This window comes from Myiozetetes cayanensis, unplaced genomic scaffold (assembly GCF_022539395.1).
Source record: "Myiozetetes cayanensis isolate MyiCay16 unplaced genomic scaffold, myiCay2020 scf1, whole genome shotgun sequence".
NCBI lineage: Eukaryota > Metazoa > Chordata > Aves > Passeriformes > Tyrannidae > Myiozetetes > Myiozetetes cayanensis.
This window is the reverse complement of record NW_026086604.1, coordinates 129856075-129911164: the sequence shown is the minus strand read 5'-3', so window position 1 is coordinate 129911164 and position 55090 is coordinate 129856075. Positions and strand designations below refer to the sequence as shown.

The following is a 55090-nucleotide window of genomic DNA, read 5'->3' as shown; positions in this document are numbered from 1 at the left end:
GGCCTCTTATGTCCTTTGGAAAGGTGTGGTCCTTAAAGCAGAATTGTCCTAGTTCAGTCAACCCTTCCTTTGGGTAAAGCATTGCAATTAGAAGGTGTATGACTAGAATGTGGTGAAGAACACATTTTTGGAGGTGTTCTTCCCTGTCTTTTGGCTTTGTGACTATAAATTACATGATGAGTTATCTAGTGGTAGCTCAATTGTAGTAATATGGCCATTGTAGCCTTCTGAAAGAAAATTCTGAAAAGAAAGTAATTGTGAGCAGCATAGTTCCTGAAGCAATTACAGTGGATTTGTAATTATTTTGAAAACTTATGCATAGATCTCAACAAAGGGGAAATATTTCTTTACAAATGTAGAAGAAAAGGATAGGGAGAAATAAATTGTTTTAGAAAGTTTCTACATTTGATGTGAATTTCTGAAATATATTTTAAACTATATGGCCAGGATTTAAAAAAACGATTTTCAGATATCTGTGGTAAAATATTTACGGTGTTATCCTGATTTTCATAAAGAGTTGGATATGTCTGGTAAATCAAGAATCTTCAAAATTACATAAGTTGGGGAAATAATGTAATAATTACTAATCCAATCATTGGAAACTGTTTCATCAAAAATTAAAAATCCTAGTTTAAAAACAAAATAATAACATCCTGGATTCTGTGAAAAAAACCCAAACAAACAGTCACGTTCTCACTTGAATCTTCAGACTATAATGGTAAAGAGTATCTATTCAATTCTTGCAATTGCAAGTATAACTTATTTATATTATTATGCAGAATAATAGCCTTTCTCATTGTATCGAGTAACGCATAAATAGGAAACAAACAAATTTGCTAGTCAAATTGGTTTTCCATTTAAGATAGAAACAAAAGAAAATAGGTATGTGATTCCAATGAGACTGCATCAATCAACATTCTAAAGAGTGTTATTAGTACATTGATGAGCCTAGTTAATGTGTGTATAAATATCTAGATCTGTGTGTTATAAATACCTAGAGGTATGTAAGACAGACCATATGTATAAGTCTCAGGGAATCAGAAGTTGCTAGGATGGAATTGTGGAAGATTGATAATTCAGGCCAGTTTTAAACTTAAAAACAAAACTTTACTGAATAAATATTCATTAACAATATACATTGCTTCATGTTTAGTTATTAATAATTACAAATCAATATCGCTACATACTGAAAGCAGGTGGCACTTAACAGTCATCCTAAATAAGCAAATAATATACAATGCCACAGAGGTGATGCCAAGGATTTAGCACCAACGATTACAGTCCTTGAGAGTCTTAGTCGCAGTGATCAGGTTCCAGAGCTCTTCAATGAAGGATGGTAACACTGAAAAAGATGCCTTCCTTCCCCCTCCTCCAAGTCCAAATCCAGGATTTTCAGCTTTTATAAAATACTGCAGTCTTCAGAGAGTTCTTAGTCTTTGACCTCTGCACCCTAGGACTTCAAGACACTTGCAGATAGTTCTTTCCCAGGCTGCAGCAGGTGCTTTGTCTTGCCCATCCATTATGGGTTTTTTTTCTGATCTGCTGTTTCTTTTCTGTGTTATGTGTTTTTGCATCTCTTAAGGTTGCAACTCTTTGGTGATCAGTAAGCAACACCACTGAGGTACTTGCAGTTCTGGGACCCTTGTTTTCAGCCTTTGCCCATGTTTTCAAGACATTTACTGTCATCCCAGGCTAAAACTTCACAAGAGACATCTGGAATCAAACTTCAGCTGACCTGCAAGTTCTCGTAACAAGTTGGTAACAAGCCTAATAGGCCAGGACTGACTGTGTCTTAGACAGGCACAGTAAGGATAAGGCTTGAGGTTTCTTTCTGACAATAGCAAAGCTACTTCTACTGAGCATGAAAATGTTTCTAAGTTGCTTACCATACATGCCTGATTAATGTGATTTTTGACAGAGTTCAAAGCAAGCTAATATTAATTACATTTGGCTTAGCATTCTCCTACTTTCATGAGGGTAATAGGCCACTGTTTTGGCCACACATAAAGCTGTTTGAATAATGAAAGCTAGTACTGAGAAACTGTTACATATTTACTTAGTTTTGTATGATTTACGAAAGGAAAGAAGAAAACCAAAAGTATCAAGACTGACTGTTGGTATTGAAATAATTGCAGTGACAGAAGTAGCTCCTGTGGCAATTCATAGATAAGTACTGCCTTTATACTACGTGTTGCATTACACACTTTGAACATTGACCAGAGAATAGTAGATGCCTTTTTCAGCCAGAAGCTGCTGATGGGTGCCTTGCTCTACGACCTTGCCGTTCTGTATCACAGCAATCTTGTCAGCGTTTTGGACGGTGGAGAGGCGGTGAGCTATCACAATGCACGTACGGCCTTCTCTGGCTTTATCCAGTGCTTCCTGAACAATCTGCACAATGAAAAACCAAAAGGTGAACTATTCTGACAGCTGTGAAGTAAACTGCAATATGAGAGTGAGGGAAAGGGAATATCTTGCTCGAGCTTCCTGATTTAGGATTAGCCTGTGTTGGCAAAGAGTCAAAACTGTTATAGCAGATGATGCTGTGCTAGTCAAGAGGATTAGATGGAACCAGGCTCATTACTGAGGTGCACGGCAGGAGAACAAGAGAAAATGGTCATAAATTGTAACAGGAGATGTTCTGACTGGGTATAAAAAAAAAGTATTCACTGCAAGGGTAATTAAGCATTGGAACAGGGACAAAAGAATGTCTGCTGAATCTCCTTGGAGATTTTCAAAGACTCTTCCAGACACAGCATTAAGCAGTCTCAGTTTGAATTCAGTATTGGTCCTTGTATAAAGATGTTTAATTGGGGATCTCCATAGGTCCCTTTCATGACAGACTAATTATACATGGGAGTCAAGTCAGTATTCTTGGGTCAATCACTATCATACTAGTTCTCATGATTTTGCAGGGACTTTCATGAATCATCTTTCTCGTAGAGCTAGCAGTGGCAGAAAAACAGTAAAAAGAATCTCTGCTTTCTTTTGTTTATTCCTATGTTTATTAATATGGAATAAAACAAGAAATGAAATTTCAATTATGTGCCTAACTGGCACATAACTAAGAAAACAATGAATCATGGGATTATTTAATGGTATTTTCCCTTCAAACCTAATTTTTATGCCTACAATTGATAAAAACTTAGTTCAAAGGTTTTAACTTTTCACATTATAATATTTCATATAATATTTGCCCCATTAACAGTAAGGGGTTTTGTGGACTCTGTTGATTTTTTTACAGCTAGACTATACTTCTCTTGTACCAAGACTGCAGCTTTGGGCTTAAGAAAGAAGTAAGTGTTCTAAAAATTTTCATCAGAACTTATTATGTTAACCATGAACATGTAGCAAGGACTCAAGACCATTATGAGAAGAAGAAAGCTTATGAAACAAGATTTTTCAGTTCACAGAAAAAAAAAACTTCTCTGGCAGCATCCTCATCTATTTGCCTTCTGCAGTTTGTGTGTCCTGATTCAGGTTTTATAGCACTTTTCAGCTGAAGCCTGAAGAATTCTAGCCTAAGGAATGCGTTCTTCATTGTAATTTCAATCTGTCTACTGCCATACAGATGCAAAAAGTACTTTTTGGTTTGTTTGGTTTGTTCTTTTTCAGGAAGGAGTAAGACTTCTATATTTGTCTATTAATAGCATAAATATATAGTTTGCATAAGACACCATATGTCCAGCTTTTGGCTTCAATCTGGGACAGTAAAAAAAATAATCAGGATGTAAGAAAAAAAAGGGTGAATGATGGAATTTAGACTCCAGACCCCTGGCTTAAACTTAAGTTACCTTTTCACTTTCTGTGTCTAAGGCAGAAGTAGCTTCATCCAGTAGCAGGATTTGGGGCTGACGCACAAGAGCTCGGGCAATCGCAATACGTTGTTTCTGACCACCAGAAAGCTGTGTTCCCTTGTCTCCTACACGGGTATTGTATTTCTGGAAAGAATAGATTAAGTTCAGGCTATGAATGCAAATCAATTCTGAAGTATATTGAAGCATATCAACCCTGACACCAGCCACCCATAAACTGCATATTCCATGCCAGTAGCTCTCTGAAAACAACTGATCAGAATTGCCAACTGACACACATCTATAGATCTTTCATCAGGAGACTTCTTTGTAACATCCACTATTTCCTAAATTCCAAGCAACAACACTCTCTAGGGGTGGATGGTAATGTTTTTCTCAATCAGGAGACAGAACACCAAAGATCAGTGGAAGTCCATGACAATACTCCAAGCTAGTGTCCAAATAAATCAGTTATTCTAACCAGTTTTTATTCATCCTGAAAAAAAATAGCAATGTGTTAGATGTATCAGATTCAGGCCAAATTATTTATCTATATATGGACACAGACATTGTTAGACTTTGTCTCTGTCAGGACAATTATGCTTTTAACTGAGTTATGTGAGTTAAGGCAGACCAGTCAGGCCCCTGGACGAAGTCATATGTAGGTTATGGTAATCTATGAGGTATTAAACACTTGTTTGCAAAAAGCACCAAAGTTGTTTGAGACATCATTGTATAACATGAGTTTTCTCTACAATATTTTGGAAAGAGTAGATCTTGATAAGTCATTGAAAAGTAAACATGGTCTGCAAAAATCATGGTCCTTGGCTTTTGTATTTTTTTAAGCTGTTTATCAGCCTGAAATTAATCTGAATATACACAACATACAACTAAGCTGGCAACCTCCTAGCTTCAGAAATTTTTGAATGCAAGTTGGCATAAGTTAGAAATTGATTCATCAAACACACAGAAGAAAAATCTATATAAAACTAAATAATAAAAAGACATTTTCTATCTTAGAAAGTTCTCAAATCACAAATTATGCAAAGTAGAGATGAGAATTCAAGGGAAATGTGATTAAATGTTTAGCCTTTCTGAATACTTATTTGTAAATACGTCTTGGTGGTCACTGCTTGGGACAAGATTATGTCATGGCAGACCTTTTGTCTGACCAAGATGCTCATTCTTACATCATTATGTGTTGGTCAGATATATATATATTTGAAAAACTCTATTTTTGGACCATAGGAATACTAGAAATTTAAATTCTGACCAGGTAAACTAGAAGAAATATATAACTTTGTCAGTCTAGCAGATTCCTTTACACACGCTTGAGATGGACAAGAGCTTAAAAAGAAAGGTTCCATTTACTTAAAAACCTCTACCCTTCACCTCCAGCTCTCAATTAGTTACAATTGTGTCCTTTTCTTCCCTGAGATCTTGAATGTTCAGCTCTCTACCTGACACGGGAATCTCCCAGAGTAAAAATAATCATGGTAAACACAACTGAGAAAGGAAAAATGTTTTAAAAATGGTTTCAGATCTATTTGCATCTCAGGGAATCACTGTACCCCAGATATTTACAAGCAGACACAATTTTTCCCTGCCACTTTGGATCACCTCCAGTTCCAAGTGGGAAAGAAAAGGGATAACTTACATCTGGCAGAGAGTCAATGAAGGTATGAATATTGGATTTTTTTGCTGCATTAACAATTTCCTCGAATGGCACCTGACGACTGTTATCTCCATACGCGATGTTTTCAGCAATAGTGCAATCAAACAGGATCGGCTCTTGTGAGACGATACCAATCTGAGCTCTCAGCCACTTGATATTCAGTGCCTTTGCATCTTTGCCATCAAAAATCTGAGAAAGCAAACATTTTAAATTTTAGTCACATGGCTATATATGTATTTGAGACTCGCTGTAAATTCAGACACAGAAGTTGTGCAATTGCAACTGTTTCCTTACAGAGATCAGTTGAAAGCTCACATAATCCCTTGCCCTCCTTCTCCCCTATATCCCAACATTCTCTAAGGGCTAATTTATAAAAGTGTTCCCTCAGTCCCTTTCTTTGTTTCAAGATTTAATTAGGATTTTGAAGACTAATTTGGAAGATAGGGTATGCTGAGGCAGTTTCAAAGAACCTTGGGTAACGTTCTTTCATTTCTTTCTTCAGCAGGAAAAATAAGCTAGAAAGGAGAAATTGCTTTTGACTATATAGGTATTTACCATCTTTTTTCCTTAGAGTTCCAATCGATTTGCAGGTTGCTAAGATCTGCTTCCTGTCCCTTATTTGATGTGAAAAATCACTGAAGTAACTAGAGAATACAGTTATTGTGCATTCTGGATCTACCATATCAAACATCATGACTTTTAGGCATAGTTACTCCCCTTATCAGACCAGCACAATAGCTCACTTTTGTGTACAGCTGCTTGGACAGTTACTGCTTTTAAAAACACACCCCTTTCACCCCAATTCACAGGGCAACTCAGCTTCTGGATTAGCCCATCACTTTTGTGGTTTCTATGCCAGAGGTCTGTGCTTTTCCTTTCAGTAAACCACGGTTGGTTATTTATGGATACAAGGTCAAAATAGTTGGTGAGGAAGTCAGACTTGGTTAAACATACTTTTGGGGAACTTGTTCTGCTACTTTCTACACATCATTTTGCCACACTGGACATGTTTGGGCATTTCCACCCTCAAAAAAATCTTTTCCATTGCATCTGGGCCTTATTTAAGTATTGCTTCATTTTTTGTGAATATCTCTGCAGAGATAAGTTCTGAAACCCTTCTTATTCTCATCTCATCCAGCCCAAAATATGCACCTTCTTTTTCAGACACAATCTCTGAGCACATTTACATCAAAGAGCAGCGTCAATAACCAATCCTGTTATGTGAAAAAAATACGTAAAATTTCTGAATAGGTAGTGTAGAAAACTTTACAAGTATTTTAAACTAAAAGTACTGAAAATATTTAGAGTCTATCACATGGTATGGGGACATATTCTGAAAGACGTTTCTGACAAGTAGAAATTATGATAAAAATTATTTTTGGCAATGTTCACTGGTTTTGGTTTTCTGAAAGAATATAGACAGCAAATTCTATTGCTACACTGTACAGAAGTAGATATGTATATGTGTATGTATATTTAACAAATTTTAAAGTGTTCAAAATATAAAAAACTCAGGAAATTTACTCTGAATTCAAAGCCATCATTAGGCCATAGGTAAGGCATATTTTTACCACACATATCCTGTTTCATTAATTCCTTAAAATGTGCAAAACTGTGACTTATATATATCTCATTCAGTTAAGAAGCTCTGATGAGCCAAATGCTGATCTTTAACATTAATAATACTTAGAAATATCTATTGTACTTTATCACATCACATAAAACCAATAAGCACACCCTCAATTAATCTACTGACATGTTCTTGAAAAAATACTTACCATTTCTCCATCAAGTGGGTCATAAAATCTCTCAAGCAGCTGAACAACAGTACTCTTTCCACAGCCACTGCTACCAACAAGAGCAAGAGTTTGTCCCTTTTCTACTTTTAGATTCAAACCCTGCAGGATTTTGACCTCTGGTCGGTTTGGATAGTTAAATGCCACATCTTTGATTGTTATGTTTCCCTCAAATGTTTCCTGGAATTAAAAGAGCATCACTGTTACATCTTTAAGACAATTTGACAGATGATTCAAATAGAATTGCAGAAGTATTTACTCCCCCTCCTCAAAATCAATAGGGGTTTTGAAAACAAATAACCTTTTGGCATTATGAGCAAAAGCTGGACTCCCAGTAAACAACTTGGTCCATGTTGCGTTCAGATAAAGTGTCAAAAATGCATTGGGAAAAGGAGGTAATCAGGAGGGGAAAAATCAGTTTGAAGGAAGTGAGAAGAATGCTGTTCCTATTACCAGCAGATAATATCACCCATTACACATGGCTTACTTACAGGCTTCTCTCCTTCCTCACTGTAACTGTCTATTGAGGGCACTCTTTCAAACAGCTGAAACATGTGGGCTGCTGATGTCTTGGCTTTGGCATAGTCTGGAGCAAAAGAGCTGGTTTGTCCTAAGGCCATTGCACCAAATACAACAGCTGAAAACACTCTATAAAAGACATCAGGGAAAAAAAATATCAATAGACAATGAAGAAAAGGACAATGGAAATGGGGCTGCAACTTTTTTTTTTCCACTCAGAGATAAAAGAGGGTTAAATTTAGAAAGAATAAAGTAGTAACCAACTATTATTGCTTTAATTACTCATTTAGCTCCACAAATTCCTTTTTACCCTCTTTCAAGGATGCATGTCTGCATTCCAAATTCAGTGTTTTCATTACTTGTTAGCACTAATTTCTTTAGTTATTAATACTGGTTAACTATATTAAATCTCAGCTGGGGCTATAAAGAAAGGGGTCAATGGATGGCATAATTGTTATCTAATCCTACTCTCGTTATGGTTTCCTCTCTATGGTTCCCTGATCTTGGGAGTTAGTGATCAATTTTTAAGGCATCAACAAAAGTAAGAAATCAAGCCTGTAACAAGGTGACAATAAAGATTTAATTTTCTATCAGAACTCTGATGGAAAAAATAGCAGGGTTTACAATACCAAAAAAGGTTGAAAAGTATCCTATTATTTTTTATGGTGATTTTAATGTAAATTTATGAAATTTTATGTAATTTTACAGGCTACATTAGAATAGTTTAAGAACTTATTGTCTTCAGCTATTAATTACTGCCACACAAAAGAGGATTACTCATCACTGAGAAATGGTATTTGATATATGAGACCTCTTAGCCTCTTTTAAAGCACAGTAAAAGAGATTTATTACTTTAAATTTTGTCTTTTCTCTTCAGAGTTACATAAAATAATCTTTTTTATTCTGCATTTAAACAGCCTAGGAGGGCTCACACGATTTTAGGTCAAACAATCCCTTTCAAGTCTAACTGACCCACTGGAAGTTCACTCACTCAGCTGACTAGAGACGTTCAGCTAGCAGTTAGGATGCAAGCACTTTCCAACATTTTCCAGTCAAAATGAGCTGTGCTAATCATAGTTAGGCTGCCAACAAAAAATTGGTATGATTGACATTCTTGGGTATTGAGGTCACTGATATCTATACTGGTAGAATCTCAGTGTTTTCACACTTGTTTACACAGCCCTGTATTGAGTTATTGTCTCTTCAATAATAAACTATTTTTCTGGATAGACAGAAAAAAATATTGCAAATGTGATACTTACAAAAATACATTTTTATACTCCATTTGTCCATTTGCCACTAGATAGGCACCAAACCGGAAACAGCCAGCATAGGTAAAGAACATCATTGCTTGTGAAAGGGCAAAACAAAAGCCAAATATATGTGCCTTCTTCACAGAATTTCTGTAAGAAAGAATGCATGTTTTCATCAAAGTGTGCAATCATACTTAAGTTCTAATACGCAAATACCAACTGACTTCAGTTGATACTATTATGAATGGGAAGTGTATGTACACTGAAACATTAACTAAAGAACACATCTTTGTCTCTTCCAGACAAACTGACTCATAGGGCAGTAACTTCTTATTTGTACTAGAACAACAGTAAGAGGAAAGTCTCAGAGCAGTCCCACCAGCATCAACCCTGAGAATGGTTAGATACTGTTCTGAAAGTTGTGAAATATGAACTCAAAACCCAGCAGCCTGAGAAAAAAGCTGAGCAATATCTTTTATGTCCTGCACTGTGCTCTAATCACTCAATTATTATGGCTGATGTATTAGTGGCATCCCCACTAGTCTCCTGTTACATCTGTGTACAGATGCTGTCATTTCCTTTATTTTTCTCATGGATATCTGAAAATGAAACATTCCCTTCTAGAATAATAAAATAATAAATAGAATAATAAAAAAATAAATAAAGCTTTCTTTGAAAGAATCTTTTTAGTTTTTCACTTTAAGACTTTTAAATTTTTATTTAGTCCAGCCAGATTTATACTACTTTTTTTTTTTCAGCTACAAACCAATAAGCAATTACTCAAACATTTTCAATCCCACTAATACTTTAAAAAATGGCAGAATGTAATTTTCAAATTACATTTAAAAGCTTTTAATTAAATATCAAAAAGACTTCAGGTGGAAATTCAGATTAGATCACTTCCAAGGCTCACTTAAAATTAACATTTTTCCAAACTAAGTGACATTGTAATAGAAGATATCAATATTATAACGAAAATTCATTAAATCAAGTTTAAAAAACAGTCAGCTGGCAGTGGTTGTGTTAATAAAAATATGCAAAATATTTACATTAATTCTGAGGGAATTAAATTATACATTCAGTCATACACACTACCAAAAAAACCTATTTTTGTTGAAGTAAATGTGTGCAATTTATTGCAGATATATTTTTTAGCTTAGTTATTTTTATTATACCTGTATGGTACAATCAAATGTTCTCCATACATCAACTCAAATTTTCTTTCTCGGGTCAAGCTAACAACAGTTCTAATATTTTCTATTGCTTCTGTGGCAATCTGCAATAGAAACACAAATGTTTTAATCAAAAGTTAAGATTATGTTGCAATTTCTTATCCTAAACTAATAAAACAATTCTGTTGGAATGTAATTTTTTATTTTTTATACTGGTTATTAAATACATGTACCGTTGATATAAGAAATAAGAATTTTACAGTTTTCCTTTCATGACATTGAGAATTTCTTGTGATGCTCAGAATTTTCTGATAAGACCTCTTTAATGTCCTACAAATAAATGGTGAAAAGCCATTAGAGAGCAATGACAATTATGGAGAAGATATTCAACAAGAAAAAGGGGGTATGAGCATTCAACTTCCAGTCCACTGAGTCTGGGCTGCAATCAAAATGTCCAGATTACTTATGTGCCTTAGAGCCCAACTTAGATCTCAGCACTAAATATTTGATCTGAACACTAATATCATCTTTAATCTTGCAGATTATTTAGACTTGAGTCATTTGTATGGACAAAGGTACCTAGCAACATTTGAAGGCAATAAATATGTGTTCATATGGGAGTAACAGATTCAAAGCTTTTACATAGTCTGTTTAAGACTATGGAGTTTCCCACAAAGTCTTCCCCAATGACCACAGCGTGAGGCTAGGATCCTGTATGGTCTGTTTAGTCCATATTAATGTAGAATGGATGATGCTTAGAAGTGACCAACAGGTGACACCTGGAATAACCACATCTCTGCAGACACTGGAACAGTGCTGCTACCCTCTAGCCACCCTCTGGATGAAACACTGAGCTTGAGTGCACAACCTACACAGCCTCCTGTGCAATACATCTTATGTTGAATATTCCAGTTGTCCTCAGCTCCCGTTGCTCTGGGAGGGCAGGGATTCCCACACATGCTGTATTATAGTTGACAATTCCACAGGGATGGATGTTTTCAATTTCCTAATGTATCTCAAATGTTATTAAACATCTAAGGTCTATTCAGCTGCCAATTCAGTCTCATTTCTAAGGATGAGTATTAAGCAGGAGAGCTCATTTATGAGCATAGACACTGTACAAATGCAGAGTAATGTCTTGTTATAACTCAGAACTGTATGTACAGCAGGAAATGAATATGGGCAATACCTCGACAATTTAGCTTGACTTTTGCAGACATTGTATTGTCCTGCTGTACTCAGCACTGGTGAGGCTGCACTTTGAGTATTCAGTTCAATTTTGGGCCCCCTCTCTTCAAGAAGGACATTGAATTGCTGGGCCATGTCCAGGGAAAGGCAACAAAGATGATGAAGGGTCTAGAAAATATTTCCTATGAGGAGCGGTTGAAAGAATTTAGTCTGGAGAAAAGGAGGCTCAGAGGGGACCTCTTTGCTTCCTACAACTATCTGAAAGGAGGTTGGAGGGAGGTGGGGGTTGGTCTCCCTTGCCATGTCTCAGATGAAAGGACAAGATGAAATGGCCTTAAGTCATGCCATGGAAGATTCAGATTAGATGTTAGAAAATTTTTTTTCACTTTTAGTGTGGTCAGGCATTGCAATAGGCTGCCCAGAGAGGTGGTGGTGGTGTGGTGTTGTTGTCTCTGGTAGCGTTCGTGAGGTGTCTGGATATGGCACTTGGGGATACGGTTTAGGGGAGATTATGGTGGTGATAGGTTGGACTAGATAATCTTGAAAGTCTCTGCCAATCTTGATGATTCTGTAATTCTGTGAAAAGACCTTCAAGGCTTTAACATATTTTGCGGAAATATACATTTAATGTATCATAGTTTTAGTCTAATGAAGACCATAAAGTAAGGTTTTCAGTAACTTCAGTCTGGCAGTCCTTTGCAGAGTGCAAATTTTCCTGGTAGAACACCATTTTTTCTAAAAAACCCCCTATTTTTTTAAAAAAATGAAAATACAATAAAATTCCGTTAGTCCAGTCCTTGTTTAGGTGGCCTTGAGAGGGGAAACTCATACATTTCTATGAAAAGTAAATATTTTTTTAAATTTTGTACAAATGTCATAAATGTTTGTAATGTCCGTGGTAATTTTTCGCAATCTTCAGCATTAAGAAAGTCTTTAGTGCCTATTCCAAGAATTGCCAACTTTTTTTCTGTCATATCTTACAACAAAACAACATGAAATAAATGTTCAGCCACTAGAGAGAAGAAGCAGAAGAAATGTAGGCAAGTTGGAAGGAAAGGAATTGCATTCTTTGGTTTGTATGAAAAAGCCCGTGGAAAGATCATTGTGCACAATTTCCTGTGGCCTTGGAGGGACGAAAATGGTTTTCAGCAACTGTATCTACAGATATGAGAGAAGGAAGGAAATAAATCCCATTTAGTAAACAAGAGTTACTGGGAGGCTTGGAGGGATGAGGGATGAAGACACCAAAATTTAGGTGTCTAAGTTTCTGGTGCAATCAATGGATATCTATTCAACATAACCAGAATGTAGTTCAGCTGTCCATGCAGTGTGCCTACCTAGTCTGCTTCTCCAAAATCACTGATTGGGGTGGGAAGGACTCTAATCCAGCTGCCTACATGACCTTGGAGATGGTCTAGGATACGCAAAACATTTGGCTAAGGCATGGTAGATAAAACATAGAGCACAGAGTAGATCCAGACCCTTTCAAAATTGCAACTAGAGGCCACTCAATTCTATGGCCCCTCAAATAGCTATACACTGCTAGAACATGTGCAGACACATACATTTAAACACCAAATCTGAATGTTAAAACTATTCCTTATGTGCATGGTCTTAGAGAAATTATTTTCTTCTCAGTTTAAAAATAGTAGGACATAGGAAGAGATTTTAGAAAAGTTTTACCTTGAAGAAAGCAATTATCTAGGAAGTGATGAACTAGTTGTTCTGTCCCAGAAGGATTTTTGGAATGAAGTGACATTAAGTGCCTTCATTTAATTTGTTAAGAAAGAGTATACCCTTCTTGCTTTTCAGTTCTCAGCTTTTCTTCCACTCAAGAAAGAAAGGAATGGCAAACAGAAACCAGTGGGTACATACATATTATCCCTGCAAACAGCAATAAGATGAAGGAGGGGGAAATAAAGAGCAGTATATAAACATAAGACAGATGACATGCCAAAAAGGGATGACAGGAAAAAAAAAAAACAACCCACAAACAAAAGAGAATGTCAAAATGAAGAGTGTTGCAAAATAGAGGAAAACAAAGATGATCAGAACCAGAATGAGAATAGAGTGCCTGAATAGTGTTTAGCACACTCAGGGATTTATCAGCTATAAAAATATATATTGGTTAATAACATAATTCTTCAATTATTATTGAAGAGGTGTAATGCTCTGTAGATCTGCTAGTGTAACTACATAGAGTTTAGCTGTTTCTGGAAATCATATATTATGAATTGTTCTGTATTTGGAAGTAATACACCCAGTAACAATACTTTGGTAGACATGACTGTATATATTATACAAATAGATAAATTTCTCTAAACCCACCTTTCCTGCAGCTTCCAGCTCCTTTTTGTCTTTCTTAGCATGCCCAGCCAACATCCTCATTTCAATCATTCCTGCCACTGCAATGATGGGCACAACAGCTAAAAGTAGCAGGGTCAGCTGCCAGCCATATATTAATGATATAATGACTCCAGTCCCCAGGTTGGCTATGTTTTGGGCAATTAATGCTAGTCTGACACCAGTCGCCTGGAAGAAGAAAAAAGACATTTCTTACTAAAGTAACTGTGATTTAAATAAGAAAAGCATTTTCACCCCCAATATTCCTGATTCTCAAAGCACTATTTAAAAAGTCTTAAGTCAGCTTTGCTATTTTTTCAAAATGGGAGCTTCTTAAATGTTTTTGTATAAAAATATCCTGATCACATTTATTTCTTCTTTTCCCTTATTCTGATTACTTAAATGTACACCACAATTTCTAAATTCTGCTCTTGAACCTGAACAAACTTGAACCTCAACACATATTTACATATACATCTACACATTAAAATTGGTCATATTTTGTAGATCATACACTTAGCTTTATAAGTCATCACACAAAGTGCAATGAAAAAGAAAATTGATCGTTTAACTTCTCCAATGGAAGTAAAGTCAAAGATACTTCAGAACTCCTCAGTTCAGAAAAAAAAACAAACTCATATCTTCTTGGAGCAGTAAAAATTTACTTAAGCATACACAAATAATTACATTCCGTGTACTTTGGCTTAGTATTACACACCCCTGAAAATCCACAATTTATTTTTAAAGACACTCTGAAAAGTAACAGAGGAAAGAGAGTCTATTGCTTGCGATTTTTAATTTTTTTTTATTAAGGAATCTGTGCCACCAGAAAAATAGCAGAAGATCCTAAGCTGAACAAATTTAGATGCATATCTTTAGGTGAATAAGATCTCTTTAAACAGATTTCTTAGATAAGAGATTCCCAATAAATTTGTTTAACAATGAAGATCACAATACAGCACAATAGTAAACTTTAGAAAAGGTTTACTTGGAAATTTTTTTGTAAACATATATTACCATAACTGTTATAAAACACCTCAGTGCATTCTCTACCAACTATTGTTTTATAGTAAATTTTAGTTGTCAAAGTTGAGACTGTTATCAACCAGCCACACCCAACCTGCAACTTTGCTATATGCTAAAGCAGTATGAAAAACACCAAACCAAAATTCTACTTACTCCTTTCACTTGTGAGGCATCATTAGCAAGTCTCGTAGTTAGTGCTCCAGTGCTATTTTTTGGATTATCAAACCAGCCCATATCCTACAATAAGAAAAACTATTTTTAAGAGCAGTGTTTGGACATTTCGTATAAACTGCAAAGTAAATCTAAGGTCTACTTAATGCAACTGGGTTTAGTGTCAGAAGACTGTGTAGGTGGCAGTGCCTCACTTCTGCATATTTAATTAAGTTTAATACCTTCATTAATTGTTGGGGTCAGGTATACAGTTTATAATTTATTCACCATGTGACTCAGTATCTGATTTAAAATTTCATATGTAATATGCATTGAATTAAGTCCTGATAAAGTATTACTGGCATTTGTGACGTCAAAGCTCAATTGAAAGATTGCTTTTTCATTAGATTTTCAGTATGGCTGATCTATAAGTCATAGTTTTGCAGACTACAAGAGTTTTCTGTCCCATTGCTAATAGTCACATCCACATGAATCAAATTCTGTGCTTACATGTAGCTTTATGAGCAAGAATAAAATCCCATAACTATTCTATTGTATATTTCAAAGTCTAACATACTGATCCTGAAATCATGCAAAATTAAAGCTGTCTTAGACAACTACATGAATTACTTTAAAACATTATGAAATATTTATATTTTAGTTCTCTGAAAGTGGCTTTAGATTTCAGTTTACAATCTTATTATTGTACTAACAAACAAAAATTATAGATTTGGGAGCTCCTTGACAGAGACGTCCAATTTATAAATAAAAACATGTCACAATTTAAATCAGACATTTAAAGTAAGATTTACAATGTAAGCTGTGTTGCATTTCTTTACTGGAGAAAGAAATGTGCACCAAGAACACAAAGCAGGTAAATGAACAGGCAATGGGATACTGCTGGTGCACATCAGCTTGTTGAGCTGTAGTAGCTTGGCCGTAAATCTTAGTCCTTGCAAGGAGTACTTAAAAAGCTCTTGTATTGGCTTAAGACCCTCCTTGTAAGGATACTTGGCTTAACCACACGTAACTAGCCAAATTGTTTCAAAACTGATTTAAACAATAATCTCTGTAGACAAATCATAATATGATAGTGATGCATTATACAGTTATTTTATACAAATACAATCAATAATTATACCAGTTATATAATTTTACCAATTATTACTATTATTATACAATACAATTATTTAGTTACATTTAACCATTACATATGAAATTATTAAACTGATAAATTGCAAATTTAATTGTTAATTGTTAAATTACAATTATTATACTATTATAAAAAGAATTACATTTAATTACAATTAATTGTTTTTAAAACCCTGGAGTGCAAAATATTTATTATCTTTACCTGTCTAAGCATTGCTTTAAATGCCATGAATCGAAGCCTCATTGTAAGAATTTCTCCAGATTTGCCAAATGTGTAACCCTATGAGAAAAGATACAATGCTTAGCATACTATTACAGTGTCTGTGTTTATTCAATAAATATTTTAGATACATCATCTCCACAACATCAAAGTACAAAATATTGCAGTCTTGTTTGCACAGAGCAAAGACAAAACTAAGTTTAATATATGTAAATCCTAGTAGGCTCACAGTACAGGCATTCAAATATTATTTCTGAAAAAAATACAGGGAGCATAGCAATATTTCGCAGTACTGCTTCACCACCACACTTCAAGGAAAAGATCACTAATCAACCCTTTGTCTTCATTTGTATGAGCTGACCTATGTCAGATTTAAAGAGGTAGCATTTAGGCCACTCATTTTAAGTTAAGGACTTAGTGAGGCAATCTGGATTCATTGAAGTCAAATGCATCACTCATATTGAAAGCGTTGTCTGAACATTTATAAACTGAGCAAACCTATCACAGCCATGTACAACTCAGTCTTCTGTACTCAGGGCCTTTCTGCATGTATGTGCCACAAGACAATTCCATAAATAAATTAAAAGGTTTTTGCGAGAATGTTTATTCTGATGTCCCAAGTGCACATTCTTTTTTCACTGTGTAGGTTCTTTTAACAGATAAAACTGTACAAACATATTCAGAAGTTATAAACCAGACTATACATGAAATTGTGATTACTATTTTTTTATTATTGTTGTTAATGTGGCAATGTTGTAGCAGTTACAGCCATTCGTATTTCAGCAGGAGGACCTGAATATCAGCATGATAAGTGTTACCTGATGAATTTGGGCCTGGGAATCTTTTGGAGACTCCCATAAGGTAAGGCTTGAATGGGAAAAGGCTTAGGGAGATAAAAAAATGGAGAACTAAGGCAAGAGATTGGTAGATTTTCAATCACTAACAGATTCAAGCAGGAAGGCTTGAGGATGAGAAGGAAGTGGTCAAGGCTGGAGGGGTTGGTTGTTAGGTGAGATGTGTTTGACTGGTGATTAAGAGGGGAAGTTCTGAAGTAAAGAGGTCTGAATAGGTTGGAAGGTCTCTAACACATGAGAAGCTCTAGGTCAAAAAGGTTTCAGACACATCTAGAATCATAAATACAGGTTCGAATTTGAGTTGGAGATGTGTATTCTGAAGATGCAAATTTTTAATATATTTCAGAACTGGTTTCTAAAACATGATGAACAATTACAATAGAGTAAAAATAATAAAACATACCTGAAGAAAGAAAGTAAAAAAGGAAATTATCCCAACTACTAAAAACAGTAGTGAATATAAGTCACTCTTTTGTCTTAAAAGGTCTTTGTCAGTTTCTGAGAAAACCTATAAAAATAACATTCAAAACAACATTATTTAAAATCAACCGACATCTAAAGTAATCTCATTTTCTCAGTAATTAAGTTTGGTGGTCATTTGCATTCCTTTAAAATTTGAGTATATCTTACATATGATTACAAGTATAACAAGCAAAATTCAGCTTATAGCAAGATTTTTAGGATTTTGTAAATTTCACATAATTTTTCAGATATTTGCAAGAGTGCTTCATCCACTCCTCAGCTTCATTATGCAGTGATTGGTTTAAACCTAATTTTATAAAAAATAAATTTAATGTAAATATGAATATGTAATATTTTATGGTTTTTGCATATTTTACTCCAACTTACCCCTATAATTTCGGAAAATATGATCGCAAATCCAGGTTGTAAAGCTCCGTTGATAACTGCACATAAGATTCCAGCTACAAAGTATGGCCACTCAGTTTTGTTTAACTTCATAATTTTCAGAAATGAAGCTGGAGGTAATTCTTCCTCCTAAAAAAAAGGGAATTCTGTTAGGAGAAGCATGAATGTCTTTGGAGAAATATGGAGAAAAAGAGAGATTAATAGTCAATTTCCTACTCCCAGAACCTACTCAGAGGAAGTAAAAATGTATACTTTTTAATAACATGAATAAATGTACAAAACTGTACAAACCTGATTGTACATTTCTTTTTATTATTCTAATACAAGGAACCTGTGTAACAAGCTGTTACACTACATCTACAGCTCTTGTCATTGTATATTAGTTTATCCATATAATTTTTGTTGGTGAATACTCTCGGTATTGGTCAATGGTGCTTGAACTATCAATTCTGGGCATATTGCTGTGTGGAATCCACGACTAGATTAATTGAAGTAATTGTTCACTAAGCATTTATAACAGTGAAGTAATCACTGTAAATATGAATGCAATCATCTTTGGAGGGGGGTTTTTACAAATTTTGTTGTAAGAGTTGTATGTTGGGCCAAATGCTCTGTTTCTGATCCAAAAATGAATGTTTAACCTTCATAGACTATGTCAGTATATTATGCAGATATACATATTTCTTTTAAACCTAACTGATTTTCAATAATAAACCCATCAACATTGTTATATATTTTTTAAGTCCCATTTTATTTACATTATCATTCACCTTGAGAATAAAAAAACAAGCTATGAATATTAACAGTTGAATGCTATTTAGAATTTGAAAATTCTTATGGCCTAGATTAAACCTACCACATTTTTTCACCCCTATCAAATGCCTCCTTCCTCTTGTATCTGTCTTGAGCAGGAGAATGAATTTAAAATACATCTTTAGAAGGAATCAAATTCACTAACATCTCTGCAAAGATACTTACAGGTGAACTTTTTTTCTCATCAGAATCATCATCTTGCTCTGCTCGCTCTTTCATACTTCTCCGAGTTGATCGTCTTTTCAGTCCTCTTGTAAAGGATTCTCCAAATTCTGGTTCAGAGTCACGGTTTTTGACACTAAGTGCCTTCTCATCTTTTTCTGATGAGGGAACTTCAGCTTCTATTGCCTAAAAGTGGGAAGAATGTGATGCTAACATTAATTATGCATATATTACTTTCAAAATTATAAGGTAATCAAAGTAAAAGTAACTTGAAAGAGATATGGAGGAAACAACATGTTTTAAAGGAGATATGAAAATCAGTGTTTTATTTTAGTAGATCTCTGTCTTCAGAGCTTTATTCATATGAGTATCACACCTCTCAAGAAAATATTTATATTAAGGGGAGGGCAGGGGAGTGTAAGTGGCTACTCTTTTTTTTTCTATGAATTAACTACTAACAGAATTTTAAATTGAGGGTAAATGTTTTGCACTCATCTTGGGTTCTCAGGGTATACACTCTTTATTTATGAAGAGATAAAAAATTAACCTGCTTTACTGCAGACCACTCTTAGCAATACTTGACTTTAAACGGAATATGGAAGTTCAGGATGAAAGAGGTCAAAAAGAGATTTTGACTGAAAAATTTGAGCAGTCTGGAAAAGAGCCCTACTCTTGGTGATAGTTTTTCCAGTCTCTTTGACAGAATTAATAAATGTCTACCCACCCCTGAGCTATTTAATAGTAACGGGAGTCAAAATTGCCTTCAACTTGTTTTTATTTTTTCCAGAAAGTTTTTATTTCTTCCTGCATTTTGCACTACTAATAAAAATTACTTTTTTCTTGCTTTCCACTTTTTGTTTCTTTGTTTTTTAATTTTCTTTCCAATTTATATTTCCTCATTTTTCCCTTGATCACATTTGCTTGCATACAAAGTTACTTTGAATCTAAGGTAACCAAATGCATTCTCATGTTTTATGAAGAAATATTCTAATTGGTCTGGTTTACTCTTTGACATACTGAGGAGGCAGTTTCAGTTTCTTTAATGGACATGGTGGTTATGCAGTGAAGCTCTGCTATAACCTAATGGTCACATGGGACATTGGGATGTAAGTATCAAAGTATTTTGGTCTTCACGTAATAATGAATATATTTCTGATATTTATTATAATTTCTAATCTCTTTTTTTCTGTCTACATAACTTCAAAACGTATTTTCACACTTGGCATAGCTGGATTATTTTTCTTTTTCTACTCTTCTCCCACATTCTTTTCTTTAGAAAGAAATTCAATATGAAGGAATATAAACAAACAGCTTAAAATATGCGTGCTCTATTCCTTCAGTATCAGCTACTGTATTTTACCTTTTATCATAGGCTAAGAACAAGAAATAGAATAGCAACCTACTGTAGTCATCTGCTCTACATTATCTGCACAAAAGGAAAACATAAAATAATCTTTTAGATTTAAATAACTAGAGGATTAAAAATGTACTATCCTGGGTTTAAATAGGTCTTGTGTCAAAACTAGTGGTCTCCTCTCTCAAATTACTGGTCTCCTTCAAAACACTTCCTCATACTTCTGATAGCATACAATGACTGTGGGTGAGGAAAACAAAAAAGAAAATGAGGCAACAGCTAGCGAGAAAAGTACCTGCATGTTAACGAGTTTGTGGTAGATTCCCTTCCTCTCAATCAGTTTAACATGGTTTCCTTGCTCGGCAACAACTCCACCTTCAAACACAGCGATGTGATCTGCATTTCGGACTGTTGACAGCCGATGAGCCACCACAACCGTGGTGCGTCCTTCCCTTGCCTAGAAAGAGCCAAGTATAATATGAGTGTTTCTAAGTAAATTCAAAAAGTGTTCCTCTGTGTATTAGAGTTGAATAATACCTAAAGGAAACACTGAAATGGTTCACAGAAAAATATAACTTTCCAAAAAGATTTGAAACCATATTTCAATGCGCACCTTAAAACAGAAATATAATCTTTACCCTTAAGATGAAGAAGAGACAACCTTTCACCATGGCACACATACATCCTACAATTTTGAGCACAAATATCTAAACAATATTCTCAATATTTAAAATTTTAGAATGTTACAAACCTTAAAATCGAAAAAATGCCAGAAGGTTTTATATTGAAGCCCATAGTTCTCAATTTAAACCTTAAAATTCATGGAAAATAGTTTATACTCAGAAGTATTAGAGAACACTTCACACTTATATTTTAAAAATTTCAGTGTTTTAAGCTCTAAGTCATTGTTAACTCAAGTAGCTACAATGAAAATAAAACCTCCTATTACTTCATGTGAAATTATTTCAACTATCAACCTGTCTTTGGATATTTATAAATGTATTACACCTAATGTTTCAAATGTCACAGCTTGCCATTTTAATTATGAGTCTGTATTAAAGTGATCAAGCAAATTTTAGCTTAACTAATCAAAGTAATGATCCCAAGCAGTGGAATTTTGTTGGAAAACAAATGGAGTTCAGTAATGTCCCTCAGAGTCCATACTGGGACCCATATTATTTAATATCTTCATCATTGATATAGATAAATGGGATTGAGTGCACACTCAATAAATTTACAAATGACATCAAGCTGAGAGGTGCACCTTATTCACTGAGGGAGGGGATGGCATTCTGGTCTCTGACAGGCTTGAGGAGTGAAGCCAAATGAACACCATGAAGTCCAATAAGGCCAGGTGAAAGGCCCTGCACCTGGGTCAAGGCAATCCTCAACATCAATACAGACTAAAGGATGAATGAATTGAGAGTAGTTCTGCAGAGACAGACTTTGGAATAATGGTGGATGAAAAACTGGACATGAGCTGACAAATGTGTGCTTGCAGTCCAGAAAGCCAGCTGTAACTTGGGCTGCATCCAAAGAAGCGTGGTCAGCAGACTGAGTGAGGAGATTCTCCCTCTCTACTCTCCTCTGACGAGATCCCACCTGGAGTACTGCGAGTTCTGAGGAAGACCACAAAAACTATCAGAGAGCTAAAAGACCTCTCCTATGCAGACAGGCTAAGAGAGCTGGGGTTCAGCCTGGAGAAAAGAAGGCTCCAGGGAGACCTCATTACAGCCTTACAGTACATAAAGGGTGACCACCCTTACGACCATCAGGTGACAGATTTTTACCAGGGCCTGAAGTAACAGGACAAAGGACAATGGTTTTAAACTGAAAGAGGGTAGATTTAGATTAGATGTAAGTAAAAAAATGTTTACGATGAGGGTGGTGAGACACTGGAACAGGTTGCCCAGAATTGTGGATGCCCCACCCCTGGAAGTGTTCAAGGTCAGCTTGGGTGGGGCTCTGAGCAACCTGATCAAGTGGAATGTGTCCCTACTCCATGGTGGAGACTAGATAATCTTTAAAGGTCCCTTCCAACCGCTCTGTGATTCTGTGAGTCCCTAGCTCTTCTGCAAAGGTTCACAAGTACACAAATTTTTAAGGTAAATACAGGGACTCCTGAGTTGCACCAGGGATGAGCTGTCCATTATCAAGACATTCTACATCAAGAGCAAAAGAAGCACCTAGAAGTTTTCATGTTAACTGAAGCAAGTGTTTCCTTGGAGTATTTCATGCCAAGTCACTGCTACAAACAATTATGACATGCTGGTAATGCTTATCTTGTCTGTCAAGCTTCACAAGTTAATTAAGCAGGTGACTGACAGCAATATTCATATCAGTAAGACAGATAATAGCAGAGGATGGTATTTACACCAAGAAAATGTTGATTTAAGCTTAATAATGCAGAAAATATGATTTCATCTTCTCACTCAAAATAAGATTCCTCTCTGTAATACTTGCAGGATCTCAAAAATTCTCAGTACAAAGAATATTTGCCAAATCAAAGTTTACCTTTTTTTGTTTTATGAGTCTCTATTTTCAACAAAAGTTGGGGGGAAAAGTGCTCGTGCTTACCTGCTTCATTTTAAAACACTAACCTTGTCCAGTGCCGCCTGCACAACTGATTCACTCTCAGTATCCAAAGCTGATGTTGCCTCATCAAGCAGAAGAATTTTAGGATTGCGAACCAGAGCTCGGGCAATTGCTACTCTTTGTTTCTGGCCTCCACTCAGCTGTGCCCCTCTTTCTCCAACCACGGTTTCAAACTTCTACAAGACAACCACATGTATTCAAAACACTCAGTGTCACGGTACTCCCACCAAAGACAGGCAGTGTAAAGGAAAGAATCATCAGTGTCAGTAGCCCCAGTAGCGTCTCCTCCTTCCTTCACAGGAATAAACACGCACTTGAATAAACCTGCCTAATCATTTGTGTTCCTGGAATCCTAATACTTTTTCAAATACCTGCTAAATCATGACCTGAAGATACAAAATTAACATTCTTCTCACAAGTTATGAGGAAGCTCTGCATAGCTTTGCATATCCACAGCTCCAAGGATAGCTTCCTCTCTCAACAAGCATTCCTCCTAATTGGAGGAACTATTTGGCACAAGAGGGTTTAGAAGAAATTTTTTCAGTGGGAGAACTGATCTGCTTACATTGGGTAGCTTCATGATGAAGTCATAAGCATTGGCTTCCTTGGTAGCTTTTTCAATCTCTTCCATGGTGACATCCTCACGGCCATAACGAATATTTTCTGCAATAGTGGTAGCAAAGAGCACGGGCTCCTGGTTCACCACACCGATAATCTCCCGCAGGTATCTTACATTTAAGGTCTTAATATCCTGCCCATCGATGGTAACCTAATCAAAAGGAAGCAGACAAAAATTGTTTGCCGAGTGTTTTGATCAAGGAACCTCTCTTTCCATGCTGGCACATGCCTTTTTAGGTGAGACTTTACCATATCATTGGAACAAGGTGAGTGAGGCCAGAACTAGGCTTTCAACAAGTGTGACATACACAGTAGTCATTTCACTTGAGGTATCTTACCATGCCTTCCTTGGGATCATAAAATCTCTGGATGAGCTGAACAGTTGTACTTTTCCCACAGCCACTGCTGCCAACCAGGGCCACTGTCTGGCCAGAACTAATCTTGAGATTCAAGCCCTTCAGTATCTGTGCACATAGGAAAGGTAATCAAAAACATAACAGTATGCAGAAATATCAGTGTAAATTTGATGAAAATATAAAGACTACAATAAAATACCCTTTGTATTTGTAGCAGAATCCGGCACAAAATAAAATTTATAAACATGTGGGTTTAAATTTCAGCTTAATTTTCTTACATTTACAACACAATTGGTCCAATATCAATGTGTTATACAACACATTTCACAATTACCTCTCTCATGAACCAGTTCATATGATGAAATAATAATATTACTACCCATAACTAAAATATAATATAGAAACCATATGATGCAACATTCCTGTATCATGTTGCCTCACCCTTTTTTTTAACGCACCATACAAACTACAGGGAAGTTATGTAAAAGTCATGGTTAAAAGCTCTGTGTCTTTTCTTTCTGCCTATCAAAAGTAAGAAAGATCGTTTTATCAAGGCCAGTGATTTTCCTTCAAGGTAAGGAAGGAAATAATCACATAGTGCAAAGACACTGTCCATGAAAATATTTTCAGAAATCATTCAAATGTCTTCCATCTCCACTTTATTAAGACTCTGGTTTTATGACAGTGCTTCAAAAAGCCAACTTATTATCTGTCTAGACAGAAAAATACAGATTCTGATCTCTATTCCATGTATAGTGTGTCCTTGCTGGATTTGTTTCTTTAACTGTTTCATGCACAGTCATCGAGAGCTGCATTGCAAGTACTCTCAAACCTACTATTTCATTATTATTACTATACACAAACAATAGGGTTAGGATGTAAGTTTAGGTTCTGATAGAAAAACACATTTATGTTTTTTTGCACAGACACGCTTACTATAGCTTTAGACAGAAAGTTACATAGAAAACTTAATATGTCTGGCTGAGGTGTAAATATATCCAGCTAAAATCCCTGTGATGGTAAGGTATTTTTATATACATTAGAGAATCAACTTGGAATTGTTATATTTTCAACAAAATTTAATATATGTCACTTTTTAATGATTTTTTTTCCCCAACAAATGATCTATATTTTTAACTGTAATATATATAAGGTTTCATTTACAATACCTCAACATCTGGTCTGGATGGATAATTGAAGTAAACATTTTTGAATTCCAAATTCCCTTTAATGTGGTCCGGTTTGTAACCTGCCTCTGAATAACTGTCAATTTGAGGTTCCTGTGCAAAATAAAATACAAAAAAACCCCATTTCATAAAGAAGTCCTGGAGTGCACCATTATTCTGCAGAGATATTAAATGTGGTTTTTAAGTAATTTAGTTGAGATTTCTGAAATAAATAAATTGCATGATGTTTTGCTCCCTCATTGCTGCATGGATGATAGGCTTATGCAAGAATACTTTTATAATTTTTCCATTAAGCTCTTGTGTGAATTTAGCAAATGTCTTTAAGACTGTACCCATAGCTAGTCATAATGTGAGATTCATTTTACTACCTGATGATTAACCTGAGTAGATAATCTCTAATGAGCTGTTCATACACTGTTCATTTATAGCTTTGGCCTTTCTGCTGAAAAAATTCGTCTGAGAAGCAATTGATCTGCTGATCATTACTCAGAAGCAGATTTCTGAATTATCAGTGGGTTTGTTTGTGTACAGAGTGGGTCTAAAACTTGAAGTATACTTTAACAATAATCCAAAACATGCAATTGCATTTCATATTGCTAGCTTCATTAATTCAATTGCTAGCTTCATTAGCTAGCAAAATCGCAGCTTCCCTGATTTTAGAATCTCCTGGCAATTGAGGTCCATATCCAGTTTACCAGGTTGTGTTTTATTGATTTGCTGGCACTCACACTACCACGGCTGTCCCTGATACCATGAAATCTATGCTCATATATCTACATCGTCTGTAATCATGTGATTACAGCACCACAGATATGTCCTTCATGATAAAAACATTAGAGGATATCCTTCAAAACCAAGTGATTCAGAGATCCAGTACTTCTACCTCTGAAGCAAGGACTGATAATTCTAAAAGACAAAGCAGAACTGACTAATAATTATACATTCTCTCTGGTTTTATCTTTATATTTCTGCTTATTTCACACAGATATTTATTCTTACTAATTTCATATCCATAAATAGTGCCTATCTTTAAAAAGAAGGGTCTCTTCTCTTCAAAAGAAGTTTTGAAATAATAACAAGGGCAAGGATACTCACATTGTCTATTATATTAAAGATCACATAGGCAGCTCCTCTTGCACTAGCAAAAGCCTCTATGCTTGGAGCAGTTTGTCCAATACTGAATGCTCCAATCAATACAGAGAAAAAGACCTGAAAGAAATATTTATCGTGACATATATTCATTCTTATTAACCAGAGAATTACATTTATTTATTTACTTTAGATATCTTTGCATCAGGAGGCTCCATGACTGTTAACAGAAGTTTAAGGAATCTAGAATTGCAGAAAAACTGAAAACAGAGAATAACATTAAGAAAAGGGCTTTTTAAGAGTCAGCTGAGAACTGAGCTCATGCACAACGTTAATATTGCAAACATACTGAGAAGAAGTGAAAAGGTGATTGAGATTTGTAAAATCTGTGCCGAAAAATGTAGACTCGCACTTGATGTCTTGGGATACTATTGTATTAATTCATTCTTAGGCCAAAGACATTCTGAAGACCAGAAAGTATATTACCTATCTTCCAGTGAAACCAAGACAGATATGCAAAGCACTATCAGTCCGCTTTTAAAATTACAATGAAATAGAAGAATACAAATCCAGCTTTTCCATCACAAAGTAATAAAGGATCCCTCTGCTTCAATGAGAGTGAGTGCAAGCAAACAAGAAAGAGAAAAAGAACATATCAACTTTTTTCTCAGTGCAGTATAGTTTATTGCTTTCAGTTAGTATGAGAAAAAAAAAAAAAGAGGTAATAAAATGATGCTTCTCAGAGCTCGTAACAGCCATAGTATGACAGAGCAAAGTCCGTGACAGCCACTGTCTTGAATAGGGGTTATTCACAGATTTGACACATGATAGGGTCACACCCTCCCATCCCTGCTTTAAAACCACCATTCAATGAACTATAACATAGACAATTGAAATTGCAAAGACTTTGAGCAGAATAAATTACACACAAGGTCATGAACCTCAGTGAGTGTTCTATATGCCACCCTGCATAAAAGGTTCCAAAAAGCCAAAAAGACGTATCAGAGACATTTTTCATGAACTTCAGTGATTCATAAACAAAACAAATCAAAACAGGCAGTTTAAAAAATAAATAAACATATGCATATGGTCACCTGTCTGGGCTTTTATTATGGTTAACGAAGTTATTCTTACCTTATTTTTTTGATATCTCACACAAAATTAGAATGGTTGTCACATCAAGAGAAGAATTTAAGTTATGACTTATGAGTTATGGGTTTTTTACATATTTCCTAGTCACAAGTGTATTTTTATCCCCCTCAATTTCTAAAAATACTGGGAAGTGATTCCAAGCTCTCATAGCACAAAACGTAAAAAAAGTTATCTATTTAGACCATACAGCAGTCAACAAAAAGTATTTGTTTCTGCATCCTGAAAATATATTCAGCCCCATAAATCTGAAAGCAAATAGCAACTAGGAAGGGTATTGTACTTCAGCTTTGGATTGAACTGTTTCTATATCAGTCTGATCTTAAGAAAGTCAGAAAATACATAAGAACAGTTGAAAATAATGTAAGTTTTATTTTGAGTCCATATAGATTTTGAGATGCTTTAGAAACATGTAGACTTCTGTGGTGAGAATCTTTTTTGTTAAGAAGGGATGCTACGTTGCCAGTTTTGGCCCATAACTTTTGTTAAACTCAAATAAGTTCTCATTACATAATTCAGTGTGCTTTTCTCACTGTTGTTGAGAGTTTACTCAACTAATACTTACCGTCAAAACTTTGCCAATAGTGTAATCATCAGTTAAGACCAAAGTAGTTCCATACCAAAAGGCCAGTGCATATGATGCATAAATCAGTAAGAAAGCAGCACCCATAGAAATATTAGCTGTAATAGCCTTTCTTATTCCAATTCTTTTAGCATCTTCTAAATTTTTATGGTATCTGGAAGAAAGAAAGAAGTTCAAATTAGACTTACACTTGTACCATGGCACACAGTACCAAAAACTCTGTGGATGAGTTAGGACACGCATGCTCACAAAGTACATCAGAATATATAAAATATCTAACCTAAGACTGTACAAAGATAGCCCTGGAACAGGATAATCTAAGGTAACTCCTTAAAAGGCCAATATCAGTCAACATGATATGTAGAAATAAAAGGGCATTGCAGGTCAGGGCTTGGCATTCAAGTTCCTTAAATAAGCTGAAGGTCAGTGAACTCTGATAGTGAACCACTTAAGACAAAAGGTTAAAATAAATCACAAGAATTACGTTTTACAGTAGTGGAAATAGAGATATCGTTTGTGAGCACCTTCACATCTACTGAGTAATCAGATTACCAAGGATATCGTTATCTCTTCTCATGACAGGGCCTTTTTTTTGTCTAAAGCTCTCGCTGTGTGATGTTTGAAGTACTTTGTTTACCCTCTAAAGCAGAGACAATATATCTACTTGTTTTGACTTTTTCTAAAAAAGTACCTAATTGTCTTTCAACATGTAGTGAACATTGGAATAACTTCTAACTGACAATCCTCCATTATGTAAAAATGCAGAAAACAAGACTTTCAACAACAAAGATACCAGAAAACTTCAAAGTATCTGAAACAAGTACTTTAAAATCCACTGATGAAAGCAAATATTGCTCTTACCTTTTAATTTCTTTTTCCTGTCCTCCAAAAGCTATTACAGTACGGATTGCTGCCAGAACTTCCTCTGCAACAGCACCTGCTTTTGCATATGCAGCTTGTTCTTTGTCAGTGAAAGCAGAGAGAACCTAATATAAGATCAAATGTTTTGACATAGGAAAATTAGAATGAGCCCAATCACTTCATAATGACTTTTATCACAGTTACTTTCTTCCAATAGGAAGCCTTTTGATTATATTATGTATGAGTGCAGAATGTGCAATATCCAAATCCTAAAGTATATTGTAAATTCAATCAAATAACTAAATGTTACCCTTTGAAAACAGGTAAGGGCTGGATTTTCCACTCTGCTTTCACCTGGTGCAGGAGATTAGATGACTAGTCCTAGTGAGTCCTGGTTCTCCCCAGCCAGATCTTCTCAACTCATTCTCATCTCTGGCTACATTAGCGAGAGGGCCCTACAGGTTACATTAGTTGGCCACAGTCTGTAAAGACTCAGGCAGTAGACATACACGGCACATGCTTCTCTAACCTTTTCTGCAATATACTCACTCAAGACAGAGAAACCTTTCATGACCTTTAAAATGTAAGGGAAATAAAATACTATAAAAATCTGAAGACTTTCAAATTACAAATGTAAGTCAGTCTAATCCCACGGTAATTTGGTCCTTCTCTCATCTAAGTCTGTCTAAAATTTCTTACCAAAGCTGTTAGCAGCTCTGAAAGAAACTCTGTGTCTGAGACCAAGTTTTTTTCTAAGTTATTCCCTTATTTTTCAGGAGGAGTAATTATTCCTTTCAACAGAATAAGTACTTATGTGGATGTAGTTAAACAGTTACATGTGTGGATTCTACTTCTCTGTATTAGATAGAACGTGCTATATTGGCAGAAACAGCTTCAAATCAAATAAGGCTGTCCAGTCTATGAGAATGATATTATTCAAACTACATAGAATTAGCCAATCGTAAAATGATTGGGTTTAGAAAGGACCTTAAAGATTATCCAGTTCCAACTGCTCTGCCATATGCAGGAACGCCTTCCTTTAGACCAGGTTGATCAAAGCCCTGTCCAACCTGGCCTTGAACATGAGGGTACTGATACACAGTTCATCTAAGGGTTTATGTACTTAAGTGTTATCTAAAGCTATAATTGGACTAAACAACAAATTCTAACACTAAGAATTTCAGATATGTAGATTTATTTTGTTATCTCTTATTAATATAAAACCTGGCAATGAGTGTATGTTAACCTACCTTTGCCCAGAGGGCTGCTGAAAGTCCCAGGACAGGACTTACTGCTAGTATTACAAGGGTTAATTTCCAACCTCTTATGAGACCAACAATAAATCCTGCTATAAATGCTGTTAGTTGTTGAACGAGAAGTCCAACCTTGTCACCTATTCCTTCATTAATCTTGGAGACGTCACTGAAAAACAAATCAGATCCAGAAAGGAGGAAAAATGTAGAAAGCGAAAGAAAGGTTTTCAGTTTTGTTACATGATCACCTGTGTGGAGGACATTCTTTATTATTCAATTGTTTCCAAATAACAGTTTTCTTCAAGGTAAACCACTATAAGGTGTGGTCAAAGAAAATTCCCCCTTTCTTGTAAAACTGTAATTCTATAAACCTAGTTTTGTCTGAAAATGTTGAAATTCTCTCTACATTGCAAAACTACTCTCACTTTCTTAATTCCAGATTTTTGATCTGTTTGGCACTTGTGGTCTATTTGGGAATAAAAGAAAGGGAAAGAGAAGAGAAAATCTTGTCAAGCAGTTAAAGCTGTTCACACTGCTGGGGTCAGTTGGCACCTTATTCAGTCCTCAGTGTGCACAGAAATGAACTATGTTTTCTCCTGCAAGGGATAACTGCATAGGCTGGGCTTTAGTCACCCTCAGAGTTCAAGGAAACTTAAGAAAATGCTTTTCTAACTTCCTTGTGATGGTCCAGTATGAAAAATATTAGAAATTCACTCTCTGAGACTCTCCATGAGAAAACTCGAAAATTTAATTTCACAGTGAAAATAAAAATAAAAATTCGTAACTCCTATGTGCTTAATAAGGTAAAATAACATTGAGAAAGGTATAGTGTACTTACTCTAGAAGACGAGTGTTAAGTTCTCCCACATCATTTACATCAAACCATCCAATTTCTTGTCTCATAATTGCGTGAAAAAATTTTTCTCTAATTTTTTTTATTTGCCGACCTGATGCTAGGGTCCAGAGTGAAGTTTGTAAATAAGCAGCAAGAAGAACAGCAGCTCCTATTGCACAGTAGTAGTATGCATATCTAAAAGAAAAAATAAAAAGGGTAAAAAAGGTAAGAACCTCTTACATTGATTTTAATTACCTCACCAGTGTGAATTTAGCATGATGCTTTCTTCTTCTGTTTCAGATCTCTGTAAAACTTGGTAAGTTTTCTATGAAAAGTATTTAATGTCAGGGGGTTTTTTTGCAATAACCAAAACAAAGATATAGTTAGACAGGATGCAATGCCATTTTCACTTATATGTGTCGATTCCAAAAAATCCTTAGCATTTTTAACACCCATGGACAGACCTAATCATATATACCTATATTACATGCACATTTACATCATACAATGTGCCTGCCTACAGAAATATATATATGGATGGATGCTGGAAATGTTTCCTGATTGGAAAATACAGCATTACTATATGTACTATATCTATTGCAAGCAAATGCCATCGGATCAAAAATTCTTTTCCTCTCTATTTTGTGCATAGCTGATATTTTACTTTTAAATTAATTCAGCCCTGTGCAATGAGCAGGGTGTCAAATCCAAACCAGGAGTGTGTGAACCACTGTATTTCTCAAACTGGAACACAACTTGAGTCACAACTTTAAACTATGCAAAAAGAATTAAATCAATTTTGATTTGATACATGATTGACATCAGAATCAGTTATAGGTGAACTTAAACCAGAATTAAACCAGAAAAATATATCTGAACTGATTCAATTTGTAAAGTGTGACCAAAACCAAGGCTTAAATATTCATGGTGTATATATCTGTAATTATAAGAATACTGCATCTATATAAAAGTAAATAATGAGAAAAAAACTTTAAAACTCTAATGACTTTCACTTGTGTACTAAGTTATGCATATTGATTCTGTAGAACTCTTACATGCTCCTTGGCAGGAGCAAATTGCAGGAATCTGTGTGCAAATGCTCTGCTCAAAAAAGGACAGAATGGCTTTACAGATTAAACTTTTCAAATTTTAATCTAGTCTTTCTTGTGGCTATGATACCATACAGTTTAGTTAGGGACTTTGGAACTATACTCATTATAAAATGCATTTAATCAAAACTGTTTAATAAAAGCAGGTTAATGCCTAACAGAATGCTGGTTAGTTGAATATTGACTTTGATCACATTCAGCTTCATTGAAACTCTATAAAATTAAAAAAAAACCTTCCCAAACTAAACCCAAGAGCACTGTGTTTAAATTCAGCAGAAATTACTTTAGACAATTACTTTATGATGTTCTATCACTTCAAAGAATTGATTTATGCTTGGACTTTGCTTCATGACAAATTGTATCAAGAGGAATTCCTATCTTTGACAGATTCTGTGCTGATGGAACATATTCTGTAAATTCACTGCTGAAACTAATCAGAGAGTAAATGCTCATTGCGTTGTAAAGTAATACCTATTTTTCTTCTGAGAACTAGTAGGGGTTTGGGAAAGCTGTTGTTTAACAAACACAACCAAGTCCACATGTATATTTCAGTGTTTGAACACACCTCTGTGAGAACTTTGTCCTTGTAAATAGTTTTTATTATTATTTGACCTGCTGGCAGGCGTTCTTAGAGAAACAAGGAGTGGGTACAACCATCTGCTTCTTCAAACCAGTGGAATCACTAACTCAAGGCTCTATCTAGAAGCTTTGAAAAAAGCAAACCTATTCCAGTGCTGCCAAGATGTTCCTTATTAAACAATTTATTTCTAATTAGAAACTTGTGCTGTTTTTATTCTTACTTGTACTTTCAGAGTTAATGTCTAAAAGATAAGGTGGCATGCATGATGTTTGTGGTTGTTTGATTCTGGCTGGAAGACAGGTGCCCAACTTAACATGCTCTATCCTCTTCCTCAGCTGGACAGGGAGGAGAAAAATACAATTAAAGGCTCATGGGTTGTGATAAGGACAGGGAGAAGTCACTCAGCAAATAAATAATGGGCAATACAAGTTCTATAATTTTATATGTAGTAAGAACAACTATTTTTCAAGTTCTTTTAGAGCAAACATAAGACATTAAAAATATTGTGCAAGTAGGCATCAGGTATTTACATTTTCCCAACATCCAGCCTCCCCTGGCACAACTTGAGGCTATTTGCTTTTGCCCTATTGCTTATTTTTCGGGAGAAGAGACAGACCCTCACCTCGCTACAACCTCCTTTCAGGTATTTGTAGAGAGCGATTTAGTTGCACTTGATGCTTTGGCAGCAAAGTAGATACTATCTGACAATTTAAATCCTGGTTTTTGCAAGTGAATCACCACAGCTCAAGAAATCGATGGATGATAGTCAACATAATTTTTTATCATAACAATTACTCTTTATGAATTCAGAGGAAGAGAAGTAAAAAAGAAGGCAAGGCAGATGTAATTGGAACACAGAACACCTCTGAAATAGGGGCAAAATGGGTGAGAGCAAGAGATGACAGAGAAATTTTGGGGAATGGCTGGGGATGTTCAAGAATCTTCCCAGTGCCTCAAATAATCTCATGTGCCAAACTTTAGGTAAATATATTATTCAATCAATCATTGTTTTTGTGTTCCTTAAAGTGTGCAAAATATTCTTGGGAGAAGAATGGCTTGAACAGAAATGTGTGCCTACACTAAAAAAAGAGGAAATACCAATTTCTAATTACCTTGTCATATCTTCTTCCAGCTTCTCGAGAATTTCTGAAGTAAAATTCATTTGAGAAATATTCAGTCCTTAGAAAGAAAGAGAAAATACTTTTAATAGAGCAAGCTTTAATAAATTACTTTTCCTGCATGCTGGGCAGCATAGTTGGAGTTGTTACATCTCATTTGGAATCAAGTTGATTTGAATGAAAGGAGAAAATTTTAACAAAAATTAATGAACTTTACTAATATAAGATTAGTCATAACTCCATTGACTACAAAATGATATGAGGGTAACTTGAGATTAAAATGTCTTCCTGAGCGCAGATAGAATCATAGAATGGGTTGGGTTAGAAGGAATCCAACACCAGGCAGAGTTCCATGCACTCCAGCTGGTCATTGGCATAGAAGGTGACACCCTCTTCTCATCTTCCCAAATGTTCTTCCAGAAGAGCCTGTATCCTTTCATTTCAACATTCAAGTCATAGGTAGGTCCCCTCTCCAGGCTCCAGGCATCTCTTGCAGCTGCTGGCATCGCACTGGTAGGAGTGGGATGGACTGAGGTTCCTCTCCCTTGGCAACTTAAGTTTAAAGACTGGGCAAACCTATGCCCAAAGATGCTCTTCCTCTTCTCTGACAGATGGACCCCCCCAGACCCCAAGAGAAGGGATTTCTCAATGTGAGTCCCATGGTCTGAAGTAACTGAATCCCTGGGCACCGGTCCAGTAATCATTTTTTGATTGACAAGATTTGATTGGCCCTTTCAAACCCTTTCCCTTTGACTGGGAGGACTGATGAAAAAAACTACCCACACTCTACCAATGCTCTCAGTTCAGAGGACAACATAATCTGATCTATGTGCTTATACCAAAGTGACAGTACCACTCCTTCCTCTTGCATCCAGCAGTGCATGCCTGCACTCCTCTGTGTTTGAATTCACAGTTCTGATTCAGCAAATGAGTCTAGTCAACAAATTGATCCCAGAGAAAATTAGTACTTTTATTTTTGGTAGTGAATCTCCGATGAATCTACCTACTGATCTGATTCACCTCATAAACTATAATTGTCAGATTTGATGCAAGGGAATCAACAAGAGCCCATGCTGAAGAGATGGAAAACCAGCCACTTTGTATTTATTACAACCACAGTTAAACATGACTTATTGAAAGTGCACTGTAGCAGATAATTGGGAAAAAAAGTCAAAAATAAAATCTATTAATGCAGAAACTGAAAAATACGATAAAAATCCCCCAAAATATAGTGTATGGCTACTACAATGAACATGACTTACTAATTTGTGTGGTAGTATAGCATGGGGGTTTCTGACATCAATATGTCCTGTCAACATGCCTGAATTTCCCCATCTCTTTTTTAAATATGAGCCATTGGTCTCATCACTGCAGATATATTCTTACCTGTAAAATTAAAGTCTTCAGAAGCAACAAAGCTGTCAGTCATATCACCAAAAATTATCATTGCAATAGGGAGAGCGCTTCCATGGGCTACTGCCAGAGTAGTGCCTATTAGCATTAATAATTTGTCTGAGCAAGTGGAGTATCGAAACTGTGAGTGAGAAGAGAAATTAATTCTGTTGTATTAGAATACTAACACAATGCTATGTCTACAAAGTCAAGAAAGTAAAGACAAAGCTATCAGTTGTACACCTGCTGTCACAAAACTATAACTTTATCAGAAATTCAGTTTACAAAACAATTTAAATGTACAGGAATAAATCCTTTCAATATAAGCACTTTTATGCTATAAACTCACAAAACTAGAGAGGTGTGCTATATTAATATTTGCACCTGGGTAAGAAAGGCCATAGGCATAAGAAATTTGCCCTTTGTAAGTTCACCATATAAAGTTCAAATTATAAGAAATTTTAATGGCATTGTGATAATTAAGGCAATAATTTCTTTTGCTTTAAATTCATTATTATGGAGTCAGAAAAACGGTTCCTAATGTACTACAGACATTATAAAAATGTGCTGAAATCCTAAATCCTCCTGCCATTGAACTTAATAAAGCTTGAGTTAATCTATTACAAAGCCATTGGTTTTATTCTGTACTGTAAAATACTATGTTTATTGGTATAAATTATTGTCCTATGATGTAATTGTACAAGTGCAAGCTGATATAGCAAAGAAATTGGGCGTTGTCCAGCATCATGGACTATAGTTTTATGTCTGTTATTTGCAATATCATTGCTGTGTATCATGCATACAAAACCTACAAAACCAGAAAATATTTCACTAGTACTAAAAGAGGACCTATGGTTAATTTTGATTAAATATTAAAATAATGTGATTTTTTTTTTTAAATATACAGAAAAAAAATCTGGAATTTAAAGTACTTTTTAGTGCTCAATTCTTAATTTTAAGTTTTGTCAATGCCACGGAGTCACTCTTTACTGCTGATTCAGATGACTGAATAATGATTGATGGGCCTAATTAGTATAATTAGTACCTGACTCTGGTAATTTAGAGGATAAGACCACACATAATTGTAGATACATGGCTGCCCTTTTTATTGTGTCAGAAGAAATGACTGCACATGGAAATCCCTATCTTTCACAAGCAAAAAGCTGTTATGGGTGTGTTTAGCATGATCGTTTACTAAGGGAAGACTCCTAAGAATCCTTAACAGTAATAAGACAGCTTCTTTAATATAACTGCATCCACAAATAGAACTGCTTGATTTCTATTCTACAGCCAGTATTCTGCAGTCTCAAAATTTTTGGTACAGACAGTATCATAGATGCAGTACACTAGCATAACTGCAATAATTTTTGTTTAGCCTTTTGAAATGTGCCTGCATGTATATATAGGTACACATATACAGAAAGAATAAATCTTACCAGAGCAAACGGGCTGACCACCTTAGGTTTTTCCCCTTTCTTCTGCTTCTTCTTTTTCTCACTAAGAAAAGGCGTGATGATTTTAGTGAATTTAAAAATGGATGACATTTTACAGAAATACTAGTGCAACATATTAAAGCAGTTCAATTCAAACATAACTGCGAAATAATTTTACAGCCAAAAAATTGTGTTTAAAATGAATACGATTTATTGAGCATTCCTGAGAATACCTTAAATCACCAGGTATCAGCTCCTGAATGCTGTAAATTTAAGTCAAGTTCTCCCCAGTTCACCTGTTTCAGTGGTTCCACTATCTGGTCAGAGAAGTTGTGAACTGAAGCACTATATAATTTCAAAATAGGAAAGGGGACAATAACTTACAAAATCAACAGCGGGTGGGGAATACATAAAATTTTTGAGGTATGTAAAATATTCCCTGCCATGCGAAAGATATTAAGATAATGTTTAGCAGATAACATAAATGTATCCAAGATGTTCACTCCAACATAAATTCTGTCATATTTCAGATTTATCTTTCAATAAACTCTAGTCAATACTGTGGACACTTAATCCTTACAAGAAAAAGATAAAGGGTCCTTCTGCACCAATAAACATGTCAATCAATGCTACTCTCAATTTGATACAAAGCTTATTGTTATTAGGCTTTTCTGAAAAATAAAGTAAAATAAACAAATGAAATTAAATATAATATAAAATAAATATTATATAAAATAATCTTATAAGCTTCAATACAGAATGTTTACAATGTTTAAGAATACTTACGGTTTGTCTTCGTATTCATGACCCTGGATGGTGACCTCATAACTATTTCCATCCACAGTATAGTTCTTCTTTTCATCTTCAGAATGCATTTTAAATTTATTGAAAATAGCTCCCTGTAAAATAATTGAATGAGAAATATATAACCTTAAGCAAAGGACACTAATCTCAAATATAGATACTTATTGAAATTAGTAAATTTATTAACATCATACATTGAAAGTGAATCCTCATAATGAAAAAGTATAAGCATGTTGAGAACAGTTCAGAGTTTTTGTTTCTTTTCGAACACCTACATTTTGTATTTGTATCCATTTGATAACAATAGGTTGTTCATTTCATTTCATTTGAGTGACCCGAGCATAATATTTTCTGCAATTTGCAAAGATATACAAAATAAAGGAGAAAGGAAATGTTTATTTAAAAGATTTAACTGTTATCCAGTTAATTGGATTTGTCCCAATTTTAGACATCAGTGAATTTATAAAATATCTCTTATTTATAAAAAATCTCAAACTACTGACATACCTGGAAGGTTGTTCTTGCTCTGTGTCCAGTCCTCTGAAAAATTACTCAAACACGAGCAGAATTAAGATGGTTCAGACACAGCATGACTGGACTTTGCTCTTGTTACGTAAGACAGAGATAACAAATAGCTTTCTGTCGGTTTTTTTCCCACTCCAATTGCCTCTCCTATTTTGGAGAGAAAAGTGTATGCACTTTGGACTGTACCTCTCTTTTCCTAAAGGGAATAATACTACTCCTTAAACACACATTTATTTCATTGTCACCTGGGAAAACAACCCTGAATACTCTATTCTTCCATCAAAAAAATTTCCCTGTATCTACTGTTGGCTTAACTATGCTCCTTAAAACTCAGAGGAATTCCTCTTTACCTTATTAGAGGTGTTGCTGAATGCTCCAAGTAACTGTTACACTTAAGGATGAATCCATTCTTGAATACACAGCGAGAAAGAGACCAAATAATGCTGAAGGATTGTTTTACTCTTTTGTTTCTTTTCCAATCTTCTAAGTCTAATCCAGGAAAACATGACCCATCTAGCATGAAAGAAAATAGGATTTTACTATAGTGCATATAATTTCTCATTTAAATAACTGCAGAACAGCAAGATGAGTTTCAGATTCAGTTTAAAAATGGTTTGGAAATAGCTGTGGTCAACAGAAATCTTCTCAATTAGCATATTTTTGATTTTTGAATTTATGTTCAGATTCTAAACTGTTTGAAATGGACCTCTTATTAGTAGTCCACTTGAACCACTATTAATGGACGTTGTGAAATGTGTTGGCTTTATCAGTATCTGTAGGCATTACTTTGATGAAAATAATAAATATTTAAAACATTTAAAATAAATTAATTTTACTTCTTAACTCTTTTTTCATTGTATGTATTAAACTAGATATTTTCAACACTTTTACAGAAGTAAAATTTGTGAAAAGTTAAATAAAAATACTTGTCCTAGAAGACAGGTAGATTTATATTAATTTCTCTGTAGGTGTCCTATAACTTAACTCACAAAAAACTTACTAAATCTGATAATTACACAGAAGAAATTATTTTTGTTCCTTTTTATCATGTATGCCTGTAATCTCAAAATTTTGGTAAAACAGTATTTTTATAAATTTTGGAATATAAATAGTCTTATCAGTTTGAGAAATGGTTTAGAAAGGGTAGTTTAGCATTGTCAGTCAAGCAAAATACAAAGGATTAGTAAGTATAAGTACTATAATAATGGCCAGTCTTCGCGAGTGAAGATCCGGGGAAGGTCTTTACACCTTCCAGCCTGCGCATTGGATTTTTTAGGTGAGACACAGTGTGCGCGGAACTGAGCCCACCCTTTAATCCTAAGGTTCATCTGCCGGGGCCAAGCGAGCTTGGACGGTGGCAGCGAGGTCCTTAGGATGTAGATGGATTACCTCATAGGGCTAACGAGCTCCATCTGCCCAGGGAGTGTCCCTGACCAGGAATCGAACCCGGGCCTCGGCGGTGACAGCGCCGCGCCCTTAACCACTAGACCACCAGGGGCTCCCTGTATAAGTACTATCTGTTTATGAAAAGTCATTCTGAAATATCTGTATGGAGGTCTATCCACAGCAGTTAATGGGTTTTAACCTGTGTGCCTAAATACTTTCCTATACTTGATCCTAATGAACTGGTCCAATTATTTCAGGGAAACTGAATAAAGTCAAACGAGAAACTTTAAAGAAAATTATTTGATTAAAAAAATTAAGTATTATATGCAGGACTTTCACAACTATTTCACCTTAAAGGGAGAATGGTCAAAACTTTCACAACATTCTGTTATCCCATATCAGTCTTGATGCTGTTGCAGTGCAATCATGATAAGAAAGGGAAATAGAAATACAGCAGAAGAGCAATTTAATTTTTACCAGAGTTTCTATTGCCTGCACATAGTAAAGAAAAGAAAATGAAAGACACCTGTCCTTATCACACCATGAGCTGAAGCAACTAAACTGATACTCAAAAGATGGGAAAATTGGGAACATATTTTACAGTATTTTACATCTACTTAGTAAGATACAAAATTTTGTAATTTCTCTATAGCTTGTATACTTTGACTGTCCACTCAGCTTCACAATTGCACAGAATTTGAAATCAAAAGATCACTAAATCCTTCTGATCTCTTATAATTTGCAGTTGACTATAAATCATTCAGATACATCCATGTTAAAACTGATAATTTGGGTTTGACTATGTAATTTCAGCCTGAAGAGGTTAAATTTGCATCATGAAACAACAACAGAAGAATCTGAGGCATCACCACTGCACATTACCTGCATTGAGTATAAAAATATATTCACATGTATGTGAATGTAGTAGGTGATTCACAACCAAATATGTAAAAAAACACCTAGAAACAATGTAGGTGGCAGTCATTTTCTTCTGAGAAGAAATGCTGTCTCATCCAAAGTCTGGTGACCAGTTTTGCCCTAAATACATTAGAAGGATTCATAATCTCAATGTTTGAAAAATGCTGTCTTCGCTCAGGTCAGTTATTTGGTTAAATCAACAGCTTACCCTCAGCTTTAACCAACCGTTAATGTCATCAAGGGAGATTTTTAAGTTCTGTAGACTGAAGAGCTGAGGCATGAAATCTCCTATAGACATTGTCTGTATCGAGTGGATATGGACTTGATGCTAAGTAAAGATGTCATGAAAAGCAGAGTGTCCTGATCATTCAGAAGTCCAGAAGAAAGAAAACCTTTCTTTTTTCTCCTTCTACTTACTAGTCACAAAATTTCACACAGAAGATGGATTTAAACAGAGATGACCAATTTATGGCCTTTGAGCTATTTAAGGCCCATAAACAATTCAAAATTCCTTCCCAAAGCAGTTTGTTATCCAAGAATTAGAAGAAGTAGAGATCTGGTGAAATGTTGGACAATTCAAATCTCTTGTACAAGCACATAAAAAATAACTGATAAGGTTCATGCACCTGGATTGTCCAAAACTCCACTACACCTCCATCTCAGCCCTATCCAGCAGTGGACCAGTGGGATTCTATGAAGCAAATAACAACTGCAGCTCAAAGAGCTACCTCTATTGAGTTGTGTGGTAAATGTCTTAGGCAGTTGAAAGTTCTGCCAAGTGACTCATCGGGTCAGCAAAAGTTGTCCTTGTGTAAAGTCAAGTCTATACGTGAGGAAAATATCTAGTTGTACTTTAAAAATTGCAATGGGTTGCAAGTTTTTTGCACCTATTGGCTAACTGTTTCTGTGCTCCATTTCCCTTCACAGACATTGTTATTTGAAGACAGAACAATACCTATTGGATATTATTATTTCTATGAGGACCTGCATTGTCAGATATATTTTCTATGTGAAAATACTTATACATATTCATAAGGTTTACTCAACCCTCTCTTTATTAAGATAGTAGCCAATTTCCCTTTGGCTGACATGGTTTTATTGTTCTTACATTATATTCACTCATCTTTTTTAGAATTTTGAGTATAAGAACTTCTTGTATGTTGGAAGGATGACCACTGATCCTTTGAAATAGTTTGTCAACTCTGTAATGCTAAACTGAGGTACAATTAATTCCCTTCTCCTACTTGATATAAATGCATGGTTTGAATAATCTCTCCTGGGCACTCTAGTGCAATGAGAGACTGTACTGGTACAATAAACTATGACAAACCTTAAATTCTTCACTAAGTCGTTGCTCTTACAGATCACTCACCAGTCTTTTCAGTATAGCTCTGTTATTCACAATAGTGTTTAAATTGTATTTTGTATAATTATAACCTATTTTTTGGATTGCAGTTAAGTTAGGTAACATTGATCATCCTGTATTGTAACTCACTATTAATTATTCCATAGTTTCCAAGTACTTAATTACCAAAATTTGCTTGTCCAACCCTCTCCTATATGTCAAAATGCCTCAACATTGATGAACAAACTTCTGGAACAGTAGAAAAGGCATTTAAAAAATAGAGCTGTCATGTTTTGTGGTGAAGTCTCAACTGCTTATGCTTCCAGAAAACAATTTGTGTTGAGAGAATCTCATCCCACAAATCACACATTGGTTCCATATATTTTTTTTAATCTGATGCAGGCCAGCCAAGGGGATGGCCAACTGGGACATATCAGAATAAACAACCAAAGCAAAAACTTTAATGTAACTTTGATAGCAGAGACAAAACATAGTGAAATGATGTCATTATGCCTTCAAAATTTTTAAATAATATCAAGAAAAAATAGCCTTTTTTATACTTACAATAAAAATAGCAAACAAGACTAGAAACTGAAGCAAATACTTCAAAGTCTGAATATAATACATATAACCAGAGAAAAATTCCACAAGCTACTTCTTTCTTTTCTTTACTTTAAAGATGGAGAGTTGGATTTTCCAATAAGCTCCAGGTAGACAAAATTGTGGAGTGGATCCCAGAAATTCTGTAATGATTCCTCAATGATATTCAATCCTAGCATAAATTAGAATAACTGTGAAGAAGCTCTGATTTATAGTACTCAGGGAACTCGTGTTCCATTTTAGGAGCCTCTTTCCTGTTAATCAGTGTTGGAAAAGAATAGTACGTTGCACAGGAATTTTGCCAACTTGGCTACCATTCTGTCCACAAGACTTGTCATATGTGACAAAAATTATTATACTGTCAGAAAACGAGAATTGTGTGTTCCTTGAACTATGTTGTATGCTCAGCCACGAGATAATGCCTTTTGGAATCGGTGGACATTTTATTTGTCCCAGATTAAGCATGACGACAAATCAAGTTATTGTAAGCACCAAGCTACTATTTGTGTTTAAAAAGAAAGTTTACTCTGAAAAGCATGCTTTAAAATTACAAAACTCCACTTCTGTTGTCCCGTGATCTGATTTGAAGTTAATTATTTATTCTCTTAAGGAGGACTGCCATCAACTAACGTCACTAGCTTCCTATGACTAATGTGTAAGTTTTCAGCTTCACAAACTCAGTCTTGTTTCTGAAAGCTTCAAAGTTTTTTGGCTTATACTTAAACAAGAGAAAATCCAGACAAACCTACATCTCATTTTGAGAAATATTTTCTGTATATGGGAAACACTTCCTTGGTGTTTATTTGTCACCAAAGTTGTTAAATATGACTCAACGATGCATTAATGTGTGAGGATATAATATTTTTCATAATCATTACTTGCAGTATAGTTGCATTTAAAATTATATTCTTACTACAGTTATAACAGAAAAATGCATTTAAAGAAATACAGTATGAAACATTTGGGATTTAAAAATGCTCAGGACTTTATACCACAAATGAAAAATTGCAGGAAAAAAAATTAACAAAATTACTTCTTTGTCCAGGTGGAAAACAATTGAAGCTGAATAAAACATATATTATTACAGACACATTCAATTTTTTTTTACTGATAACTTTTCTGGGCAGTGATATGCCTGGTAACATTGTAACAGCATAAGTAACCCTTCCCTCACCAAGTCCCTTTGATTGAACAGACACCTTTTGCTGAGCACAAAGAGCCCTTTGTAAATTGAATACACACAACTTAAAAGTATTCAGCAGTTACTGATTAGTTATCATACACAACCATGTTTTGATAACTTGAATTAATGAAATATTAAACTGACTGTTGGTATGCTCAGTGTTCTGAATAAGAAACAGGAAAAGTCTTTGCTGGCCAAGAAGTCCCCAGTGAGGTGGGGTAGAGCTTGTTTCTACTGCCTCCGGAATAGATTCTCATTGTGACTTAATTGCTGTCTTCCAAATTGCTGCTTTTCCCTTTTCATGATGATGTTTTCTCTTGAATCCTTAAACTGTTGCTTAACTCCATCTCAAGACTATTACCTTTGTCTGCCATTTTACCTTTCTTACCTTGTAGAAGTCCACTTTATCAACTTTGCAGTTCTTGCCCAGAATTTCACAATGTCCTCACAAGTCTGAGAGAGGGTGACACAGCTGTGTCTTGGATCCCAGACAGCTGAAGTCCTAAGGAAGAAGGAAAGGAGTTTTCAATGTCACTAACAATATGTCACTGTATATGAAATATATAACAGCATTAACATTATATCCTGTACAGAAATCAAAGCTATTGACTTATTCACTTGTGCAATATTATTCAAAGTCATATTTTATGAATACTTGCAATTCTATTCCGTACAATTTGTGAAATGTCTAGATTACACAGCAAATTATGAGAATTAAAAACCTGTCATTCAGCTTCTGCCTAGTAATACTGAATTCCAAATTTTTGTTTATTTCTCAATTCTACAATTAAAGTTTGTTATATGTGGAAGACATATAATGTCAAAACGCCATCCTGGCCATCCTCCTTCCTCCAGATCAGATCAATTGTTAAATATGTCATTCTTGACAGGTGTTTAAGTTCTGTCTCTTCATTGATAGCTTCTAAAAACAAAGATGGAGACCTTTAGACCATCTGAAATACTAGGAAGTTTTTCTGATGTCTAACACGAATTGCCCTTGAGATAGGTTAGACCTACTAGCCCTTTCCTATTCCCAGCAAATACAAAGAACAACTTCTTCCATTCCACTTTGCAGTACTTCCAAAATTTTAATGTTGCTTTCACAAATGTTGTCTGTCCTCTCTAGACAAAAAACAAAACAGAACAAAAAAACCACAACAAAAAAACCCCAAACAAAACAATCTAGAATGAAATAAAAAACCTAGTTTCTATAACCACTTAGATAGAGTTGGTGCCATTGATCTTTGCCATTACTATCCTCTGGACCCAAACTGTCTCACAGGTGGGTTTTTTTGTTTATTTGGTTTGTTTGTTTGTTTGTTTTGTGGAAAGTATCCTCAAACTGGTGCTTCTTTCAAAAAATAGGGAAATATTTTAAGTTTCTGTAAGTAATATGACTTTTTTGTCCTCTAGCATTAAGGAAGCATACTTACATATTTAATCTATAGATTGAATTTTATTACACTGTTGAAACGACTAAAAATAATCATTCAGTTCATCTCATAAGTCATTGATTATGGCACTATGAACATGTTCGGTATGTTAATCTTTAAACACAGTCAAATTGCTTTGTTCCTTTTTTATGTTTACCATAAAACAAATGACGGTACACTCTAAGGGAACTGTGTTTCTACAGGTACTTGTATACAGTATAGACGTGTTCACAGGCTCCAAACCTTTTAAACAGCCATAACCACAGACAGTAGGGGTAATGCTTCCTCATATCAACCACCTATGCATCCAGAAACATGCTGTCACATGCCAAAGCTCTGTCTGCCTTACAAAGCACACCAGTGCATCTCTGATAACAATCCAGGGAGATTCAACAGGAAGATTCCAGTTAGGGTATCAAGTTGTGCTGCATGTGACCATTTTGCAAGAAACAGTTCTAAAGAGACTGGATAAAATAAATCTCTCACCATCCAGGACTTCAGCAACTAGATCGTCAGATTTCACTGAGTTGTGGCCAGCTGCATTATGGCTACAGTTACTGAGGAGGTAATCGCTTGTAGCCATTCCACTGACTCAAACTAGATGTTCTCTCTCATTACCCATCTGCAGCTTCTCTTAACTCCCAATTTCCTTCTTTCCATAAGGAGTCTTTAATCTTAATTCCCACAAATTTATTTCCTAAAGTCCTATCCAATGGTTAATCCAAGCTCCTTGTCTCTCCTAACACTTCCAGGTACACAAGATCCTGGTTTGCTTGCAGTTCTAAGTTATCTTTAGTCCAGGGACTGTCAACAGCCGAAGCTGGTGGCAGAGAGAATGGAAAAGACTCACTTCAGTTCTGACAAGCTGGCATGTCATAAAGTCATTAAAATATATTTTGATTCCAAAAACGTTTATCTGGATAATACATCCAGATATTATCCATGTTAGGGAAAACCAACATTTTCCCATATATTTCCCGCTGATATTTGAATTTATTAGACTTTGGCCTTGCAAATCCAAATTTCACCTTTTTTTCTTATTTATGTCTTACTCATTTCTAAGCATAAGCTTTGAGTAAAAATGACATAACATACTAAACAGCAAAGTGATCAATGAAAGTGCTAATCATAGCCAAATATGAGTAATATCAGTAATATAGTAATTAGTAATATCAGTAATTAGTAATATCAGTAAAATAGAGACCTTCCTGCCCAAGAAACAGCAGTAAGAACCAATAAAAAATATTTAACTAATCAGCAAACCACAGGGGTCTTGCTCAATGTTCCTCCCTTTCCCTGTGTAGGCTGTGAAATCACAACATAATTTCTTGTCTACTTCCCAGACAGAATGGGAGATGAAGGCTGTAGGTCAGAGCCGGAAAGACTGGGGGATGGCTCCATAAAAAGTCAATATTCATGGGGACCCTTGAACCACAAGGTTTCAGACAGCGCTTTAGAACCACCCAATGATAACTGAAAGAACAAAATGAAGGCTTGTATTGCAACTTCCTCACCTTTGCACTCTAGACTTCCTCCTTTGTGACTCAACCCTGAGTCACAACCTCTGCACAGTTCACATTCTGCTTGCATGCAATGACACGTGAATCTGCGTGAGGGTCATGGCATTAAATGTAATTCCTCGATCTCCTTTTATAGTCAGCTATAAATAATTAATGATTAACAGCTCACCCTGACTGAATGAAGTGTTCAGAGCGGTCCTTTTTTTCCACGTCACCTTTCACTGAGAGCAAATGATGTTGTTGGTGTGGAAAATGTTCAAGGAAGTAACTCTCAGCTCATCTGAGCATCTAGTCAACTGAGATACCAACTACTGTAAGAAAATGCCTATATCCCTTGTATTCAGCGTCTGCACCTGGTACACCAGGAATGCTGTTCCAGTAGAAATTAGAGAACTAATGCAAATATCCTAAGGATCCAGAGACCCCCCTCCTGTGGGCAAGATATGCTTATTAAATGATGCAGGGATTCTTTGATGAGAGCATCCTCAGCTGTTCCTTGTATTGTCAGTACTATGAAGCAGAACTGAATTTAGAAAATTAACTGTTTTCAAACTGCCTCTGGTGAGCGTCTATTGGGCTTGGGGGTATACAAACAAAGCCTTCTATCTAAGTAATAGAGGAAATGACCTGGCAGTGATTCCATGTCATGGGCCATTTGCAGAAGACATTATAGCATTTTCCATGGTGCCTGAGGACAGATACTTTGCTAAGTTATCCCACATCCTAAAGGAGACAGATGATTTCTGCAGTGACCGTGCAAGGCTGGTAAAAGTTGATGAAGGCATCCATTTAGTTGGAAGTTATAAGTAGGTGTGGTCAGAACCAGGCCAAGTCCTATAACCAAACTGAGTCCATGGTATGGTGCACATGAGGGAGGAGAACATATCCGCCTAGATTATTTATCTTGGCAACATATCAGAAAAATGCTAGTGTGTCACATAGCATTCTTATGATACTTATGTCACAAAGATTATGTGACAGGATCAGAAGAATTTCTCACACATGAATGTGTATAAGAAATTGTGTGTTAACAAGAACAAAAATTATTGAAATACAGTTCTTCATTTCATTCCAAATATGTATATGACAAAACCCCTTTTGGAATACTGGTGGATTGTTTCACAGAATAGAATTACCATCTACTTTTCTAACTGGTTTCCACGTATAGTCGTATTTCAAGTAAACTGAACTATTTAAGAGTGGTAGATCTCTCAGGGAAAGCATGTGTACATGCTGAAGTCCTAAAAATGAAGGTGAGTCTATATTATCATGAGTGCATGTATGGTCTTTTCACACACTGGGGGTTAGACTGGGTTATCACACTTTATTTGTTATAGAGTTCACCTTGTTCCATAAAATCTGGCATCAGCACTGACATTTCTTCTATTTCACAAAAGGGTGAAGTCACACAGGCAGAATAATGCTTACCTCAAGATTTCACAATAAGATGTTCCCCACAAACATGCAAACCCCAGGAACAGGTACAAGTTATTATCCTCTTCCTTTTGATGTTCCACCACTATGGTAGTGATCAAAACATCCTTTTTGCTAACACAGTATTCATAGCAGTGGCTATTCTGATAATGGTAAGCTAAGTAAACTGATCTCCTCACAACAGATCCATGGATACAGATGAAGACTTGTTTGTCATGCCACATCAGATGACTCATACATACATTGTTAAACCATGATAGGAGATAGAGGAAAAGAATAATAACATTGCTCATCTATGAAAACATCCTTTTTCTTCACATATATTTTTAAAAATATGTAGGAAAAGAGAGGGGTAAACAACAGAAAAGGACAGGGACAATGGTTAAGGTAATGAAGATAAGAGGGAATACAAGGAAATCTCAGTCTTGTGGATCAAAAAAAAGTCTGCATATACTGTAATTTTCAGAAATATGGTTAAAAAAGATGCAAAGCCTCCATTTCAGAATAAAAATCAAAGGGAACAGAAAAGGGAAAATAGTCCTCACTGTGGGTTTACCTCTTTGTGTAAATAGGGGTAAATGGTAACTGCAAAATTTGGTAACTGCAAAAAATGGTAAACTGCAAAAATGGTAACTGCAAAAGATCATTGACGAAAATTATAAAAACTTCCTTTAGGGCACACCAATGGGACTGCAGGAAAGCAAAATGGTAAAATCTGAGAAAAAGAAGCAAAGATATGAGAAAATGGGATAGAATACATAAATTCTTCATTGGCTCATTTTGTTAAGAAAAAGAAAAATCCTGAGGAGGAATGAAAACAATAGAAAATAACAGATCCCTTTCAGTGAAGCCCTTTGGCATCATCTCTTCCTCTCAATAACAAGGACTAGGGACACTCTGCTGCCTAGTTGTCCCTGGTCTAGTGGTGAAATTACAATATAATCAGTGTAAATGGCCAATAACAATATTAGTACTAGCTGGTCAAGAAAAGAACATTAACTACCACTAGTGCCATGATGTTAATTGATACCATAAAGTCAATAACCACTCTTCAATGGTTATTTGTTCCAGCAGGAACTCAAGAAAATGGAAAAATGATAAAATTTGTATTATATGCAAGAAGAGATGTTCAAGTACCTGTATTAAGATCTCTGCCTACAGTTAAATAGCTGCCAAGTTCAGGAGTTCCTCCTGAGTATAGTAGTGGGAGGACCCCTCATATAAATACCAGGGAATTATTGGCATAGCCTTGCTGAAACAAAATGGGTTAGATTCAGGTTTTGCTACGGATGTTTGTGGAATTGGGCCTGACCAGTGGGAGGTGAGGGTGGAGTGATTCCTGCAAGTCATTGATGCTTTGTTATTAAGAATCCGGAGGAAGTAAAAACAGTGGATATTTGGGTAACAGAATTTCCTCAAGTTTTGTGTGTCTGTAAGCTAAAATGTGAAAAAATAGAAGGTGTGTATGACTGGAAGGTCCAGATCCTTCTTCCCAAAAAACAGTATCAACACCCAGATACCCAGAAACAGAGGAAGGACTCCAATCCACCAACAAGTTTACTGGAAAGCAGGTTCTTAGTACAGAGACTTATCTTTTTAACATCCTTTTCGTCCAGGGTTAAAAGCAAAGAAAAAACCCTAAAAGTGGGATTTCAACACTTACATAAGGTAGCCACCTCTCAGGCTGTTTGTAGTGGAAACATGCCTGAAATTCATGTAGCACTAAGCAGAACATTTCACTGATTTTTTGGCTGTTGATTTAGCCTTGCTTTCTTCACAATTCTACTAAGAGAGCAAAGCTGGTAACAACAAACATTTAACCACGGAGAGAAAGCGATATTATTTTATCCATGTACTTCAAGATTTTCAGATCAAATGTATTGCATGTGGATGAAATTACCATCGAAATGTGTTATGTCATACCATACATGAATGAATGAATTGGTACATGGAAAAAATTAACTGAAAGTTCGGGAATATATTCAGGAAGTAATAATCATTACTTTCAACACAAGCTTTAAAGTTAATTATGACAAGACTCAGCTGGTACAATCTGAAGTGAAATACTCAGTAATAGTTTTAGGTCAGGAAGGAATGGGATCAGCAAAGGGTAGAACTGACTATGAGAGTCTATGCAAATAATAGTTGCATGAGATTCACTTTTGGAATTGCTTACATTTTTGTGAGAATTACATCTGCAGAAATCAGTAAACCACTAATCAAATTAGCAAAGAAATTTCACAAACAAAAATGGAAAGAAAAAAAGAACCAAAAATGCACTACTTTAAACACTGGACTTTAGATGCTCAGATTATTGTAAACTGTTTTATGTTCAGCTGGCCACTACTGAACTCCACTGTGCTAAGAACACAGAAATAAGATGAAAGTTACAGCCTTTGCTTTGAGAGTCTTAAAACCGGTGGGAAAGAGCTCTATTACATATTAAAAATCAGGTTAAGCATTGGCATAGGCAATTAGCTTCAGGAATACATCACTAGAGGCTGTTTTGCAGTAACACATGTCATAACATGTTTCACTAAAGGATATATCACACGTACTGCACTGAAGTTCATAATCAGTGGAAAAGTACAAACTGGATATATATCAAACCCTAGGCTAGCTGGACAATGGCTTTTATAAAATAAGAGCTTTCTGTAGAATGTCACAAAATTTTATCACTAGCTCTATATGGCTTTTAACCACTGGAACAGAACATAAATGCACTTTTACCTTATGCGTGTCTCACCGGGTAGGAGCTCTGCTATCAGCTTCGTGCCACAGGTTATTCAGTGTGCTTTAGAAATGGCTCCAGTTCTTCTGAAAAGTGTGGAAAATCCTCTATTAGATATGCTGCAACTCCTGGGAAAAATAAAGAGCTGTCTGCCCTCACTCTGCACAAGCAGCAGAGCCACAAGCTCTGCTAATGATGTTAAAAGAGGAACCCGAAGGAAATGATCTAGCTTTGTACATAGTTTCAGACCGGATGTATCAGGCTTTAACTATTTGACTACCAAAGTATAATAAAAGTTACCTTCAAACACAATGGAAATCTGGTAGCCTATCAATCATGGAGAGGAAATCCTGTACATAGGTTAAAAAAAAAGAAGAGAGGAAAAAAATATGCAGGTCATGTAAAAGCACACCAAAAGGAACATACAGAGGCAGCAGTATTGGAACAGTCAAGCACATACCTTTGCCAAGATTGTGGTGGCCCCAGTAGACTTAACATTTGAAGAAACACACAGTTGGAAAACAAACCAAAGAAAATGATACAAAGCAAGGTATCAAAGACTGAGCTATTTCCCACATGAAGATGAGGAAATTGAGGGGTGATTACTATAGAAGCTAGTAGAGAGGTGAAGCATAGTGAGTGTATTGTGGCCAGGTGACAAACACTTGTAGATAAGGAGCACTCTGTACACTTCCAGTAGATTTGTTTCAATAGGTGCATGAACAGGATCATTTACGGGGTCTTTGAATGCAAAAGGGAGTATTAGAAGGTAGGTAGTTGGCCAGACATGAAAACAGATGGGTACATAATAGCTTAGTTTGTGCTTAGTTTGTGGTGAATACTCTCACTAAGAGAACATTAAAACATCAGAATTCATGAGCCGTAGGTTTCATGGTTTAATCCTAGATGGCAACGAAGTACCACAGCCATTTGCTTACTCACTCACCCTCTCTGCCCAGTGGGGTGGGAAGGAGAATTGGAAAAAAAGTAAAAATTCATGGATTAATGTAAGAAGAGCTTAATAATTGAAGCACAGTAAAATATAATAATAGCAATAATAATAATAAAATAGATAGAGAGGAACATAAAACCCAAGAGAAACAAGTAATGTGCAGTTCAATTGCTCAGCATTCACTGACGGATGCTCAGCTGGTCCCTAAGCTCCAATCAGCCCCTCCCAGTCAGCTACCCCCAGTTTATATACTGGGCATGACATCCTGTGGTATGGAATATTCCCTTGGCCATCTCGGGTCAGCTGTCCTGACTGTGCTTTCCTTGCCCTCAGCTTCTTGTGCAGCTCCTCACTGGCAGAACATGAGACACTGAAAAGTCCTTGACTTAGGGGAAGCATTACTTAGCAACAACCAAAACATCAGTGTATTGTCGTCATAATTCTCATACGGAATTCAAAACACAGCACTGGACTTAGAAAAAAAACCAAACTCTTTCCCAGCAAACCCCACAACAACAGGCTAGGATACAAACAGACTACCCTAGATTAGGGTAATCCCACCTTATTCCCAACTACCACACAAAGTGGTAGTTTCCTAATTCTAGTTCCAGTAAAGAAAGCTACAGCCAAGTGTACCACAATGCATATTTCATATATCTCACAATGTAATATACCACATTGTATACTTCAGATGGGATTTAAACCAATAGATTGATTTGAAGCAAGAAACATATATTCCAGGGCAAACAATAAGGAATTATGTGGGAATCTTTGAAGAAAATAAAGGCTCCGCATTGCTTGAAACTTGCAGTTCAAGGTAAATGGAATGACCTGATGGGACTGCAATGGTGAAAAATTGCAGAAAAGTTTGGGATATCGCATCACCTTGTCATTGTAATGGTCTGTGAGCCACAACAGCTTCTCACAAGGTCATGTGATTTAGAGCTATGCCTGGGAGTAAAATGACTGCCTAATGTTTTAACTGAAGAATGTATACAGACCCTATCTAAACACATGAAAAGTGTTTAATGATGTTATAGCAAGTCAGATGGGAAGGAATGCTCAATGCACGCATCATACACAAATAAGAACAAACCAGTACTCTGCAGAATGACAAGGAGGAAGGAAAGTAATGTTCTGTATTTTCCAAGCAAATTTACAGTCTAAACTGTAAATAGGATGGGCTAGATCCAATTATAAACAAAGCAGGACCTTATGTATATCAAGAAAAACTCATGAATGGAAAAATGTCTAAATAGGTCCAGTTTCAATTTTAATTATGGAAAGGCAAATAAGTCAACAAAAAGCAAGAATGTTATGTTATAAATGTTGCTATTACAATTTAAGAGTGAGTACGGGAAGTCAAAGGAGAACTATTGCCAGCAGGAAGGCTCAGCATAAATTAATTATTAGGCTTTGTCTGAGTAAAGTTTTCATGTATCTAGTTATATTAATAATTAGGTTTAAATTTGTGAATATTTGCTTGTATAAAAAGGAAGTCGTAAGCATCCTGCTTTTTGTTGATTATAGACCCTACCCTAGTGGCAATGGAAAACTCTTTTGAACCACAGATCATAAAAATGTAAGATACATGTCTCCACTGCTTTAAAATTGTGGGAAACAAATGTGAGGACTAAACAACAGCATCTATGTTCCATGGTGCCAAAAATAATTTAGTGATTTTAACAAAAGTCTCTGATTTTAAGGGAATGTACTCTGAGGGCTTGAAGCACACACAAATTTAACTTGGATGTTTTATTTCTATCTACTTGGCTAAAAATCATAAGAATGCATGGCAATTGTGATGGAACTTGGACAACCATACCAACTGATATATGAGCAGAAAACAGCAGAGATGGTTAAACAAAGTGTTAAAGCCAGAAGGGGAGACTGAAACAAACAACAACAACAACAAAAAAAGAGGTCAAACATTTAGTTCACAGAGTTTTACTGCTCATGTGGTTAACCAAAGTTTCCAGTGACAATTCACCATTTTGGGTATACAAATGCAAATGCTACTTCGTAGCAAAAAAGTAATAGAGTGCCTATTGCTGGGAAGAAAGTTCGACTTTTCTAAGACAGAACAGATATACTCCTTTTACTAAAGGGTTATTTGTAACATTGACCCAGAAATGGATTCCATGTGATTGAGTCCAACATACCAATGAAAAAACATTGAATCTACCATGGTATTTTCAGAGGACAGTCGCTGTTACAAGAATCATGTGTTCTTTTAACTGTAAATCATTACCTGTGTATTGAAGTATCTGTCTTTTTGTTACAGTTTGCACTATGTCTTGTAATGTGTGACAGAAGACCTGGGGCTGTCTGGAGCTATACAACTGCAAAAGAACTGTATTTTGCAAGAAAATCCTGAGACAAGACTGGAGCGGGGTGACACTCCACCTTCTTGGTCTGAGGCAGTACTTAGCCTTGAGCCAGTAGAGCTTGAGACTGTGGGTTCGGAATCACAGAATCACAGAATGTTCAGGTGGGAAGGGACCACTGGAGGTCATCTAGCCCAACCTCTCTGTTCAAACAGGGTCCCCTAGAGCACATTACTCAGGAGTGTCTCCAGATGGCTTCTGAATATCTCTAGGGAAGGAGACTCTACAACCTCTGGGAAATCTGTTTCAATGCTCAGTCACTCTCCAATAAGGAAGTTCTTCTTCATGTTCAGGTGGAACCTGTGCATTAGTTTCTGCCCACTGCCTCTTGTCCTATTGCTTGGCACCACTGGGAAGAGCCTGGCTCCATCCTCTTTACACCTTCCCTTCAGATGCTTACAGACATTGGTGAGGTCCCCTCTTAGTTATCTCTTCTAAAGTTGAACAGGCCCAGCTCCCTCAGCCTTTCCTCATAAGAGAGATGCTTCTGTCCCTTAATAACCTTCATAGCCTGCTGCTGGACCTCTACCAGGAGCTCCACGCCTCTCTTGTCCTGAGAAGCCCAGAACTGCACACAGCGCTTCAGATGTGGCTCCACCTCCCTTGACCTGCTGGCAATGCTCTTCCTAACGTGCCCTGGAACACCATTGGCCTTCTTGGCCACAGGGGCACACTGCTGGCTCATGGACAGCTTGTTGCCCACCAGGATCTCCAGTTTCTTTTCTGCAGAGCTGCTTTGCAGCAGGTCAGCCCCCAGCCTGTTGTGGTACATGGGGTTATTCTTCCCCAGGTGTAAGACCCTGCATTTGCCTTTGAGAAATTTCAAATGTACTGCTCTGCCAATCCCTCCAGCCTGTCAGGGTCCTTCTGAAGGGCTGCAGAGCACTTGGGGGGATGGGTCCTCCCTGTTACATATCGTCAGTAAACTCGCTGAGAAGGCATCTACCCCTTCATCCCTTCATCTGTCACAGAGGGTTGTGATTCACTGATCACAACCCTCTGAGGTTGCCGTTCAGCCAGTTCTCAATCCACCTCACCGTACACTCGTTCAGGCCATTCTTCCTGAGTTTGCAAAGCACAGGGAACTGAGTTTCCATCCCATCATTGACAAGAGAGTTACCAAGGCAGAAGACTTCTATGAGTAAGAGTATATTAAGCATGATATAATCAGTATTTGCTTGCCTTGAATCCAGATATAAGTACACTAAAGCAGCAAACCCAGCAATAAGAAACTAGCATTTTGTAACACAGCTAATCATATGAATATATTATATATGGAATCACAAATAGACAGAGTCTTGGGGTATAGTTTCGCAAAAGGGATACAGAAAAACGTCATCAAGTAATAAAATCTAGAAAATAAGAACTAAGGATGC

At 35.9% G+C, this 55090-nt stretch overlaps 1 protein-coding gene across 2 annotated transcripts; it reads right to left on the bottom strand.

Moving 5' to 3' along the window:
* Nucleotides 1-1085: 1085 nt before the first annotated feature.
* On the bottom strand, nt 1086-50541 carry ABCB1 (ATP binding cassette subfamily B member 1). Of its 2 annotated transcripts, XM_050338923.1 has the most exons (30): nt 50375-50541; nt 43646-43759; nt 38176-38338; nt 37283-37395; nt 36500-36560; nt 35058-35205; nt 33666-33732; nt 30868-31059; nt 30027-30198; nt 28777-28901; nt 27898-28069; nt 26190-26303; nt 25077-25187; nt 23890-24015; nt 23499-23702; nt 22939-23109; nt 20634-20795; nt 18988-19170; nt 17992-18138; nt 17546-17650; nt 16271-16348; nt 14920-15003; nt 13726-13929; nt 10213-10313; nt 9047-9187; nt 7757-7913; nt 7248-7445; nt 5452-5658; nt 3795-3941; nt 1086-2391 (listed from the first exon to the last, which is right to left on the bottom strand). In XM_050338923.1, exons 4-30 carry the CDS (start codon nt 37369-37371, stop codon nt 2197-2199), a joined length of 3861 nt encoding a protein of 1286 aa, XP_050194880.1. In that variant the 5' UTR covers nt 37372-37395; nt 38176-38338; nt 43646-43759; nt 50375-50541; the 3' UTR covers nt 1086-2196. The 2 variants fall into 2 exon arrangements, with proteins under 2 accessions (XP_050194880.1, XP_050194817.1); XM_050338860.1 differs by lacking the exons at nt 38176-38338; nt 43646-43759; nt 50375-50541 and adding an exon at nt 37808-37938.
* Between the last annotated feature and the right edge of the window lie 4549 nt (nt 50542-55090).

Bases quoted from the DNA above. Each gene is read 5' to 3' on its own strand.
- ABCB1 (XM_050338923.1), bottom strand. From the start codon at position 37,371: ATGCATTCTGAAGATGAAAAGAAGAACTATACTGTGGATGGAAATAGT. The intron at 17,651-17,991 runs GTAAGTTGGAGT...TTATTTTTATAG, and splicing joins TATTTTCCGAAATTATAGGG to GTTTTCTCAGAAACTGACAA. The intron at 5,659-7,247 runs GTAAGTATTTTT...TTGCTTTCTCAG, and splicing joins ACCCACTTGATGGAGAAATG to ATTTTTGATGGCAAAGATGC.